The sequence below is a fragment of the Orcinus orca genome, chromosome 3 (genome assembly GCF_937001465.1).
Source record: "Orcinus orca chromosome 3, mOrcOrc1.1, whole genome shotgun sequence".
Taxonomy (NCBI): Eukaryota; Metazoa; Chordata; class Mammalia; order Artiodactyla; family Delphinidae; genus Orcinus; species Orcinus orca.
The window spans coordinates 160003894-160075982 of NC_064561.1; the positions used below are offsets into that span (position 1 = coordinate 160003894).

Here is a 72089-nt window from a genome sequence, read left to right on the forward strand (position 1 = left end):
AGGATCTTACCATACCAAGTGCCTTATCAAGGTTCTTCCCCAAAGAAAGACCTATTCTCTCTCTAAAGGGCAAATGGACAATTATTAAGGTAATAGCATTTTCCACTTTGCCATGGTGGAACATATACTTCCTAACAAGATAACCTAGTATTTCCTTTTCTTTTCCTGTAACCGTGAGAGATGAAGAACGGATTCTGCTTACATAATAAAGTAATTACAAATTTGGCAGCTGTGTGTTTTTGACAATAGAAGTGCATTGTTTCACAGAGTACTGATAGTATCATTGGAAACTCTGAGCACATACGCAGTGCTTTGGCTGGTGAGTTAAGTACAGTCTTGCATAGATATGGGAACCAAATAGGAAAATATAAGCTGTGCTAGGATTAAGTTGCATATTTTCAGATTTTTTCCTTTGGTTTCTGAACCTTGAACAGCAGGACAGGTGATATGATTTTTAAAGACCTGCGAAGATCAATCCTAATTTTCTACATTATTTACAAACCAGCTTTTGGATATCTAAAATCCCTTTCAACCAAAGTTTGCTCTGCTGAGAATAAGTAATACTAAGATAGGACCACAGGAAATATGCATTGAGCACCTGAAGGGGAGGGGAGTGAGTGAGAAAGGGAAGGACTGCAGTCACCTAAGCTAAAACTTAGCTGTGCTAGGAAAGCAGCAAAAGAGAAGGCAGGATTGATGCTATTAAAGTGACTTCCTGGTTATGTCTCCGGCCTTTACTATTCAAAGTATGTATTAAATTAAGAAGCTCAGTGGTTGGAGGCAAAGTGGATGTCACATGATTTTTGTATCTTGGAAGAGAACATGGGACAGGGCTCAGGTTCAGATCTATTTCAGTGTTATGAGTGAAAAAACAAAGAAAAAGAAGATATTGGGGTATAGAAGACTTATCAGGGTCAAAGAGAAAGTAGATGGAAGTTGGAAGATATTCTTTTGTCATTTATGTTCCAGTACTCTTTTAATTTGATTTAAAATGAATAATTTACCTCATGAACAAAAATGCTCTCATGGTCCAGATTCCAAGATGTGCTCCAGATTATAACAGCTGCAAATGAAAAATATCAAGATGGTACCTACAGATCAGGACAATGGACAGCATCAGCTAAGGACATCTTTGACAAGGCTGCGGAGCTCCTCTTAGAGGCGTTTTGTCTTTTGTTTTCTTTTCTTTTTATTGAATATTTACAATATTGGGTTAGTTTCAGGTATACAGCATAATGATTCAGTTTTTTGTTTTATTTTGTTTTCAGCAAATATCTTAAATATATTCAGAGTCAAGGCCTCTCCCGGTACCATTACATTGTTATAATCTTGCCACATGGCTTCCCAGAGTAAAGCAAAACAAGCTCTATTTGAAGAGATCCTTACAGACACTGTTTGGCTGACCATATTCAGCATATAGTTTACATACAGATCAATAAAGATTGAGTTCCAATTGAATCTGAGTCCTGGCTTCTAATGGTTTCCTCTAAATTATAAGCAGATCACTTTTGCATCTTCCTAACTGAATCAGGGATTTTAACTTATTTACTTTCACAGACTATGACCTAGGAGTACAAATGCTCACCTAACTAAAAGCCTAGTGGACCACTTAGCAGAAAGCTTTTTCCCCTCTTCATGCCTACTTATAGAAATCCAATAGGGCTTTGCTACCCCAGCTATCCCGAGCTGCTCTGAGTTTTAAAAGGTTGTCTTTGTCTGTTTGATAACATCTGCTCCACACTCTGGTCATATGGTAGCCCTTAGGAAACAGTTCTCTAAGGCAGAAGCATATTTCATAAGATTCATATGATTTACAAACAAGAATTTTAAGTTCTAATTAGTACTTTCAGGGTGATTCATGCAAAAGAAAGATTTCCATTTGCATGTCAATGAAAACCTGCTGCCTTAGAAACCCTTGCTAAACTATGTAATTAATCTTTGTACATGAGGAAGGATTTATTTTTCTTACTTCCAGTTCTCAGGAACAGATTCAGACAGCCTTAGTGTCTTAGATATTTAAAACATCCATGATTATTGCACCATGAGGTTTTAGGTTTGGTATGTGGTGTGAGGAGAGAAAAACATCTAGTCCTCAAAGAGTTCCTTTTCTTTTACTATAGTAGCCCTATTGTTTCTCTCCTCCTTCTCCCTTCCTCCTACTTTCCTCTCTCTTGTCTTTTCCTCCTCTTCCTTTCTCCTTCTGCCTTTCCTTCTCCAGCATTGTATTTCTCTTTTAGAAATATTTAGGACCAGTGCTTGCTGTGTGGTAACTTTGATTTTGTTAGCTCTTATATTAGGATTACTCATTTTCACACTGTGCAATTATTAATTAAAAAATGCTTTATTTTAAAGTTCTTTCAAATTTTAACTAAGCACTACCATGATAATTGGATTTCTAATTTTTAGATATTACATTATTTTTTTAAACGTTGGCTCCTTTGTCCAATAAGCTGATTCCGTGGAAAGAATTAATACACAACTGGAACCTGAGAGATATTTGTAACAGTAAGTAAGAGGTACTTAATTCCTTAGGTTTGATGCATATAATGCTTGTGAAAGAAGTGATTATATATATATATATATATATAATCTTATATATGAGTTCCGTCTCTCTCTCTCTCTATATATATCTTATATATGAGTTCCGTCATTTCAGTATACCTTCTTTTGGAAGACCAGAATTACTCTTTATTTTTTTCATAGTATTTTGTAAATTTGGGATTGTGTATCATTCAAACTAGCAAGAATGAAAGTTCTCCCTTCCCATGACCACATTGATTCTGGTCTGATCTAAGTTGAGTTGATCAGAGTTTTTCTTGCAATTTGTGCTGGAGCTCTCAGGAAACATACAACATGTAGGACAGGGACCAGCAGTGGTTACCTTGCTGCCCTAGGAAAAGATTCTAGCTAAAAGCAAAGCTAAACAGAGGCCGGTGGCATTGGATGAGAGCAAGAAAGGACACTGAGAGAGCTGATGCCATTGACTACATTCCTGGAACTTTACACGTGGAAGGTACTATATGTGTGTGTGTGTGTGTGTGTGTGTGTGTGTATAAATATATACATATAGTGATGGAATGTATGACTTTATTGGACAAAGAACAGCCAGAAAAGAATCAGGGAGGAAAAATGGAGCAAGGCACATCTGGGACTTTAAATGTTTGTAGTAGCTGAGGTTTCAGGGTGCTGGTTGTTTAGTGGCAGGGATGAGCCGAAAGTATATAAGGGACTGATTACGAGAAGGACCTTGATTGCCAAGGTAAGGAGCTTGGATTTGCCCCTGAAGGCAATAAGGAGCCATTGAAGTCATTTAAGCAGGCATCTGACATGGCTAGATTTGCCCAAAGCTGATCTGTGTTGAGGAAATATGTAAAGTTGGAATAATTTTTAAATATCAACATTGCTGTTTCCATTCAGAAGCATCAAATCAATAGTAGGAAAATTTGAAGGTCTAAATCTAACTCTTAAAAATCAATTAAAAAAGAACAACTGTGAGTTTATCTTGTCATTTATGATATTATAAAACAGTGTGGAGACATTGTTATGAATATATCGATTTGATCTTAGAGATTCCAGTTATATTATAAAAGGAAAGTTAGCAAATAAAAAGCACTGCAACTGCTGAAATCTGAATCAGTAGAAATAACTAAATTTAGAAAATAGAAGAATTAACTTTAGAGTGAGGTACTACAATGGGAATTACTTCGGTTCTATTGTTTCAGAATAGACAGCCATATTCAGAAATCAATTAAACCATAAATATTCTGTATATTTAAGATAATGCAAACTGTAATACCTGTATATCGAGTGCACTCAAATTTAAATAATATTTTTATATTAATATACAGTGCTTTTCAGTGTGAAAAGTTCTTTTCTATCTATGTTTGCTAATCCCAACATCTCTGTGATCCGGGCTCTGCAGCTTACTTTACAGATAAGGAAACTGAGGCTCGAAGATGGTAGTACTAATGTGCTCAAGGGCACACAGAGAATATGGCTAAACTGAGATTTATATGTGTCTGAATCTAAAGCCCAGGACTTTTTGGTTTGTTTTTGCTTCAAATACTGTATTCCTTGCTTTTCAAGACAGCATAACAGCTGACCAAGGGCAGCCAGCTAGCTGAGGCAGGAATTACGTGTTTACCCTGTATGGTGGATGCTTGGGGTGAGTCTGGCATGGTCTAGTGGAACCAGAGCCTTGCACTGCTCTTCTGCAAGTGAGCCTTGTCCTTAGGCTTTTGATTGCAGTATCTGGTAACACTGCAGATTACTGCAGACACTGCAGTATTACTGCAAATACCTCTGGTGTTTCAGTTCCCTGAAGGAGAGTAATCTTGCACTTGATCTTTCGCCCTTGAGTCTTTTTTCTCTTTTACTTCTCCTTGCCAGCCAAGATAAAGGTTGGAATCTCTTCCCAGTATTAATGTGACTAAGCACCCAGTTCACATGAGTGACTACATTCCTTCCGATGGGTTGATAGCCAAGTGTCAATATTTTTCACCCAACTTGAGGCATTTCATTGTCTGAACTCTTGCTGTAGACTTGGTTAGGTAAGAATGCCAGTCTAAATCAACATGGGGCCACATAGGCTTTTGGATGCTGGATTTTCACTTAATGCCTATTCCCTCAGGGATGAGTACTTAGAGCTCCTGGATGCCACCGTGCCTTATGTGTTTTGGTGCCAGCAGTACCTCTTCTCTCTGTTGCCTGGCTAACTCCTACCCAGTCTTCTACTCTCAGATCACGCATTTCTTTCTCCCCAAACCTTTCCAGACAGTATTAGTGTTAATGTAGGTTTTCCTTCTGTGAGTTCTCACTTGTATTACAGTGGATTTCACATTGTATTGCAAATGTCTATTTCTCAGACTCAGCAACATCTTAGATGGAGGGCCTGTGTTTTCATCTGTTTAGTTCCAGGGCCGTTTATAAAGAGTCTGGAGCCAATGAATGTCTGTGGGACTAAAGACTGACTGCCTGAGTGAAAACAATGAGCCTTTGAAATAATGAAAAAACAAATAAAATCCCTAAATATATGTCTTACATGTATAGACAATTTCTATGAATAACTTACCCTTTTGGCCTTTAGAATTATTGGAAGAGCCTCTTGATGGACATGCACTAGGAATCACAGGCAAAGAGAAATGAGCTAATATTTATTTAGGACCTTGTCCTAGGACTGATTAGAACTGGCTTATGTATATGTTATCCCATTTAATCTTTACAGTAATTCCATAGGCAAATATATTCTATCTCTTGCTTTTATGAACGAACTAAGTTTTAAAGAAGTTGAATTACCTTCCACTAAATTCTAACATTTAGTAAGTAAAGATGGGACAGAATCACAGGAGAGAAAGCTCAAAAGTTTGATAGACTTAAATTTTAATACTTGCTCTCCATGTAATGTCTAAACTTTGGGGTATTTATTCTCCCTAAGATTCTTCTGTGTATATGCACATTTGTGTATGTGTATATGGGCACATTTGTGTGTATGAACCATGGACCTGAGAGTGCCTGATTATGAGTTTGTTGCAAGGATAAATGAGCTGATACACATAAATGTGGTCAGATGGTGATTATTCTGCTTTCAAATCCCAATAATTACTGAGTACTATACAGTCTTCTCTCTTCTCACTATACTAAGCTTTCCTCAGAAAAAGCAAATCACTGCCATAATATGGATATCAGTGAACAGTTTGGGTCTTCATTAGCTAAAAAGTGGGCAAAGGAACATCCTCAAACCATTCCTGAGGGATTTTACTCCTAAGATGTTCCTTGAGGAATGATAGCATTCCAAGGCAGACCTAGAAATGAGCTCCTGTCTGTAATGCTCCCAGGAAGATCCAACCCTGGGACAATTCTTGGACTGACCAGGGTAGTGTCTCATCCACTGTAGCCTGACATGTAGGACATCTGACTACATTGGATCGTGTTCGAATTGACTTCATTGTGGTCTCTGCGTACTGGCAATTGCTTTAGCTATTTGGAGTTCTCCAGAGCAAAGGATCCAGCAAGGAGTACTCTTAGCGTTTCCAGGCACCCTGCTAGTGTAGAGCTGATGAGAGCCATCTGAGTGATCTCATCATTACCCTTTATTTTTGGAGGGTAAGGACCAAGTCCAGGGCTTGGATAGCTCTCTTCTATTTCTTTAGCTCCCCTCACCCACAAAGCACCAGCTGACTAACTCACTGAGGTAATCCACAAAAAAGAAAAGGGGAAAAAAATGCCTATCTAGTACATATGACATGGAAATACTGCCTACGTGTGGAAAAAGTTTAAAAAATGTGACAAAGTAATAAAGTCTCTTTTTAGAAATTGGGGAATATTCATCAGAGAAGGTTAAGGGGAAACAATCAAGGGAGATAAAAGCATCTCTCTGTCTGTAGTGGCTGTCAAGGCATTGTGCTCACGGATGCTACGTTAACTATCTAAAGCACGCTCCTGTGCTTCTTAAGGCGGTAGGAGAAGCTTTCAGGGCCAAGTGGAGCCGCACTTCACAGTTCCTCTTAATGAAGTCAGTGTGAGCCCTCTGAATAGAAATGCCTCAAAGGATGTAGAATGGAATGAGAATCAGGTTCACCCAAAATGATAAAAACCATACAGATGAAGTAAAAGAAATTTTACCTTAGAGCATTGACAAAGATTGTCTCGGCTCCTTGGGGAGCTCAGTCCTGTGTTGGCAGCATTCATGGTAGAATTTCCTTCGTGGAGCTTGGCTTTCAAAAAGCCGCCAAAACTTGAATCAAAGGGTCTTGTGAAAACAGTACTTGGCATTTTTTTAAACTTTATGAGTCATTAGCGAAGTCCCCTCAAATGAAATTAACTTTAGATCATGGAAAACAATGGCAAAAGCCTATAAAGCACAATTCATGTACTGCAGATAAGCTAAAATATAATAGTTAACTCATTGAGTGGGTGGAGAGGGTTTAAGAATTACTTTTAGAAGGGCTAAAAGAGTTCAGAGCTATTTCTTAAAAATATCTTATTTCATGGCAGGAAGATCTCTCCCTGCTCTTATTGAAGATTTGTCTCTGTTAGTCATGATTTCTTACCCTTACCCACAATCTATGATTCATTTTTTTTATAACACTCTCTGTTTTATGAAAAGCTTTTTTTCTTTTCTTTTTTTAAATCCAATCTTACCTGTGATTAGTCCTGCCCTACTTTCCCATGTCACCTTCAAAAAAGTGGTAAAGCCCAAGTTTCCTCCAAAAATAGACATTATTTGAGTCTCCTTGTTCTATAGCTGTGGTGTCATTAGGGACTTCTGTGGCAGTGCAGATACTAAGAAGAAATATGTCATTCGGTTCTGAGGTCAGCCTAGTTTAGGGAGGAAAGAGCAATCTGGTGGTGAAACACCCTACAAAATAATATCTCTGATTGAATTCACAGAAAACTCGCTGGAATTAAAAGACACCACCAATATTTTTTTCCTGCTAAGCAGGGCTGTATCTATCTGACCTAGATTATCAGACTGTGAAAAGTGGATATGAGTCCTCTGCAAAGTAAAGTCTTAAGGTCTTGGGACTGAAAAGAAGCTTAAGAGCTTCCTATTGCAACACTTCTAATTCTTGGATCTGTCTTCAATAATTTCTCCAGGTGGTTCTCTAGTCTTTTTATATAGATTTCTAACAAAAAACCTAGTAGTCATGGGAATGTGAGCTCTTTGAGGGCATGGGGACTGCTTTTTTTCTCCCCCACTGTTATCATCTCTTGAGTCTAAACAGTACTTAGTATCTATTATAACCTTACTAAAAATTTGATGAATGAATTAAAGAGTGAAGGACCACTCTGAGCTACTTTTAACTGCATAGTAATTTTGGCATAAAAACATATATGTGACCTACTTTCTTTCTACTCCTCCTCTAGCCATCTCTCCTTTACCCCTTCCTCCTCCTTTCCTTGTGTGGCAGGCATAGAAATCACCTATCCTAGAAACAAGAAGCTAACACTTAGCTGTGTGTACACCCAAGGTAACTTCTTATCTGTTCTTGTCATTAATATGTTTAAAGAAGACTAAGTTAATACAAATTAAGGGGTCACTAGCTAGGTGGCCCATTTTACTTAAGTTCTATGTGTCTCAGTTTTTTGATCTGTAAAATGGAGATAATAGTTGCGTCTCCCTGAGATGTTTGTGTGAATACCCAGTGCCATATTGTAGATAAAGTACTTCAGAATGGTACCTGACATATAGTTGGCACTCAATAAACATTAGAAAGTTGATGCCTATGAAATAGTGTTTACTACGTTTATTCATCTTTGACTATTCTGGTTATTTCTCACTGCATAACAAATCACTGCTTTCATTTTTCTGTGCATTGATTGAGCTCAGATGTGTGATTCTCACTATGGTTTCTCACATGTGTAAGTGAGGACCCAGAGACATCTGAATACTTGCCTGAATTGGATGTCTAAGAGGGCACACAACATGGCTGGTAGCTGAAGCTGGCTGTTGACTGGGAGCTCAGCTGAGACTATCTCTACATTTAGCCTCTCCAGGTGGTTTAAACTTCTCTAAGCATGATGGCTGGGTCATGAAAGGGATCATCCCCAGAGCAAGCATTACAGGTGACCCAAATAGATGTAGAAAGGCTTAATATGCCCTATAGCCTCAGAAGTTACATGCTGCAGCTTCTGCCATACCCTGTTGATCCAAGCAGTCACAAGGCTTGCCTGGATTCAATGGGGTGGATAGATTCCATCTCTTGAGTGCCAGAGTGACAAGGTTACATCACAGAACAGCTTGTGAGAGAGAGAGAAATTGTTGCCATCTTTGGAAAGTTTCATCAGCCACACTGACTATCAATTTTTTTCCTTTATATTTGAGATTAAATTCATTTCTTTATTATTTTTCTTCTGAAACATTTAAGGCCATATAGAAAAGTTTCAACCCTCAAACCCTCTTTTTATATGCTAAGCTTTCAAAAATCTGCAGATTATTTAGTGTCTTTAGTGAACATTTTCTGGATTAATATTATAGATGCTTCAATTTTTCTGTAGAAAAACATGGTTTAAAAATCTTTTGATACTGATATTGTTCTTAGTTGAATGCAGTGACTGAAATAGCTTTAAAAAAAGTGGTTAAAGGCAATATACCAGTCATGGTTTGTTTCATTCCATTGAGTTAAATAGTGCAGCTGGCCATTTGTTTTACTCCTTTACCTTCAGATCACCCAACAAAAAGACATTTGAGTTAAAATAATTCACACTATGTGTTACTTGGTTATTCATATCCATATCTCTAGTCTATCGCAGTCCCAACATAATAATGTATAATATTTTATAGTCCTCAGTGGCTCACATAGCATTTTCACATGCAATATCTCACTTGATCTTTATACTACAACTGTGTTACCTAAGTGTATGGTATTTCTGCCTTCCCATGAAGGTACTGAAACTCAGAGAGGTTTAAAGTTTTTTTCCAACAAGGGAGCGGGGATTCGAGTTAGAGGTATCCACTCTTTGCAAGTTTAAAAATATTCATGCAGTTATCAAATTTCTTTTTTTTAATACATTTTATTTATTTATTTTGGCTGTGTTGGGTCCTCGTTGCTGTGTGTGGGCTTTCTCTAGTTGTGGCGAGCGGGGGCTATTCTTCGTTGGGGTGCATGGGCTTCTCATTGCGGTGGCTTCTCTTGCTGTGGAGAACGGGCTCTAGGTGCGTGGGCTTCAGTAGTTGTGGCTCGCGGGCTCAGTAGTTGTTGCTCACGGGCTCTAGAGAGCAGGCTCAGTAGTTGTGGTTCACGGGCTTAGTTGCTCTGTGGCATGTGGGATCTTCCCGGTCCAGGGCTCAAACCCGTGTCCCCTGCATTGGCAGGTAGATTCTTAACCACTGCTCCACCAGGGAAGCCCCTCATTCAGTTTTTAAATTTCTGATTCTTTTCCTTATAGAAATCAAAATTAGTATAGGTCCAACACTCATTCCCAACATCTGTCATTTGACTAACACCAATATAGTATCTAGAAAAGCTGTAATTATTTTCCCAGCTTCCCCTGTAACTAAGTGCTACCTTGTAAAACATTTTCAACCAGTAAGACATAAATGGGAGTCTTCTAGGAGGATTCTGGAAATATTTTTATTCTTTTGTTGAAAAGAAAAGTAAAGCTGATTCTTTCCTTTCCACTGTCTTCGCATCGTGACTGTAGTAAAAATGATCAGGACTGCAATCATTATCTAGTAACTGTGAGGAAAAGACATGAAAACTATAGGCATGCTGGTTCTGACATTGTTGAGCCACTAATCCAATGACAGCAATCAACTTCTTCCAGATTATTTTCTAAACAAATATATGTGTTAAACAAGTCCAGTCTTCTTGGTTGAAGCTGATCACAGTTGAGTATTGTTACCACCAACAGAACACATTTTTCCCCCAAAATTTTCCTTCCTTCCTCCCTCCCTCCCTTCCTTCCTTCCTCTTTCTTCTTCTTTTTTTCTTCAGCCTGTGATGCGTATTGGAAGGTGAGTGATGCTAAAGAAGAGGTAGCCTATTTGAGAGGAGTTCAATGGATATTGTCAAGAGATTCTATTGGTAAACTTTCATTTTTAGGAAGAGAAATCAACAGAGACAAAGTAATGAGAATGATAAAGCACTGAACCTAGAAATACTCTAGTTGGCTAACAAGTTATAGAAATACTATTTATCCTCTTATCTCATTTACTCAACAGAAATACTTAATACATTAATTGTTTAATTAATTACTATACCACCAGGAATAAAAATTGGCCGTAAGTTAGCCATAAAATTGGAAAGTTATTTGGAAGTATTTCGTTGCTGTTTTGGGGAAGTACACAATGAACTGCTGATTCATTATGGTGTTAAATAAACCATGCTGTTGTGCCCAAAGTATCAATATCTGTAAAATGACCAAATATAAGTATACTTTCTGATAAAGATTGAAAATGTGTTCATCTCGGTTAGTCACATCTCTTACATTACCCTGTTCTCCTACACTTCAACTTGGGACATGTAAAATTTCTCGTTGGACACTTGTATATACTATTCCTTCTGCCTGGACTTTATTTCCTTTTTTCATTGGTTAGCTTCTCATCATCCTGCCAATCTCAGTTAAGGATTTACTTTCTCCGAAAAGATTTCCCTGACACGTAAGTTGAGCTGCTTTTTCCATATGCTTCCTCAGGTCTTTCCTCTATCATAACCTGTAGTTTCTTTGTTACTTGTCAATTCCTTGCTATACTCTAAGTTCCACGAGGATAAAGATAATACCTTTCATCTTTGTATCCTCAGAGCCTTTCCTGGTACACAGTGGGTACTTAAAACCTGTTGTGTAATTGACAGAATCAATTTAATTATCCTTTTATAATTCTTACATGTGCTTTAAACACAAAGTCTTTAATTAGTTGAAAGAAGCAAGTCTAGATTATTAAATTCACTTGTATGATTTTATTTCTGTCATCATGACTGAAAGAAATAATCCTTTCATTTGAAGTTTTCCCCCTTTTTATATTCAATGCAGACTCTTGTCTAATTTTCCAATTTCTTCTTTGACATTCTTTATATGTGAGAAAGCTATCAGTCTTCTCATTTGTCAATCTTTGTTTGCCAAGTGTGAATGTTCAAAGCCAGAATAATTTCCACATAACATATACTACATTTTCCTACCTAAAAGTTCAAAGAGAAACACTATGCTTGACATGATTTATTTTTGACAAATATGTGTAGCCTGCTTTAATATGTGAAAACATTTTTCATTAGGTTCCTGAGGGGGACAATTATATCTTACTGGATATGCATCTCCATTTTAACAAAGTGTTACTCATTCCAATTATGTTTTGTTTTGTCACCTAGTATCTCAAAAGAATACATATTCTTAAGTATAAATATTCCTGAGATGGATTTCACAGTACATAAGATAGGTGGTTTTAAAACATCTACTATGTTGAAACTGTTTAAACCTAATTTTAAATTCATTCCTGGGTTTTCTTTTGCAAGATTTTTGTCAGATTTGTGTAACATCAACTAATGGCCAAATCAATATTCTAAAGTTCAAATCTCCTTCATTCACCTTTCAAATTAGCAAATTGATCTATTTTTTCCTTTGCTAACCTCATATTTTTCAATTCATTTATACAATTATTTTCCTTTTCCTTTTGTGTTTTATTTCCTGGTATGGCATCTCTGACAGTACTGTTTTATTTATATTATTTTTATGTCATCTTGAATAATTGTGACTCTTCAATTATTCAGCTCTTGGAACACTTCAAAATTGAAACTCATTAGCCTGCTTGCTTCTTTTTTCTCCTCACATTTTTAGGGAGAGATAATGATACATAGCTCCTTCTTCCCCAGTACTCCTTTGCTAACAGAGAGTCTCAGACACCATTGGATTGCTTAAGCGATGCTTGGACACCATTTTTAAAAATTTATTTATTTATTTTTGGCTGCGCTGGGTCTTTGTTGCTGTGTGCAGGCTTTCTCTAGTTGCGGTGAGTGGGGGCTACTCTTTGTTGTGGTTCACGGGCTTCTCATCGCGGTGGCTTCTCTTGTAGCGGAGCACGGGCTCTAGGTGTGCGGGCTTCCGTAGTTGTGGCACACTGGCTCAGTAGTTGTTGCTCACGGGCTCTAGAGCGCAGGCTCGGTAGTTGTGGTGCATGGGCTTAGTTGCTCTGAGGCATGTGGGATCTTCCCAGACCAGGGATCGAATCCGTGTCCCCTGCATTGGCAGGCGGATTCTTAACCACTGTACCACCAGGGAAGTTGGACACCATATTTTGACTCTTCCCTTTCACTAACTCTCCATATGAAATAAATCTCAAAATACTCTCCATTTTACTTTCTCAGTATCTGTTGCATGAGTCCGTCTCTCCTCCCCTCTGCTACTGTCCCACAGGGCTTTCATCATTTCTCATCTACCTTTGTGAGAAAACCTCCTAACCATTTCTACCTTCCCATCCTACCACATATTCTACCAGGTAATGTTTCCAAAGATTACTTTGGAAATCTCATCATTTTAGTTCTTTGCATGCAATCACACAATTATTTCCATCTCTCGTGGGAAAAGGTAAAGTTCTTTAACGTGGTTAGACCTCAGTCCTCCTGAATTTTTTTCAGACAAAACTTCAAACAAGTCTTATTCTTTTGCCTTCCTGATCTCCTGACCTTTTGCATAAAATGGTTCCTTTGGCTGGAAAACCCTCTTCCCTAACCCCACTGCCCCACCCACTTTCTGTTTCTTCCCAAGGCTAACTCAGCCTTCAGGTCTTAGCTTCAAAAAGCTTTGGAAGCCTAGCCTCCACCCTCTTCTTCCAAGTAGGATGGTTAGTTCCCAGCCTGGGTTTTCACGTGAAGTCTTCTACTTCCCTTCTTCTAACTCAGCCTACTGAACTAGTATGGCCTCTTGGTGTGCCTTTCACATTGTTGGAAATTCTGTGAGGTTAGACCATCTGTATTTTTTCCTACCTTGTCCCTGATTCAAAGCACATAATTATTATTTATAAAATAAATTAATTCGCAAAAGTTACTTCCTGAATAATTCCTTTAGGTAGGTAAAATGCTGTAATTTTTTTCTATCAATGTTATGAGTGTTCTAAAATTATTAATCTGAAGTCTATATTTTTACCTTTCTCACAGCTCTCTTAGTGTTTCAGACTACAGTCTTATGATGACTATCTTTCAAATTGTCTTTCTTGAGAAAAATGAGTCACTGTTTGATTTTTATGTGCACTGACAGGGATCTCAAATTGTTACTTTATTATGCACAGCTCATAGTGCCTTAGATTTATTTAACTGGAAAAGTCCATATGTGTGGTTTCTAATTCTGCTAATATAATGCTGTTGGGCCAAGGGGAGGTATAGAAAAGTTTCAAAATTACTTGCCATTTCTATTAATTAATAATTGGTTCAGCTCTTCTTAGTAAAAATGCAATATCCCTTTAATTGTACTAAGATCCCTCTATTGTAGAGTGAAAATAAGGTAAAAAGCTATGTGGCATACTATTTTAAAGATAAAGCTTTGTACAAAAAGGTTTAGGGCATCAGTAACTGGCACTTTGTCAGGACATAAAATAATTATTACCTCTCTAATCTAACAGAGAATATTTTATATGATGGGAAAGTGGGGTTAAATAATTGCCTCCTCAAGGCAAGTTTCTCTTGAGCTACCAGTATGAGGGAGAAGAGAAATAAGTTTAACACAACATTAAAGACAATAATTTAGGGTAACACATGTTTTCAAAGTTGTATTTTATTGGTGAAATTTCACAGTCCACAGAACATGAAATACGATACTTACCTTTTGTAAACTCACTGTACTAGGCTAAAGATGGCAATTCTTTTATAGATGCATCTTTCTTTCCAACTTCAAATCCTTCAGGAAGGTTAATTTTTTTTTTTTTTTTTTTTTTTTTTTTTTGCGGTACGTGGGCCTCTCACTGTTGGGGCCTCTCCCGTTGCGGAGCACAGGCTCCGGACACGCAGGCTCAGCAGCCATGGCTCACGGGCCCAGCCGCTCCGCGGCATGTGGGATCCTCCCGGACCGGGTCACGAACCCGTGTTCCCTGCATCGGCAGGCGGACTCTCAACCACTGCGCCACCAGGGAAGCCAGGAAGGTTAATTTTAATTAATTGAACCTGAATTCACTTACCAATAGTATTAAGACATTGAGTTCAAATATCTAGCCATGAAGTGGTTTCTTAGGATTTTTTGGCAGGCAACTCACTCGCCTCCTCAAATTCTTTCCTTTGTCCAGTTAACTAACTACACTCTACCTACCAGCTCTAGTCTTTTTGTACTTAACACATTCACCAACCTCTACTTCCATTATTCATCATATCCATGTAATGTACCCCTGTTTGGATATCAGCAGATCCTCTCTTTTCTGCTCATGAAGAGTAAGCCTATCCAACCTTGTTTCTGCTGTGTGGTCCTGCTCACCCACCCTCATGGCCTTCACATGCCTGCTTTGTTGAACCTCTGTATATCCAGTACTTTGTACTATCTTGTATACGGTGGATGCACAATTCATTTATGAGTGCCTAAATGAATGACTGAATGCCTGACTCAAGCTGGGTTCATCAAATCCTCTCCCTTGAAAATTACAACTGAGAAACATGTTACTGAGAATTGGTGGCTAAGTCGCAGTAATCGTAGAGCTCAAGGGGGAAAATCTACAGGTTGCTGATGCTAAATTATCCACACTTGATCAGGTTCCTATTTCATTGAAGTGTGGTTGCCAACTCGCTTTAGACTATGAGAGGTACTCCAGTATACATCTTGTAATCTCTATTGTACAATTGCTTTCCTTGCAACCACTAATTCACGCACTCTCAACCATCACTTTTATCTGAAAGTGTTTGTTTGAGTGTGCATAGGTAGCAATAGATTACACATATACACACACATATGAGTATATATTGTATTCCTCTAAAAAAAACATGAAGGGCTTCCCAGGTGGCACAGTGGTTGAGAGTCCGCCTGCCGATGCAGGGAACACGGGTTTGTGCCCCGGTCCGGGAAGATCCCACATGCCGTGGAGCGGCTGGGCCCATGAGCCATGGCCGCTGAGCCTGCACGTCTGGAGCCTGTGCTCCACAACGGGAGAGGCCACAACAGTGAGAGGTCCACGTACTGCAAAAAAAAAAAAAAAAAAAAAAAAAAAAATATATATATATATATATATATATATAAAATAAATAAATAAATAAACATGAAGCAAACACAAATGAAATACATCATCTACAATAGAGTATCTGTTAATGCATGTTGTTTATCAACCTGGAATTACATATGGATTTATTACTTTTTGTATGTGTCTCTTGGCATCAGATATATGTGTCTCTGGACATAAAGTTTGAAAAGGCATATATTTTCAATCAGTATAGGTTATCTATGTGCAAATAGATGTATTCAGGACAATATGTGATTTTAGCGTAAGCTACCATTTATTATATGCTCTTTTATGGATTGAAAGCCACTGTGCTCCCTTTTATGTTTTTCATATTATGGAAGGATTTTATTACTCTATTTATTTTGTGTTTGTGTCTTGTTTTCATTAACTTAAAGATCAATTTATTTTTAAAAGGTGGTCTGAAGAACAACAAAAACAATAAGAAAAAAATGAACTATTTTAGCTACTTATTTTTTGCTTCTTCCTCTTTCTCCTCCCCCATTAGTCGTGTTTGTTCTGGTTCATTGATCAAACTAGGCATTTTATGCTCAAAACGTTTCTATTTAGAATTTCTTCCACTTGAGAGATGAAAGTCTTAAATAGTCTGATTTTGAGGCTTCCATTTCCTTTCTATTGTATGTTCTTCATATTAAAACAGTATAGCCATTTTGACCATGCCATTTTGATTAATCTTTCTTTAATATTATAGACCCTTTTAAAAACAGAATATTCTGTTTGCTGATTATCAAATGATATTTGGATCTCTAATTTCTGGTTATTTTTTCATAAACTGGAAATGATGAAGAGATTACTCTAAATTTGTACTTCCTTCTAAAACAGAAACTTAAGACATTTCTAATAATTATGAATATATAATTGTGAATAAGAGTGGATACACTTTCCTGCTAGGAAAGGATGTTTTCAAGGTATACAGATGAGAAACTCAGGATTCACCTAGCGTTTCTTGTAATAAGTCCCATTCTAGCCTTGCTAATTATCTTTTAATGGAAAGAAGCTCCAAGTGTCTGCATCCCCTATAACCTAGAATTCTAATTCCATTATTGCTTTTTACTTTATATGTGGGATGGAATGACAACATGAGAATAGTTCAAGATTTGGTGCTAGGATTTTCCCATCTCTAGTCTCAGGAATATTGTTTTTCCCCAAACCTCAGAATATTCTGAAGATGATTTTTCAGTAGGGCAAAGATAGGTGCCATTCCAAGAGAACTGGCTTATGCTTTATTGTGGCAAATGTTTCTTCCTTTGGAAAGGTCTACCTCTACCAACACAGTTCCCAAAATGTCCTTCCTCTCCAACATTGTCACAGCCAGTCATCCCCCCCCACCAATAAATCTATAAATTCCAGGTTTTTCTTTAATAAGAAAAATCAGTTGTATCCCACTGAATGTATATCATGGATAAGTACACTCCAGTATACTTCTGCTAGTATGTTTACCAAGGGGTATAGTTAAGAGCCATATTTACAGTGGTATTTGACTGGAGTTAGTCCTTATAATTGTATCATTTTAGATAAGTTTACGTTTCAGTTGGTTTATCATAGTAGTCTATCTTGCTTTATTGTCTTTTAAGGTATTCCAAGATGGGTCAGGAATTCGGGTGTTCAAGGTTAACCTGGTAGTCTGAAGAGGGTGAGGGTATGTGTCAAATGAAGTAGGACTGATTTAGGTGCCAAATCATGGTAGCCTGTGATGTAGTTATGATCTGTCATTGTGTACGATTTCCTGAACTCTCATACAGCAAAGACAAAGTTTGTTATATATTGGAGATGGCAGTACCGGAAATAGCTAAGAAATTTTAGTTTCTTCTTGAAGTTTATAAGACTATTTTCAAGTAAATGATTTTCTAAAGAAATGGGTCTTTGGTGAGACACCAGGGAATAATGGAAATAGATTCAGAAAAATGCCACAAGCTTATTTTATTGATTACATTCCCATGAGTTTAAATGTAATTTTTAATTAGAGTGTATTACTGAAAAAAGCTTTTTTCTATTTATTTAAAAGTATCGACAATATTTTCACCCTTTTAACTTATAGCTAGAGTGGTTTAGAAAAAAATCAATCTATGATCTGCCTTTGACATGATTAGCCAGTTATTTCCTGAATAAGTGATAGTAATACTTTAACGGGTTAAGACTGTCTCTGTTTTTTCTCAAATCAAGTGTATTAATATTTAATTTACAAAATTGTTCAATTGTACAAAAATACATTTGAAAAATCCACCACTATTTTCCATATTTAATGATGTTGATTTTAGGAAAAGATGATGACATAAACACTAAGTTACAGTGATGAGTATATGTGAAGTATATAATTGGTATATTTATCCAAATGATTCAGTGCAATTATTATCTTTGCTTGATAAACTGCAATAAAAATGGACTTGTTATTGGCATTTACATGATGTATCTGAATTTTTTTTTAATTGAAGTATAGTTGATTTACAATGTTGTATTAGTTTCAGGAGTATAATATAGTGATTCAATAGTTTTATAGATTATGCTCTATTTAAATTTATTGTAAAATATTGGTTATATTCCCTGTGAAATATATAAATCCTTGTATCTTATTTCTTTTATACCTAGTAGACTGTAACTCTTAGTCCCTTTCCTCTATGTTGCCCCTCACCCCATCCTTCTCCCCACTGATAAACACTAGTTTGTTCTCTGTATCTATGAGTCTGTTTGTTTTGTTATATTTATTTTGTTGATTTTTCTGTTTGTTTTCTTTTAGATTCCAAACAAATAAGTGAAAACAGAACATTTGTCTTTCTCTGTCTGACTTAATCACTAAATATAATACTCTCCAGGCCCATCCATGTTGTTGAAAATGGCAGAATTTCATTCATTTTATGGCTGAGTAATTTTCCATTGTGTATATATTCCACAGCCTCTTTATCCATTCATCTGTTGACGTTTAGGTTGCTTCCGTATCTTGGTTATTGTAAATGATGCTGCTAAGAACGTTGAGGTGTATGTATCTTTTTGAATTAGTGTTTTCATTTTCTTTGGATATATATCCAGCAGTGGGATTGCGGGATCATATGGTAGTTCTACTTTTAATTTTTTGAGAAACCTCCATACTGTTTTACCTAATGGCTGTACCAATTTACATTTCCACCAACAGTGAACAAGGGTTCCCTTTTCTCCACATCCTTGCCATGTTTATTATTTGTTGTCTTTTTGATGATAGCCATTCTGACATGTGTGAGGTGATATCTCACTGTGGTTCTGATTTGCATTTCCATGATGATTAGTGTTTTTGAGGATCTTTTCATGTGCCTGTTAGCCATCTGTATGTCTTTTTTGGAAAAATACCTATTTAGGTTCTCTGTTCATTTTTTTAATTGAGCTGTTTGTTTTTTTTGATATTGAGCTGTATGAGCTGTTCATATATTTTAGATGTTAGCCTCTTATAATTTACAAATACTTTCTCCCATTCAGTAAGTTGTCTTTTCATTTTGTTCATGGTTTCCTTTGCCGTGCAAAAGCTTTGAAGTTTGATTAGGTCCCATTTGTTTATTTTTGCTTTTGTTTTCTTTGCCTGAAGGACAGATCCAAAAACAGTATTAATAAAACTTATGTCAAAGAGTGGACTGCCTATGTTTTTTTCTAGGAGTTTTATGGTTTCTGGTCTTACAGTTAGGCCTTTAATCCATTTTGAGTTTATTTTTGTGAGAAAATGTGCCAATTTTATTCTTTTACATGGAGCTGTCCAGTGTTCACAACATCACCGTTGAAGAGACTGTCGTTTCCTCATTGTATATTTTTACCTCCTTTGTTGTAGATTAATTGACCATAAGTGTGTGGGTTTATTTCTGGGCTCTCTGTTTTGTTCCACTGACCAGTGTGTGTGGTTTTGTGCCAATACCATACGGTTTTAATTACTCTAGCTTTGTAGTATAGTCTAAAGTCAAGGAGCATGAAACCCCCAACTTTATTCTTTTTTTTGTCAAGATTGCTTTGGATATTTGATTTCTACTTTGGTTTCATACAAATTTTAAGATTAATTTGTTCTACTTCTGTGAAAAACATCATGGGTATTTTGATAGGGATTGCATTAAATCTTAGATTGCTATGATTGCTATAGACATTTTAACAATATTAATTCTTCCAATCTATGAACACTGGGTATGTTTCCATTTCTTTGTATTATCTTCAATTTTTTTCATCAATTTCTCATAGATTTCAGCATATAGGTCTTTCACCTCCTTGGTTAAGTTTATTCCTAGGTATTTTATTCTTTTTGATGCGATTGTAAGTAGGATTGTTTTCTTGCTTTCTCTTTCTGATATTTAATAATTAGTTTGTAGAAAAGCAACATATTTCTGAGTGTTAATATTGTACCTTGAAACTACTTTATTAGTTCTAATAGTTTTTTTTTGTGGAGATGTAAGGGTCTTCTATAAATAGTATAGTATACTATACTATACTGGTGAGAGTGGGCATCCTCGTCTTGTTCATAATTTTAAAAGAAAAGCTTTCAGTTTTTCACCATTGTGTATGATGTTAGCTGTGCCTTTATTATGTTTCCTATGTTTCCAGATATATTTCCTCTGTACCAACTGTGTTGAGAGTTTTTTTCATGAATGGGTGTTGAATTCTGTCAAATGCTTTTTCTGCATCTATTGAGATGATCATGTGATTTTTATCCTTCATTTTGTTAATGTGGTGTGTATCACCTTAACTGCTTAGTAGATACTGAAACACCCTTGCATCCCTGGAATAAATCCCACTTGATCATAATGTATGATCCCTTCTATATACTGTTGGATTTAGTTTGCTAATATTTTGTTTGGGATTTTTGCATCTATATTCATCAGAAACATTGGCCTGTAATTTTCTTTTTTTGGTGTCTTTGTCTTGTTTTGGTATTAGGGTAATTGTGGCCATGTTGATAAAATTTGGAATTATTCCCCCTTTTTCAATTTTTTGGAATAGTTTGAGAAGTTAGTTACTAGTTCTTCTTTATATGTGTGGTAAAATTCCCTTGTGAAGCCATCTGTTCCTGGACTTTTGTTTGTTAGGAGTTTTTAAGTTAATGATCCAATTTAAGTACTAGTAATTGGTATTTTAGACTATATAATATATATATGTATATATTAATAAAAAATGTGTGTGTATGTATGTGTGTACATATATATATATATATATATTTTTTTTTTCCTCATTCATTCTTGGAAGACTGTGTGTTTTGTTTCTAGGAGTTTATCCATTTCTTCTGGGTTATCCAATTTGTTGGCATATAACTGTTCATAGTATTCTCTTTGATTGTTTGTATTTCTGTGTTATTGATGACAACTTCTCTTTCATTTTCTATTTTGTCTACTTGAGTCCTCTTTTTTGTTCTTAGTAAGCCTGGCTAAAGGCTTATCAATTTTGCTTATCTTTTCAAAAAAACTGTTCTTGGTTTATTTACTTAATTATTATTTTTAAAATACATTTATTTATTTTTGGCTGCATTGGGTCTTCTTTGCTACGTGCAGGCTTTCTCTAGTTGTGGCGAGTGGGGGCTACTCTTCCTTGTGGTGCACGGGCATCTCATTGCAGTGGCTTCTCTTTTTGTGGAGCATGGGCTCTAGGTGTGTGGGCTTCAGTAGTTGCAGCATGTGGGCTCAGTAGTTGTTGCTCACGGGCTCTAGAGCGCAGGCTCAGTAGTTGTGGTGCACAGCTTAGTTGCTTTGCAGCATGTGGGATCTTCCCAGACCAGGGCTCGAACCCATGTCCCTGCATTGGCAGGCAGATTCTTTTTTTTTTTTTTTGCAGTACGTGGGCCCCTCAGTGTTGTGGTCCCTCCTGCCGCGGAACACAGGCCCCGGACGCGCAGGCTCAGCAGCCACGGCCCACAGGCCCAGCCGCTCCATGGCACGTGGGATCCTACCAGACCGGGGCACGAACCCATGCCCCCCGCATTGGCAGGCAGACTCCCAACCACTGCGCCACCAGGGAAGCCTGGTAGGCAGATTCTTAACCACTGCACCACCAGGGAAGTCCCTCTTGGTTTCTATTGTTGCTTTGGTCTCTATTTTACTTATTTTTCTCTGGTTTTTATTATTCCCTCCCTTCTGCTGACTTTAACTTTTGTTTGTTTTTCTTTTTCTAATTCCTTTAGATGGTGGGTTAGGTTGTTTATTTGAGATTTTTCTTATTTCTTGAGGTATGCCTGTCCTGCTGTAAGTTTCCATCTTAGAACTGCTTTTGCTGCATCCCATAGATTTTGGAAAGTTGGATTTATATTTTCATTTGCCTCAAGGTATTTTCTGATTTCCTCATTGACCTTATTCATTCCTCATTGGTTTTTTAGTAACATATTGTTTAGTCTCCACATGTTTGTGTTTTTCCTTTCATTCTTCTTGTAATTGTTTTCTAGTTTCATTCCCTTGTGCTCAGAAAAGTTGCTTGATATAATTTCTGTCCTCTTAAATTTGTTAAGATTTGTTTTGTGGTCTTGCATGAGATCTATCTTGGACACCATCACACATGTATTTGAAAAGAATGTGTATTCTGCTGGGGTTTTTTTTTGATGGTATGTGCTACAGATATCTATTTAGTCCAACTGATCTAACGTGTCATTTAGGGTTGCTCTTTCCTTATTGCCTTTTTGTCTTGATGATCTGTCCATTGAAGTAAGTGAGGTGTTAAATTGCAACTATTATTGTATTATTGTCAGTTTCTCTATTTATGTCTGTTAACATTTATTTTATATATTTAGATTCTAATTTATTAGGTGCATATATCTTTACAGATGTTATATCCTATTCTTTATTGATCCCTTTATCATTATATAATGTTGTTCTTCATCTTTTATTATAGTCTTTGTTTTAAAGTTTACTTTTTCTGATATAGGTATTACTATCCCAGGTGTTTTTTTTTTTGTTATTTCCATATGTATGGAATATCTTTTTTCATCCCCTCAGCATATAGATGAGTCTTATTTTTTTTATTTGATTAGCTTCCCTATGTCTTTTGATTGGAGCATTTAGTTCACTGACATTTAAAGTGATTATTGTTAGGAATGTACAGATTATTAATACATAGTGCCTCTTTGTTACTTGTTTTCTGGTTGTTGTGGTAGTTCTTCTCTGTTCTTTTCTTCTTCTTCTGTTCTGTTCCTTTACAGTTTGATATTTTTCAAGTGTTATTTTTGTGCTCTTCTCTCTCTAGTTTTTGTGTATCTGTCGTAGGTTTTTGATTTGTGGTTCCCATGGGGTTGATATATGTTGACCTATAACTTGTTCTAAACCGATAGTCTTTTACTTTCAAACGCAATCTAAAATACCTACATTTTTACTCCGCTTCCCCACATTTTGTGTTTTTGATGTCATATTTCTCATCTTCATGTCGATTCCTTAACTGTTTATTTTAGTTACAGTTGATTTTATGATTTTTTTTGTTTTTTAATCTTCACAGCAGCTTATTTAAGTGGTGAGCTGCAGTTTTTACTATATATTGGCCTTTATCAGTAGGATTTTTCCCTTCCTATATTTTCTTATTTCTTTTGTAGCCTTTTCTTTTCCACTTAAAGAAGACCCTTTAATACTTTTAAGGTTAGTTTATTATTGATGAACTCTGTCAGTTTTTGCTTTTCTGAGAAGCTCTTTTTCTCTCCTTCAATTCTGAATGATAGCCTTATTGAGTAGAGCATTCTAAGTTGTAGGTTTTTTCCTTTCAGCACTTTAAATATATCATGCCACTTTCTTCTGGCCTGCAAAGTTTCTGCTGAACAATCAGCTGATAGCCTTATGGGGGTTCCCTTGTTTGTGACTCTGTTTTTCTCTTGCTTGTTTTCTCTCTCTCTCTTTTTTTTTTTTTTGCGGTACGCGGGCCTCTCACTGTTGTGGCCTCTCCCGCCGCGGAGCACAGGCTCTGAACACACAGGCTCAGCGGCCATGGCTCACGGGCCCAGCTGCTCCGCGGCATGTGGGATCTTCCCAGACTGGGGCACGAACCTGTGTCCCCTGTATTGGCAGGCGGACTCTCAACTACTGCGCCACCAGGGAAGCCCTGTTTTCTCTCTTTACCTTTAACTTTTTCCATTTTAATTATGATATGTCTTGGTGTGGGTTTCTTCGGGTTCATCTTGTTTGGGACTTTGTGATTTCTGTACTTAGGTATCTGTTTCCTTTTCATGTTAGGGAAATTCTCAGCCATAATTTCATCAAATATATTTTCTACCCCTTTCTCTCTTTTCCTTCTGAGACTCATATAATGCAAATGTTAGTAGGCTTGATGTTGTCCCAGAGACCCCTTCAACTGTTCTATTTAATTTTTTTTTCTTTTTGTTGTTTAAATTGGATGAATTTGATTATTCTATCTTCCAGATTGCATATGTGTTCTTCTGTATCACATAATCTGCTGTTAATTCCTTCTAATGTATTTTTCATTTCACGCAGGCATGGGAGCTCCAGAGACAGTATTCTCTGCCCTGGAGCTAGCCTTGCTCTCTCCTGAGTGTGTACCCCAAAGTGAGTGCTGGCTGATGTATGAGCCTTGGTTCAGTCTGGGTCAGAGCCAGAGGGGTTAGTGCCACACTACTGAGCTGGGCCCACCCCCTCCCAAGTGTGCACAAGTGTGCCTCAGGGATGGCAATCTCTGTCCTGGGGCTAGCTTCACTCCCTTCTGAGTGCCTGCAGGGATGCATGCTGGCTGTGGAGGTCTCCTGCCTGGAGCTAGTCTTGCTTCCTCCTGAGTGGGGGAACCAAAGTATGTGCTGGCAATGGCTGCCTCCATCCCAGGCAGAGGCAGGGCCAGGTCTGAGCCAGCTCTGTTTCCTCCAAGTGTGCATACTTTTGTTGGTACTGGCAGCCTCTGCCTTAGTGACGAGCAACACTGCAGTAAGAGGGGCTGAAGCAGGAGCCCAATGTGGGCTGGGGGGCTGTGCTGGGGTAGTCCTGGCAAGCTGGCCAGAGCCCCAGTTTTCAATATGCTGTTCTGGCCTGTGACTGGGAGCCAGCAAGTCTGTGTGCAAGCTCTTCATGAGCAGACTCTTGGTTTCTTACTGGCCTCCAGTAAGTCCCGTTTGTTTTCAAACAGCTAAGGTGGCTCATCTTCCCGATGTCAGCCCCAAGGCCTGGGGTGCCTGATATATGGCTTGAACCCCTGCTCCCCAGGGAAGATCCTTGAGCCTGTGATATCCCCCTCCTCTTCTGAGTCCCACACTAGTGGTGTGGGTACCAATCGGATCGTTTTTCCTTCCTTCCTACCAGACTCTGTTTGGCTCTTTTTTTACAGTCTTGGTTGTAGAAGAGCTGTTCTGCTAGTCCTCAGGTGGATTCCAGCAAGAGTCGCCCTATATGTAGCTGTAGTTTTGATGCGTTCATGAGGGGAGGTGAGCCCAGTGTCCTCCTACTCTGCCATCTTGACCTCTCCCTGTTGAGAAGTGTCTAAGCTTTTCGGCAATGCAAACAATTTTTCTTTAACCTCCAAATTGTTTTGTTTCTTTTTTTTTTATAGTTTGGTGATGGAATTCTACATAAATCTGGGATTTCAAGATAGTAGATTGAATTTTAAATAGTTTGACATTTGACAATGTAATATAGAAATGATTGCAGCAACATGGATGGACCTAGAGATTGTCAGACTGAGTGAAGTAAGTCAGACAGAGAAAGACAAATATCACATGATATTGCTTAAATGTGGAATCTAAAAAAATGGTACAAATGAACTTTTTTACAAAATAGAAAGAGTCACAGATGTAGTAAACAAACTTATGATTACCGGGGGGAAAGTGGGGCAGGGGGAGGGGCGGGGAGGGATAAATAGGGAGATTGGGATTGACATATACACACTACTATATAAAAAATAGATAACTAATAAGGACCTTCTGTATAGCACAGGGAACTTTTCTCAATACTCTGTAATGGGAAAAGAATCTAAAAAAGAGTAGATATATGTATATGTATAACTGATTGACTTTGCCATCAAATCAACTATAATCAACTATACTCCAATAAAAATTTTTTTTATGTAGAAATTATATATATATATATAAAATCTGTTTTGATCCTGGACCTATTTACTCTCAGATCAATTCTTTTTTTTTTTTTTTTCCTCAGAAAGGAAAATCATGGGAGGATTGCCTCAGCAGGAGGTATTTCCCCTGTGTCAGCTGCCTTCTGGCCAGGGTTAGCCAATGAGAGTTACAGGTTGGCAACTGGAAGGCCCCAGAAGGAAGAATCTAGATTATTTCTCCCCTTTGCTCTCTGCTTCAGGCAGCTTCTCTAGCAATAGCTGTATCTCCTTTGGTCCAGCTCCTGCTAGAAAGGTCCACCTTGGCCCCAGACTCCTTGTAATCTAGGGCCCTGGGCCCAAATAATATCATCTACTCCTTTGTATTAGCTCTTGAGCCTGTGGGTAGAAGTGGGTTCATGCTTTTGCTAATCTTAGTGTTGCTTCCTTTCCCCTATTTGGTCATTTCAGCTCTTCCATCATATGTATGACCAATTCCCTGCGTTAAATTTTATCAGTTTCAAATTCTTAGTGGTTTCAGTTTCCTGGATGAACATTGGCCGATACGTTATTTATAATACATTTTAAAGAATAGTAATGTATAACCCCAAATCATTATTACAGTTTGGAAGATTCCTGATAGGTCAGCACTTGGGACATCTGCATTAGTTTAGCTTAGATAATATAAAGCCAAAAAAATCCATACAATTGGGGAATTCATCAAGATTCTTTTATAACAGATCATTTTTTTTCTCCAATACTGTAAAGCACTGAAACTATTTCTATACTGGGAATTAACTGCTGCTGGTGGTGGTGGTATGAGCGTTTTATGTGTTTATGTGCATGTATGTGCCTGTGTGTGTGTAAACACGTTCAGGGAACATTTGTTTAGTCTGCTTTAATGCTATTACAGCTAACATTTGTGTGTGTTTGTTTTCTTATCTCAGCTCTGGTAAATCCATGAAAAACAGATGAAAGCCAAATCTTTCATTATTTCTAAATCCCTGATTATGCCATGTTTCTGCTAAAATGTGTCCCGAAAGAGTGAGAGAAGCATCTGTAACTACATACAGGTTATATCGTAGTCCCCTTAGTAACATTTTGTCCATATGGAGCTTAATTCTGTAAACTACCTATAACTAGGTATAAAATTCAGACAGAAAATAGCAATTTATCACAAATGTCCAACTGGTTTCTTCTTCTTAGTGGTTATTCCCTAATCTGAAATCCAGCCCATTCACTGCCCACTTACACTTTTGAACTGTAAAATCAATAATAAATAGCAAGAACATTCCCCTAAGAGATTAGCCATGCATTCCAACTGGAAAGAACAAGTGAAGGGCACTGCCATAGAACTGTGTGCTTGGAATTCAGTGTAGGATATAAAATATGTAAAAATGGGAATGCTCCTTTAATCAAGTTAATAATGCAATGTAAGATTGTTTAAAATTCCACCTAAATCCAGAAATGCTCTTTAAAAGCAAATATTTAGAGAAATAAGTGGGTTTGTTTTTTTGTTTTTTTCGGTACGCGGGCCTCTCACTGTTGTGGCCTCTCCCGCTGCGGAGCACAGGCTCCGGACGTGCAGGCTCAGCGGCCATGGCTCACAGGCCCAGCCGCTCCACGGCATGTGGGATCTTCCCGGACCGGGGCACGAACCCGTGTCCCCTGCATCTGCAGGCGGACTCTCAACCACTGCGCCACCAGGGAAGCCCAGAAATAAGTTTTTAATTAGTATAATCTCAGAAATAATTTTTGTATATTTTACTGACTTACTGATTTTCCTGTAATATAATTGAAACTGATCAGTTTAAAGTACACATTTTGAGCCCTCTTCAAACTAAAGTCTTGAAATCTGCCTTAGAATGTTGATATGCTGCTCTCTGAGAAAGTGCATTATTAATTCCAAATGCATATCCAACAGAACTGTGCTATGTAGAAATATTTCAACCCAAGATACTCAATTTCCTATCTGGCTTAATTATTTTTGTATATATGTGTGTATGCATGTATGCATATATATGCACACACACATATACATGTTTGAGAGTATGTGTATTTGTATATTGTACATACCTATATATACAAGTATACATGTATATTATATAAACTTAAACATATGTAAAAATACATACATACATGCACACACATGTACAATTTAGCATAAATTGTTAAATGATAGGGTATCATCTTCCACTCATGTCCTTATATCCATAGTTTATTTTTTCTCCATAAGTGTATTAATAGGAAAATGACCTAAAAAATCCATTATTAAAGAAATGTTTCCTATGATTCTATTCTTTACAATAGTGTACATAGTAAAATATAATAAAGCCCTTTGGCTCTCAAGGGCTTGCAAATTGTTAATTAGTAAACATAAGTATATTTAAAAAATGCAGAACTGTAGGAAAATCATAGTAATCATAGTACCAATGCTATTTCACTGAATTCTTACCATCACTCTAGGAAGTAGTTATTACTAATTTTACTTTAGAGCTAGGAAAGTCATCCAGAAATTAATTTAACCAAGATCACCTGGCTAGTATGTAGCTTACTGGAAATTTGAACTTAAATATGGGCAATGCTAAAGCCCTTAATTTTTTCATTATATAATGCTGATTTCCCTAATAAAAATCGATACAGGGCTTCCCTGGTGGCGCAGTGGTTGAGCGTCCGCCTACCGATGCAGGGGACGCGAGTTCGTGCCCTGGTCCGGGAGGATCCCACGTGCCGCGGAGCGGCTGGGCTCGTGAGCCATGGCCGCTGAGCCTGCGCGACCGGAGCCTGTGCTCTGCAATGGGAGAGGCCACAACGGTGAGAGGCCCGCGTACAGGAAAAAAAAAAAAAAAATCGATACAATAAAATTAAATATTTTGGAAGACAGCCTGTAATTAAAGGATAATTGAAATTGTACAATAGAAAATAAATTATTCATATCTGGAATGGTTTGTGAAATTTTCATAAAAGAGGAAAAATTTGATCATGTCTTAAAAACTAGGGTAGACCGTGAGAAAAGAGCAGTCTTAACATGCAAAATTTGGGAAGTAGGAAGGCACAAGTTATGTATAAGGGAGGCAAGAAAAGAAAAAAATTAAGCTAGAATGTAAGATCCAAGAGGGTCAGAGTTTGAAGATGTTGGACATGTTGATTACAGCCAAATTCGGAGGGACTTATATTCCACTTCATGAAGTTTGAATATTTTGGTACATAGAAAACACTCAATAAATGTGTTTTTTGATTGAATTAATTAATTAATCCTATAAGCAATAGGGAGTGTTGATGATTTTTATTGTAGAAGCATGGTATGATGACAGTATTGATTCATAATCATTATTCTGATGGCATTATTCAGCATGGGCAAAACTGTAAGTTGAGGGACTTCTACGTATGAAATAATGGCAGAAGAATGTAAAAGAATGGATGGATAAATGACACACTGAGAGGTTACATCAGGAAGTCAATATTTTGAGTTTCTGAAATGGAATAATTTATTAAATACTATTTTAAAAACATGTATTGAACATCCACTAGGTGCCATGTAAACAAAAGGGGACAGAGTTACAGCCTGTAACAGTCTGTAATTATGTGAAACTATGAGAACTATGTGAAAAAGATACAGGAGTATAAAAAACAGAGTGTTTAACTATGAGATTAAGAGTAATAGATAAATCATAAGGGACATCTGGATTTAATAGAATTCACCTTTAATGAATATTGAACTTGTTCAAAGGATGCATATTGCAAAGTAGGAAACATCTGCTTTCTAGAGAATACACAGTTTTCTAGTAATAAGATCATTGCATTAAGATGAAAACACTGATAAAGCAATGCTATTATATATTTGGGCATATGTGTGAGTGTGATTATTTCTAGATATCGTGAAATGCAGTTTGTTAACCACTTCTCATTTTTTTTTTCTTTTTTCTTTTTTTTTTTTTTTTTTTGCAGTACGCGGGCCTCTCACCGCTGTGGCCTCTCCCGCCGCAGAGCACAGGCTCTGGACACGCAGGCCCAGCGGCCATGGCTCACGGGCCCAGCCGCTCCGCGGCATGTGGGATCTTCCCAGACTGGGGCACGAACCCGTGTCCCCTGCATCGGCAGGCGGACTCCCAACCACTGCGCCACCAGGGAAGCCCCACTTCTCAATTTTTTGAGCATAATTTGTTTTATTTTCAATTGCTGTAACAGAATCTATAAAAAATCCTAATCTATTTAGGAATATATTTTGTATATATTAATATTTATATACTTATTTCTAATATTTATATAATATATTCTATAAACATGCATAATTTGCATAAATTATATTAATAGCTTTGAAAATAATTGAATAATGTTAGTATAGCTTACATTTATATGAATTGGAATTTTTGAGTTATGATGCTTTGGAATGTGTACTTTCTTTAAAATTTATTTTTAATAACATTTTTATTTTATGTATTTATTAATTTTTTTTGGCCACACCACACAGCTTATGGATATTAGTTCCCCAGCCAGGGATAGAACCCAGGCCCCAGCAGTGAAAGCACCGTGTCCTAACCACTGGACCACCAGGGAATTTCCTTGGAATGTGTACTTTATACAAATGTTGTTGTTACACATAGATTATAGATGCTTTATATAGTATATAGTGTACACAATAAAATAAATTTTATCTATTGCATATTAGGTCTGTTCACACCTGGGAGACGGAGATGTCATTAGAAGAGTAAAAATGTGAATTTATTTTGAGATATTTCAACTTAGAATTCCATTCAATGAACATTTAGTGAATTCAAGTAACAAGTTAAAGTATGGTTGTAATTATTTGAATTAATCTATAACCTCTCGTCAGTTAAAAAGTCTATGATTCTTCATATTTGTTTCTATATTGCTAACTTTCTAGAAAAATAAACTCCAAGACTAAAAATGTCATCAACCTAACACTGTAAAAAAAACACATTTCAAATGTAGTAACATGGCACATTTCATTCAAACATAGTGCCAGATATAATTAAGAACATTTATCCTTTCAGGGAATGGAAGTAGCAAAACTTTCTCTTTTCTAGAAGTGCCCCTTTTTTCTTGTGTACAAACAGACTGAACACCCAATGAAGTGCTTTGTGCGATTCTCAAGTGTTAATGCTCCCTATCTCTAGCTCTAAATTTCTGAACTGAATTATGAATGTGACATGCTGGTTTTTAGATGATTCCGGTTAGTTAATAAAGAATTTTACATATCAACTTTTCCGCTTGCTATTGAGAGAACTTAGAATTCCCAGCAAGATTCTCCATTCTCACTCCATAATCCAAGGGTCTTAACCAAGTTGAGAGAAATGTGTGAAGAACAACAAAATCTGGCCTAGAAGTTTTTTTATGCTTTGCTTGTAGAAGTGGCTAAAGTTTCCTCCCTATTTCATTGTTTACATTAATAATTAAAGAAAACAAAACGCTGGAATATTTGAAGGATTGACAAGGGAGCCACTGGTTGTGAAGATGACAGTGGCAATCCTGCCACGTTGGTTGCTATGAACCACATTTGTTCTTTTAAGGTGATGTCATATTCCTTTACATTTTATTCAGAGTGCTTGAACACTGGCCATTTTTGCTTTATACAATCTGAGGAAAGCAATTTGCTATCAATGAATATAACATGAAGATAATTAAAGGATGCCTATGATTAATAAATAAGGCCATGAAACTAATCATTTTTATTTATCAAGATATTTCTGAAAGTACAATATAAAGCTATTGTAGGAAGTGTTCATATAAAAAGTAAGCCTCTTTACTTCAATTTTTGGAAAAAGCCTTTTCTTGAAGTGCCCCACTAGAAATTGCATGGGTAGAATAAGAAGTAACACAAAAAACACTAATTTTGAGTGCAAAATTAGTAAGGCCAACTGGAGCAAAATAATATCCCCCCAAATATGTGATTTCTCTTTTGGGAAAGATTCTTATTTTTGCACCTTAATAATGTTTTATCTTCAGGGTATGTGGAAAGTTTTACTTCCATTATTAAAGTAACATAGTTTCAAACATGGATCCCAGACTCCAAGGTTGCCTAAAAGTTAGTAGTAACAAATGAGAGGTACTAGTAAAGACATGAACTTTTTTTTCTCGTATAGGCTAATGAATTTGATCCATGGACTATTCACAATCAGGATTTTGAAAGATAAAATTTGAATTGTTTCATTCTTTAATCAAACATCTATTTATCACATAATAAGGGTTTCTTATTACCTATATTGGAAATGGCAGGCACAGTGCTACTTGGTAGGAATTCAAAACATTTGGAGATGATCCTCAGACATTGTTTGAAGGGTACAATAAAAGTTCAAAATCCTGTTTGATTAAACATTCTCATAAATTAGGTAAAATGGATTATGCTAGTAGACTTCAAAGAGTGAAGACAGAGAAAACCACGTATTTTACTACAAAGAACTAAAAAAAGTTTTAGCTGAGCTAAATCCTATGAACGTATTACAGCAAACCTATCACAAGCTTTACGTTCTCGGTGAAGATGATTGTTAGATTTTTTTCCAAGCTTTTGTTAGATTTTTTTCCAAGTTTTTGTTAGATTTTTTTCCAAGCTTTATTGTTTTATGCTAAATTTGGTATCTTAGTGACAGCATTGATGGACTGCCCGCCTGTGTGTACTTCTAAAATGGGCTGCAGCTGCTTCCCAGACTAACATCTTGGCTTAGTTTCCACATTTTTCTACTTGAACATGAAACATTACTGGACTCCCAAATACTGGCTATTAATTGCCTCCCCTAAAATGTGGGGCAATTCTAAAATTCTGAATGGATTGTTTTTAAATTCTTTCACCCACTTCCTGGTTAGTTATCGCTCCTTTTGTGTAATTAAACCTTTTTTGTTTTCCAAATACTTTTTAGAAAAGCCAAGTCTCTTCCAACTTAAGTACTCCCGTACTATGGTACTTAGTATATAGCATTTCCATTTCCAAATGTTGGCGGTATAGTAGAAGGAAATATGTGTTTTTAGAGTGATTAAGGCTACACGTATTTGTGTGATTTTTAAAATTTTTATATGAACTTTTCATAAACCGTATCTTCCTGTTTGCATGAAACTTGCCATCTAGAAGTGTAAGATAGGTTGGAAGAAGGGGCTGAAGCATACGTTGCTACTCTGAGATCTGAGAAAGCTCAGACAACTTTGACTTATAATTATAAAGGCCTTCATCAGTGTTTTAAAGGGGACCCCAGAACTGATTATTACAAAGGCCATGTGTGTATCATTTCAAACCAGTTATTAGATCAATGTTTTAAAAAAAATCACTGGTTTAAGAGTAACCCATTTTCCTACAATAAAATAAATATACAATATTTAATATTTATTCCTATATTAAGATATTCAGAAACTGATTTCTAGGTTATAGGAGCTGAAATGGACAAAGAAAATGTGAATTTCCCAGATCATTACAAAAGCATGCTTGAGGGTAAATGAAAACCAGTGACGTTAACTCTGTCTGGCGGTAACTTTGAACACCTTAGAAAAAGGTGTCAGAAATTGTTGAAAATAGGATAGATTTTTAAAGGCACAATTAATTCTGCAATGAAACATTTTTCTCTTATTTGAAAGTCTCACATAAAATGCAAAGAAAATTATTTGGCATGTTCATTCTGGAAATTCAGCATTGAGATTAACATTCAAAAATCAATCAGTGTAATTTCCCAGGATTAAGTTAACAGGATTAAGGAGAAAAATATATGGTCATTAAAATATATATATGGTCAATATATGGTCATTAAAAGGTATTTGATAAAGTCCAACACCTTTTCATGATAAAAACTCTTAGCAATTAGGAATAGAAGGGAACTTCCTCAATTTGATAAACGATATCAACAAAACCTCTAGCAAGCATCCTATTTAGTGGTTAAATGTTGAAAGCTGCCCTTTGAGACAAATGAGATAAGAATGCCACTAACACCACCTCTATTCATCATTTTTCTGGGGATCTTGGTCAGTGAAATGGGGTTAAATAAATAAAGAGGAAAAGTATTGGAAGAGAAGAAAAAAATTGTCATTATTTGCATATGATATAATTTAGAAAAACTAGTAAAATTAATCGATAAATTCAGCAATGTTTCTGTATACAATATTAACATAAACATTAGATTTATTTCTAAATATAAGAAAAATTTGGAACATAAAAACTATATACTTATAACTTTTAGAATAGCCTTAAAATACATTATATACCAGGAATAAATTTGACACAACATATGTAAACTCTCTACAAACAAAACTGCTAGACATGAGAGAAATTAGAGAAGACTTAATAAATGGAGAGAGGTACCATATCCATGGTTTGTAAGATTCAATATTGTAATAATATCAAATATACCCTAATAGATCTATACATTTAATGGAATTCCAATCAAAATATTTTGGTGGAAACTGACAAGCTGAAGCTAAATTATATATGGAAAAGCAAAAGACTAGAATAGAAATGACAATCTTGAAAAATAATAAAGTGGGGAATCTGACATTTTCAAATATCTAGACTTATAAAACTCTAGTAATTCAGGAATTATTCAGAATTTAATGAAGTAAGAATAGATAAATAAAGCAACACACAGAACCTCATTATAGTTACTTGAATTATGATAAAGTTCCCCTTCCGTGCAATAGGAAAAAAGATGTTGTTTGCAGTAAATGGTTCTAGGTCAACTGGACATCATTTGGGAAATAAAAGTTAAAATTGAAGCTTACTTCAAATGATTAAAAAAGAAATCATGTCTCCGTGAACTGTAGATCTAAATGCAAAGGTAAAACTATGTGTCTTCTGAAAAATAACAAAGGAGAGTGTCTGTGGTTTGAGAGTTGATAAATGCTTCTTGAGTTGGCTACAAAAACCCTTTGCTATAAAAGTAAGACTTCTAAAGTGGACTTTATTAAAATTGATTCCTTCTGTTCATTAAAAGTCACCAGTAAGAAAGAGAAAAGACAAACCACAGAGTGCAAGAACATGTTGGTAATACTGAAAAAGGACTCATATCAGGAGTATGCAGAGAGTTTCTTAAAATCATTAAGGAAAATACAGACAACTCAGTCTAAAAGTAATGGGCAAAATTATTGAAGAGGCATTTCGCAAAAGAAGATATTCAAATGTCCAATATGCATATACTAAATTGCTCAATATCATTTGTCATCAGAAATTCAAATTAAAACCCCAATGAGGTAATACGAAAAATGAAACCGAATGAATTAACTTAAAATGAACTTAAAAAATTTAAAAGCTGAAAATGAAAAATTCTTGATGAGGATATTGAGCAACTAGAACTCTTCCATTCAGATGGTAGTTATGTAAAACGAGCCAGCCACTTTGGAAAACTGAATAGAAATATCTACTAAAGCAGAACGTTTGGGTGCACAAATTCTATGACCAGGCAATTCTACTATGGGTGTGTACCTAACAGAAATGAAAACCTGCGTGCACTCAACAGCATGTATGGGAATGTTCATAAGAGCAGCTGAACACCTGGTATGACCAAGTCAATTGTGGCATACTCACACTAAGTGATGCCAAACAGTAATGTCAGTGGAGGCATTGCTGCTACACACAGCATAGTGGATGAATTTCACACACATAACGTGGAGCAAAAGAAGAGTCGTAAAGACTAGGCACAGTAGAGATCTATTTCCATACAGATCAAAACCAGGTAACACAGAGAGATGGCCATAGAAGGTAGCCTCCTTGTTACCTTTTGGAAGTAAGATAGTAACTTGAGCGGACAGAAAGGAGGTTTCTGTGATGCTGGAATTGTTCCATTTATTTATCAGAGTGGTGGTTATATAGGTATGCTCACTTCCTGATCATTTATCAAGCTAAACATGTATACTTTGCTCATGTTGTAGTGTGTAGAAAAGACTTCAATAAGTTAATTTTATTAAAAATATATTTGGCATTTCTATAAAGAAGATGTCACTGAATTATTTCCTTAAAATAAATTAAAAAAAAATACGTATTTCAAATCAGAGAGCTGGTATTCCTGGTTAAACATCAGGTTTGTGGGGAGGGTTATGTGAATTACTTGGTGGAGAAATAGAATCTTTAGTCTGTACAACTTAAAGCAATTTCTCTAGTGCCAGAAACAATTCTACTCCTTGTTCACAGACGCTGAAATAAAACCATAAATGGGTTAAGCAACTTACTAATCATCACAACCAGAGGAACATGAAACAGGAGACAGAATTATTAAAATCCTGCCAAGATTCTCTATTCTGTCAGAAGCTCTGTTGGCAGGTTCTTTCCTCATTTTAATTGGCATTACATTATTTTTTGAAAGTTCTGATTTTAAAGGAGACAATGGATACTAGATAATTCTCCCAAGTATGAGAGCCATGTTCCATAGATCAACCTGTAGGCATTTTGTAGTTAGTAAACTGATGATGCTTTTAGAACTGCTTATGGTTTTGAACTTCAGAAAATGGCTACGCAATATCACATTACAAGGAGCACTGCAAAAGGACCCTTCTCCCTTCAACACGGCTTGTGCTCAGTGTTCTGTGGCTGTTTTGTGCTGTGCTCTTTATGTGTTTTTAATTATTATTGTTTACGACGATGATGTTTTAATTGTTGATATAGCACCCTGAGCATATGGGTGGAAGCTTTGTAATAATTGAAAAATATTATTATAGTAGTTCCTGGAAAGTAAAGAAATCATCAGGGCTCCTTTGAGTTCTTATGGGAACCGATTGCACCAAGAATCAACATATTTCCTGTGGGGAAGTAGGAGGTAAGATTAAAAAGCACATCTTTCGCTGCCTCCAGTCCAGTCCCTGCTGCTCCCACTGCCTTTGTGACTAACAAGGTTTACTTATTTGCTTGGTTTTGTTTAATTTGATAACTCCCAGTGTCAGCCCTGTTTTCCCCACAATCTCAGTGGCATTTTCTAAGCCTGAGAAATACACAAAACATACACAACATATGCATGTTATCAGTGATAACATTCCTTTTTGATGGACATTTTAACTTTATGCAATGTCTGTGACTATTATTACTATGAAAAAAATTTATTTGTTAACTTTAATGGACAAAAGAGATTTGCAAAAATTTGAGCATTTATGTGTGCTGTGATTTGTTCACTATCTTTTTTTGTTACATCATAATAGTTTTCATTGCTATGAAAGTGATAGTAATAGAAATTTTCTTGGTGCTTTTGTTCATGCTTTTTTTGTGTGTGGATAAGAAAATAGTGGTTGTCCTAGGGGAAAGCATGATGAGTGATTATATTCTTTCAAATGCCTTCCTATGTTTTCTGCTAAAGTGCAGGCAGTATTTAATGGTTTCAAAAACTTCATTTGACCATATAGGTCAAATAATTCCTGTGTTCCTTCTGTTATGAAACAAAGGACCATGCATTAGGTATTATCATCATCTGTAGATCAAAATTCTTATTCTTAAGATTAGATTATAAAATGTCTGCAATAAAGACAAGTTCTACCTAATATTTATTGATTGATTTTATTTTTTAGAGGAAGTAGAATGTGAAGTATTCCGATTGATCAATTTTCATAGACTTCAGGCAGATGAGAGTAGGAAAGAGAATTTCATGCTTTTTAGAGATTTTATACAATAAATAATCACCTCAATTTTAACTCGGGAATCCTATGAATCAGCTAACAAATGTTGTTACTAGTCTTTGCGTGTCTGACAACTAAGAATGACTTACTTCTATTGATGACTACTTTAAAAACAAAAAAGATACCTCAAAATGGAATTTGCATATCTGAAAACATGAAAATATCAAAAGTTTTTTATAGAAGACATTTGCAATTAATACTATAGTTCTACAATTTTATCTTGAATTTGTTTGAACGATTAAACATGAGGGGCTGTAGCACCAAGATGTATTTCACAGAGACTATTTAATGTATAATTTTTTAAATTTTATATTGATTAAAGAATTTGAAAATATGCTTTTTAAAAGAATAACTTCAAAGGGGAATAGAATATACAAAAATTAATCCCCTAAATATAATTCTGCAGGTGAAATGTACAAAATGCATACATTTCCCTGACTTTCTTCTGAGGTGAGCACAGCCATTAACTATTCACTGGAAAGATTGACTTTACTATATCCTGACAGGAGCTAAAACACAACCCAAGGTAAGAAGATTGTGGGAGTTTCTAGAAGAGATACTAGGAAACAAATATTTTTCCTTATTTTCCTGATCGAGATAAACATTTTGCAAACTATGAATTCACTTTTTATTTCTGAATAGAAGGAAGGGAAGAATTCTAGAGAGCTCACTGAATATCCTATTTTGTCCATTATTCGATATATTAGTTTAATGACACACATTTCAGCTGCATCTGATATTCTTTTGATGGTATACCAGGAATTCTTGAACTGTAGAAATGACTATTCCACTCTTTCCAAGTAGACTTGACGACTCCCTTTTTCTTCTGCTGTATCCCTTTTACAGTATCTATCACATGTTATGCACATTAGTTTACACATTTATCTCTCTCTCCATCAGATTGTGAATAAACTATGTCTTCATAGCCCCAGGACTTTCTCAGTGCCTCTCCACAAGTGTGTGTTCAGTAAGTGATTTGTAAATGGTTACGAGGCTGAATAAATGCTTTAGCAAACAATACCTCATTGACCTAGAGGTGTGTATATAACATCTTAGTGCCAATTTGGGAAGCTATTTTAGAGGACTGTCCAAGAACTAAGTATAATCAATTACTTTGGGGTAGTTGGAATGCAACTCAGTAAACAACCCTGTCCAAGTAATAAGTTACTGAGAGCATTTACCCAACACCAATTTCAAATTAATGAACCACAATGCATTTTGGCTGTGGGTATATCAAATTAGGAGTAACTGTGCTTAGAGCCACAGAGGTTTAAAAAATGCAGATTCTACATGAGGTTTGCAAAAGTGAACAATGACTATAAGATATACTAAGACCTCTATGAAAATATTTATCAGCACAAATATAAGGAAATGCCAAGTTTGTTATGGATTGGTATTGGTCATAGATACTGACTATACGGTGATGCAAAAAATCCAGGAAACTTGCATGAGAAGAGCATCTTGATAAAACCAAGATAGAGACATCTCCTACAGCTGAGAGTGCAGCGCTAAGGCACTAGACTTAATATAAGAACTTTATTATACATACACATATTTTCCACTAGAGCTCCAACTAATTATATCTTTGTTTTGGAACTTTGATTATGACATGGGGAGGTTTTTCTAAGACATTGAAGATGCAATTTTAATATTTCTCTTTCCTATAGTAAGCCAATTATTTCTTTCAAAATCTTACATGACAGCTAAAGGAACAATTCATTAGTGTAGTGGTAAGAGAGGAGTCAGAAATAATCATGCTGCTTTTTGGAACTAGAGTTGGAGCACATCACAGTGGGCACAGGATTAATGCTGCTGTGCACCAACCTTTAATGGGTGTTTTGGGTACATGGTGATAGGATTGGGGCTGACTGGGCCATTTGGACATTCGCCTGTGCCTTACAGTATTGCTCTTTTGGCAGAAGCTGTCAGAGCTTCTTTCCAAGTTTGCATCTGGTCAGAGACAGAAACAAGAACTCTGTTTCTTGTTCTTTTATGCTTTGTCTCTCCACATCCCATTATCACACTCTGGATGAATGCTCTCTCTAGGTTCTGTGACCTGAACCCTTTACTGCCCAGTACAGAAAATGAATGTGAGAACTGAACTCAGCCCCTAACTCTCTACTGCATCCTTTAAATTCTCTCACAGTTTTCTTATAACAAATTAGGGAACATACACATACAGGATGATGGAAACAGTGGTAAAAGGGAGAAATTACACAGATCAGACAGATGAAACCCAGACCACTTCCAGTTCCCTGCACTCATGTATTTCTTTTCATTCTCATTTTGGATACTTTCCCTACGTTTCATTTCACTTTTGTACTTCGGCCAGCACACAAATTCAGCTGCAGATATTTTTTTCATTTGACCTTACTAAGAATGAATCCCAAATTCCTATTCAAATGAAAGCAAAATTTCCAAATATAGGGGTTGGAGTCAGTTATGAACACACAAAGGTAGAATCAGATGAACGAAGTAAGAATAAAAAGTAGAGAGACAGGAAAAGAGGATGGAAAAAACTTGCAGAATTAATGAAACAGAATTTGAAAGCATATGATAAGTTCTGTTAGCATGTTCACTGTAAGTTAGGTGACATTTCTCTTCATCTTTGTTATGGCTGCACAGGCTCAGTTTACCCCAGTTATCGTGGCAAGCTGATTAAGAGTTCTGAAACCCCATCTGTCATTAAACCGTCTCAATGTATTATTAAAACAGCAAAACGACTTTTCCTCCAGGCAAACAGAATAAAACAAACTGCAACAACTTATGCTGTGTCTATACAACACAGAGTGAAATGGAAAATTCTCATTCTCCACTTATTTTGATCAATGTGAATAATGAAATATGAGAGCTGAAACCACATTTTTACTTTGTGGCCTGCAGGAGCCTGTGTTGTTGTCATATCTTGGTCAGATCAGAATACTGTGTCAAATATTTTTGGTTGTTTTGGCTTTGGCCCAGCTATATATTTCAGAGAGACTTCAGCTGGTTAAACTTCATTTTCTTTAGTTTTTTTTTTTTAATTACATTGCCCCATGAAATAATATAACAAAGGAAAATTAGGTATGCTTCGATGGAAGGAATGTAAAGAAATCAGTATTATTAAGAGTATTTAGATTGATAGCCAAAAAGATGGGGAAGAATTAGAAGGAGTTTAGGAATCTATTTTCTGCAACTCCATTAATCGTTCATTCATAAAACATGAATGGTACTAGGTACCTTCCAGTATTTCTGACACATATAGAAACTATAGTGCCTTCTATCAGGAAGCTTGAAATCCAAAGAGAGAGAGAGAGAGACAGAAAAAGAAGTGATTGCTTACAATATAATGGGGAGGAATAATGTATGGGTTATAGACTACTGCAGGATGAAATGGGAATAGACGTGGGGTTCACAGAAGGTTTCCCACTGAAGTTGATAATGATCATGAATACTCACTACGTACTAAGCACTAGATTAAGCTCTTTGTGTGCATTAACTTATTTAGTCTCTAGTAAAACTTTGAGAGAGGTACTGTCATTATACTCCTTTCACATATGAATAAACATGTTCAGAGAGACCTTTTCCCCAAAGCCCCTAAGTAGACAAACAGATTTGAATCTAGGTCTGTCTGATTTTACAGCTGAGGGGTCTTAACCTCTAGGCTCTAGTTTAAACTAAGTTCTAAGGGACAACCTATGCAAATAACTTTCCACTAGGAATTGCAGTTCTAAGTGTATACTTCAGGGGGTGCTCATTTGTGTACATAAAGGGTTAAGACAAAAAGTTTACTGTAGCAATGTTTTGTCTTTTTTTTAAATATGCAATTAGCTAATTGTCCACTAATGAGAGTATATCTTTAAAAAATCTTAGGCATTTATAAAGGATGATATTGAATACTGAGAGAAAAATCAGCCTATCTGGATTAAAAACCTAGCTCTGCTGTTTCCCTGCAGTGTGAACTTGGGGAAATAGCTGAACTTTTCTGTGACTCTGTTTTCTCATCTGTAAAATGGAGATGATAAGACCATCTAACTCATTTGTGGGAATTAAAGGAAACAATACAAATAAACCACCAAAAGTGTCTTGCACATACTAAGTGTTCAATAAATATCGGCTAGTATTATGTAATGGACCTTCTGTATAGTTAAAAGGAACACTTCTATGTACCTAAAATGGAAAGTTCCCAAAGACATATTTCTGAGCGTAAGTTGCAGACAGTTGACATAACATGATAATATTTATAAACTACATATTTTCATAGATACATATCATTTATATAAGCACATTTTTAAAGAGACACCTGACAAAGTTTTCCTCTCTCTCTATCTCACACACACACACACACACACACACACACACACACACACAAACAGTCCTTCAAAGCATCAATACAGCTATCATAACTGTCTAAGTCTTTACTGATTGTGTTTACGCGTGTTGGTCAGGGGAAAAGAATGACTTGAGTGAGGGAGGAGGGAGGACTACCTGTTAAAGTTACACTTTTCATGTGCTTTGACACAAGCATATACATATATAAATATGTGTATGCCTTTCTAAAATTGGAGAAAAATCAAGTTTTGTTGTTCCATTGAGAACAAAAATACATTCTGGAAAGATTTCACATGTGCTCCTGCCAAATATGGCTTTCATCCTATTTTCAAACAAATATTGATGTCTTTTGCTAGCAGGACTCTTTAAAAGAGTAATGAAGTATAAATGTTTTCCTATCACTAAAATTATGTGCCCCTTTGGGGAGATATTTAGATTTTCTTAATTTCTTTGGGGTTTCTTAGCATTCATGATTTTGATGGGTATTTTTGAGTAATGGCACTGCTGTTTTTAATCCCTTCATCTCTGAGGGTACAATTGCTACCATCATTTGCTCTTTGCCCAGATGTATGTTCTCTATTTCCTTCTTTGCTATTAGAGCTGGGCCACATTCTGACTGTTCCCGCAGGAGGACATGGCCAACCTCACACTAGTGATTTTTGTGCATTCTTTCTCAAGCTATGTCAGTCATTTTGCTCATACCACTAGAGGAGTTTCAGCAAAGCTTGTGAAAAGCATAGCTTCTCTAGAAGTGTGGGAAATGATCAAGTTCTTGGAACATCAGGAGGAAGTAAGATTTCTGGGAAAAACAAAGCTCTGTTATCAACTAACTTTTAGAGGTTCAAGAAAATGGATATCTGTGTCTTGATGCTAGATCTGTCATTTTTTTGGTAAGGAGTGAAGGATTCTCTTTTCAATTATCTTCAACCTCTTTTTCAGATATTTTAAATTGTTTATTTTGGCAGAGAATGTGAACATGCATGCATATAAATATATGAATTCGTGTCATATCTATATCTATCTATCATCTGTCTAATCTAATCAATCAAGAGTGCCAAGCATAGCATTTTTTAAACGCCAGAAAATACATTCTTTTTAATTTTAAAAGTTGACAGTTTATTTTTAAAAGAAAGTAACTTATTTTCAAGAAAGTAATTCCAAACAGAAAGTATGCAGTATGTCTACAGCATTTAGGACATTGATTTATTATTTGAGAGTTATTAACTATCTGAGGTCCTAGGTAACAAAAGAAGAAAATATTCCACTTAAATATCGTAGTGTAACTAATAAAATAAGTGTGCACTGATTTTGCAGTTTACAAGGCTCTTTCTCATTCCTCTTGTATTTTTATCTTTATGCAAGAAATTATAAAATCAGTCAATTACTTTTTATTTTATTAGAGAAAACTGATTATCTTTTTCAAAGATAATCAGATTTTCAAAATTACATGTCATTTTTTCCCCAGGACTCTAATATTTATGATTAATGGAGAAAAGTTTTAAAATTAAATCACTGCTTTTCTTATAGTGATAAGCTACTTTGAGCAGAAGCCTTTTAGGTTTACATAAATCTGCAAGGAACACTGGCTTTAGAACAAGAAGGTGTACCTTAGTATTTTTCTATTGCTAGCTGTAGACTTTATAAGTTAGTATAACAACAATATTTTCCATTTAAAAATAATCTTTTTAATCATAGATTTTTCAATCATCTTTTTGTAATCTATTTTAAAATAACATTTATTTTTTCTGCTTTTTTTATGTCTAACATACAAACCTAACTTTTTCCTTAGAAAATTTAGAAATTATAGAATGATATAATCCCAGAGAAAATTAGTCAGTTGGAATTCTGTCACTGAGAATAAAATAAGTTAACATTTTGGTTTATATATTTCCAGATTTGTATATAGATACAGCTTTAAAATAAAGGTGCTATGCAGTAATGTTTGATAACCTGCTGCTTTAAATAATAATATAAGTATTTTCTAGATTATTAGATGTATTTTTAAATGACTTTGAAATTGTATGGTGTTTAGTGGTATGCGTGTATCAAAGTTTTTTTTGTTTTGGTTTGGTTTGGTTTTAACTAACTTCCTATTCTTTGTCATTTATATTACCTACTAAGTTTGCTTATAAATTAGGCTTTCAAACTATCTTTGCTCAACACAAATATAACTTGGTATTTTTTTTTTGTATCTGAATTAACTGTTCATGTTTGTTACACATTTTCTTTTGGGATATTTCTTAGGCATATTTTCATGGGCTATTGATTTATAAGAACTAATTTTATATTGAGGTTATTAGCACTGTATCTACTCTAATGTTACCAATATTTTTCTTAGTTTGTATTTTATCATTAAATTTAGTTTTTTTAATTCATAAGTTTAAAAATATATTCTTATTTTTCTTTCTGGTATATATATATATATATATATATATATATATATGCACATATAAATATATATATATAATTAGTATTTAGAAATGCCTTTCCCAGACTAATCTGAAACTTAATTGTGCCTTCCTCCACTACTGCTACAGTTGGACTCATTCTCTTTGACATTTTGATTGTTATAAAATTTGAAGAATGTATTGGTAAAGAAGAAAGGAGAAGGTGAATTTCAACAAGTTGCATTAAGACCTAGGTAGAATTGATGAGGCTTGAGGGAATGCAGAAAGTTTAATAGCTGGGATCATGGGGAACTAGAAGAAATGTGATTGATGTCTAGGGTGGATAAATAAATATTAGAGAATATGAGGAACTTGTCATCTGGAAAAGAGGAAATTACCTTTGTCAGAGAAAAAGCACTTTTAAATTGGAATGATCACATCACGTGACATCTTTTCAGCGAAATAGAGATACAAGAATCTTCTGAAAGCAAAGATTTGGAGTGGAGGAAGAGTGAAGTTGCACTAGACTTTCAGGTTAAGTTTAAAGGCAAGTACTTCCGTAGTGCTGCAGAAATTCTTAGCAGTGAAAGAAATATGACAGGAAGCAGGAAACAAACAAACAAACACAAAGAAAGTACAACAGTAATCCTTAATATTATTTAATGTTGTAGTTGTTTTTATAGATTGGATAAGGACTTGATGAGAGCTATGAATCCTCCCCTCAGATAAATGCATGTTTATACTATTTTGCAAACAATTTTAGAAAGTGAGATGACTCTCTTACACTGAGTTAAGGACCTTTACTTTAGGGGACATATAAGACTTCCTCCCTAAATCTGTAGCCAGCCTGAGGGAGCCTTATATCTAGATGGAAAAATGGAATCTTCAGAAACACGATAATGTCATATTGCAGCATATGGGTTTTAATTATAAAGAATAAAGTGAGAATAAATGGAAAGGCATAGAGACATGTTCACTTTCTTTGGTTATTACTTTGTTTCTTTTTTCTACTCCTCAGGCTGCTCTTTGGGTGGGTATCTTCTCTCTTCCTTTATATCTGTACTTCTAACGGATGTGGGTATATTCCTTGATTGGCAGTTGCCTTCACCCTTGAAGGCTAAGCATGAACCTATGAACCTATGAAAATGAGAGATAAAATGATTTATCAGAGTGGCTTCTACTAAAGTACTTAAGCTGAAAGTCCAAAAATAGGTTGTTCAGTTTTCTACATGATCCCATCCATATTGTGATGACAACAGGGTAAGCAGGTATACTGCAACCAATAAAGGAGTGTATTTGACTCATGATACTTCAAACCTAGCAAAGACTGCATTGAGAATTGGTAAAGAACATGACTCATAATGGGAACTCCATTTGTGATAAATCCCTTGTCTTCATAAAGGATTCAAAGGAAATTAACTCACCATACTATTTACTGAAAATGTTTGTTGTCTAAGGCTGTGTCTATCCAACTGAAAATGAGCAGAGTACATTATTTTCTGCTGTTCTAATGCCAATATTAATGTCAGTGTGGATTTCTTCATGGTCGATTTGATAATTTCTTCGGAGATGGGCCATTCTTATAAAACAATAACAGGCAACTGGAATCAATTGCACTGTATTGACAAGGTTTATTGTTTTCTCTGAAATCATTTGAAAAGACATACATGTGAATTTCACTCAGAAGAAAACTTTGGTTACAAAAGTCCTTATGCTCTGTGTCTCCCCCCCAGAAACATTTGGACCTTTAGAAACATATTTTATGTATAATGTGAATAGGGTATTAAATATATAGGAGACACTCAGGTAAAAATGGAAAGATTTGAAATCATAAAAGTAACAAAATAAACCCCAAAAATGTGAAATGATAATCTCAAATAAGTTATAACAGAGATAATTTGGAGTATTTAGGCACTCTCTTGTCTCTAGACATTTAATGCTGAATTGTGGTGAACACTGCACTTCAACAGAAATTAAAACAGCCTGATGTGATTCCATCAAAGATGGAGATGCAGGTAAAATTAGTTATCTCCAGGCTTTATGCACGGATGAATATGGCAATAGGAAAAAAAAGCTAGTACAGATAAACTGAAGGAAAGGCTGAAGCTTGCTGTGCATCTGTAGAAGTGATATATGTATTGATGTGGTACAATATGATGATTGATTAATCTTTACCAAAACAATTTAGTATTTTAATTATGTTCAATTTATAATTGAGAATACATATTCTTTAAAAAAAATCAGTTGTAATCTCCCCTCCTTCCCCACAGACTGATTCATCCAGGGTTCTCTACATAACAATGTAGACGTAATAATTTAATCATAAAGTAATTTACAAAATCACTTTTAAATTCTTGAGGACTTCAAAGAGCTAATAAAAATAAAATTATAGGGCTTCCCTGGTGGCGCGGTGGTTGAGAGTCCGCCTGCTGATGCAGGGGACACGGGTTCGTGCCCCGGTCCGGGAAGATCCCACATGCCGCGGAGCGGCTGTGCCCGTGAGCCATGGCCGCTGAGCCTGCGCGTCCGGAGCCTGGGCTCCGCAGCGGGAGAGGCCACAACGGTGAGAGGCCCGCGTACCGCAAAATAAATAAATAAATAAATAAATAAATAAAATAAAATTATAGAACAAGAGAATATAGGGGTTACAGTAATGACACAAACATAGCAAAATAAAGACATACAGTCCATGAAGATCTCTACATTATTTTTTTTACTTTTAAGTTTTGATGAAACTAAACACTAACTCATTAGCTTAATCAGCAATCCTGTTGCTATAGGGTCTGAAGGATGCTAAGTCAGGCCTGATATTGGGAGATGGGGGACTCCTCTAATGGGCAACTTTGGCTTGAAGATTCACCAACAGCCTTGCCAAGCTTTCTTAAAACTGCCACATTCTCTACTACTCGTGCACCTGACATTCCTTTCTTTTCTTTCCCCTCACAAGGGTCAGCCCCGCATACTGTCAGTTCTCCCACCCTCCTCCAGCTCCTTCCCCAGTTTCCTTCACAGATGTTTTCCCTAAAAAAAATTTGCACGTCTAATTCTGTCTAGGGGTCATCTGCTTCTCACAGTACCCAAATAACACAAGTGGTATCAGGAGTTATCCAAGAAAACAAGATAGGTATTTAGGACTGGCTTACTTATCGCCCTGTGGGTGAAGTGGAAGGATATTGTCCTGTTTGGTAGGTGGGGCAATGGTACTCCCGTGTACAAAGCAATGTTAATTGCTAAGGATTTCACTGCTGGTGGCAGGAAAATGTCTCCGTGGAGAACAAGGCTGTGAAAGGGGATGAGGATTCAGGCATTTGAAAGTTTTTTGTTAACAATGCCTTTAAAGACAGTGAACTTGGCTAGTTCTTTCTAAGTTGTATTTATGCCCTGCAGAGGGATAATAGTAAGAGACTGAGGGCTGTTAACAAGCTTTGGTATCTTACAAAGAGGCCCTTATTTCCTGTAGTGAAAACACAGAGCTGTTCAACAGGCTGAAGATCTAATAGAGTTGCAGGGCTTCAGAGACATTTGAATGATCACCCAGTGTTCTGCTTTGTTATGCCAAAGCCAGGGTGCTGGCTGGGAAAACCTGGGGCCCTGAGACATAGGATGGGGATATCTTGATACTAGTTCTGCATTTGTCCATGAACCTTCTGGGCTTCAGAGGTGGACTACCTTCCTGAGAAAGAGCTATCACTCTTACTGAAGGCCTTGTGGCAAGCCTGGTGCTGCTCTCCCCCACCAGCAGCTGCTTGAGCAAGTAGCAGCTGGTAGTAGGCACTGTGCTCTGTCTGCTGGCTCCTCTGGTTCTGGTTAAGCAGCTGATGAGCTCAGCTGAGCTGGACATGAACTGCGTGTGTCAGCTGCACAGCTGTGGAGGTGATGATGCCATCATGGTGCTGCTTGGTGGCCTTGTCTACTGGTCACCATCCTGGTGCTGGCTGGCCTGGCCATTTGCCCTGCTTGGCCACTGGCTGCCATGTTGTCAGTAGGCATTGCTCTGGTTGCCTCAGGCTCACTCTTGCTGCTGGGTTTGCTGCTGTATCAAGTGGGTGTGATTGGACACTGCCCACCCTTCTGTGTGGCTGCCTGCCCACCCCCTGCTGCCCAAGGTGACCACCACAGTGGCAATGGAAGCATCTTCAGCATGTCACGATGGTTGTCTGCTGGCCAGTGTCATGTAGCCACATCCAGCCTCATATGACCTAGCCAGAGCCCTTCTTTCCATCACTTGCCTCAACATCCTGAGTGGTGTATGTGTGTGTGTGTGTGAAGAAGATGGTGAGCGTATTTGAGTAGGTGCATATCCCAGGACTGTATAGCCCTCTGGTGGGATTGCATGATATGTGATTCAGAGCCTATGGGTAACTACACATTCATACCACAGGAAGGTGAATGTATGTCTCCTTGGAACCCCAGTTTTTGTCCATGGAACTGTGAGAGTCTGCCTGTCTGCTGTACGTGGAGTCTCTAGGCCAAGAAGTGTCTGGGATCCCTGAAATGTCTTGACTCCTATTACCGACACCCATCAAATCCAACCCTGCCTTGTAACACCCATCAGGAATTTCCACAGGAGTGACTATTTGTCCACACCAGAGACTGCACCAAGGACCCTTCACTGAGAAGAGTAATTGGTGGCTAAGTGGAAAGAACATGGGCTCTGGAATGTGACAAGTCAGGATGAGAATCTTTCCTCTAACACTTACCAGCTGGAGAACTCGGACAAGTGACTAACCTTTCTGAGCCTCAGTTTCTTGAGGGTCGTGGTCATAGTCCTGGTTGTGGTAATTAATTGTGAGGATTGAATGGCATCACGCATGGAAGGATTGGACACGTGGTAGATGTGCAATAAGAATAGTGGCTGTTGAAACAAAAACACAAGATAAACAAATGAAAAACTCTCCTCCCAAGGAGACAGGTGATCCCCTTCTCCATTTCTTGCTGCAGGCTGATACCTGGTAAGTCCCAGGATTACCTCAAAAAGAAGGCCTCAAAAAGAAGGAGAGAGACTATATACAATGAATGAGTTGAAAGAAACAGCTAATAAGTACTTGAGCCAGGAGAATACCCCTGTGATGGGAATTTGAAGATGCTTCATTAAAGAGGCCAGAATGTAAGACTATGTAAGCAAGTATTCTTGATGTGGGACAGTTAATTGACTTTCCTGGGACAAGGCATATCCTAGCACGGACCCTAGGAGATGAAGTAAACTCACTGCTGCAGTGGCTCTTGGAGACCTAAGAAAAATGATGGCCAACATTAAATGAAGTAGAAGCATCTGAGTTATGGTATCTAACATTAAAGGCAGGAATAAAGAGGCTGAGAGAAGCAGGCATACGGGAGTGGATATATTATCTGAGGCCAGAAGATCCAGCAGATGAATGTGTTCCACAGAGGGAACCAGAGGTCACATTACTCTCCAAGGCCATCATCAAAATGCTGGTGATAGGGACACTAGTATCAGAAATTCTGAGGAGCCTCCTTTGCAAGCCAGAGCTGATGGTAGGAAAAGCAGATAGTCTTTTTTTTTTTTTTTAACATCTTTATTGGAGTATAATTGCTTTACAATGTTGTGTTAGTTGCTGCTGTATAACAAAGTGAATCAGCTATACGTATACCTATATCCCCATATCCCCTCCCTCTTGTGTCTCCCTCCCACCCTCCCTATCCCACCCCTCTAGGTGGTTTCAAAGCACCGAGCTGATCTCCCTGTGTTAATGTGGCTGAAAAGCAGATACAGTCTTTAGAAACCAGGTAGCAAAGTTAGGCACCAGATGCCAGGAGGCCACAATTACTCTAAAGATCAGCAAGGTCAAAGGGGCAGCCAAATGAGCTTGATTCACAGGGAGTGGTTAAAGATGGTTAATGGAACATGGCGTCCCTGGGAACAAGAGTGCTGTTCAATAACTACAACCAAAAAAAAAAAGGAAACAAAAGAGAAGCAGAAGGCTGAGGATTAAGGACAATCTCCTCAGTAAAAAGTAAAAATCTCTTGCTCAGTTCCCAAGCATGAGCCAATTTTCAGATATTGAACCCATAACATCCAAACAGTGGGCGCACCTCACAATGAAAGAAGTGAGGTAAAGCCAGATGACCTTGGGAGCCCCTGGTTATATCACATAGTGTACCATCTAGAACATAGTGTACCAGCCAGCCCCACAGAACTCTGGAACAGCCTCTAGAAATCCAGACAAAGTGTCAGTCCAGAGGCAACACTCTGAATTTATAGGGAGCCATTCTCAGGATGTAGTGTATTCATTAAATCAGAGACCTCTCTGTGACGCTGTGTCCCCAAGGGAAAGAATACAGGGAACTGGGAACCATAGAATAGAAGCAGGATTATCCTCATGGACCATCACTCTCAATGACCAGCTGAGGGATTTTGTTCCTCTATACAGAATGCTCTGGGTTTTGCAGAGTTGGAGGTCCTGGTGAGTAAAAGGGACATACTTTTGCCAAGGGACACATAGAGGTTCCATTGAAGTGCATGTTACAGCTGCTGTCTGGGTATTTTGGATTCCTTGTGCCCAGAGACCACCAGGGTAGAAGAGAAGTCATCATACTGGTAGAGGCAATTGACCTTGATAACAAGAGGCCACGGGGCTACTCTTCATACAGTAGGAGTGGGTAGGAATATATGCAGCACCCAGTTGGTTCAGCTGGGCACCTCCTAGTACTCACTTGCCCCATTGTAACTGTGAATGGATATGTGCAGCAACCGCCATCTGAGGGTCTGATTAACTAAGGATACAGACCTCTCAGGAAAGAAGGTTTGGGTCACACGAGTACTGAGATGTGCTACCAACAGCGTGCTGAGGTGATCACTGAGTATGAAGGCAATTCTGAATGGATAACAGAGGAGGGATAGTTTGAATATCATTTATGGTCTCGAGATTGACTGCATCAACACTACCTCTTCTGAGTTTCTTGTCAGGTAGGGAGTCCCATGGGAACCATGGATAAGATGCTCCCCAACCAGTGAGGAAAGTAGATATATGTGATGCAATAGGTTGCCTGTGGCAGGCATCAAATTGTGTTTCTCAGAGCTCCAACTGAGGGGAGCATAGTTCAGCAATGGCTCCAAGCACTGTGCTCTGAAATCCATCACCACTATCACACCAAGGCCGCCTTCTCAATCACTGTTCCCAGCCAATGCTGACAGCAATGCTGAGAGCAGCAGGCTAGATCATTACTGGAGATGCAGAACTCCTCTAATGGGCCACTTTGGCTCAGTCCTTCCCATTGGCCTTTGACCTTGCCAGATTTCTTAGATCTACCTTCTTCCAGTCAACATTTATTCCCTCTGTCCTCTCAAGAGTCGGATAAACATCTTGGTCTGAGGGAAGACCCTCCTGGTTCCTTTCTAATTTTCTCACAGACATTAACAAATCTCGTGCCCATCTGATCTTGTCTTGGCATCTGCTTCTCAGAGAACCTTCAGTGCACATTGGTGTTGAAATATAGGTCAATTTGTGGAGTTTAAGTAAACTGTATCCTAAATCTAGACTGCTTTGTAATACTAATAAGGCCATGAGTATTTCTTCCTTCTTGTAAATACCGGTTGGCTTTTCTTCGTTCAGTAATGATAACCAGTGCACCTAATCCACCCAGCAACCTTTCAATTCTTTCTTCCTTAATATAAGACAGGAAGGATCAGCAACAAGAGCATGTGAATATGTACAACTTCCCCACAATTATTAAACAAGCAACTAAAAAACACATGCCTGTCTGACAACAGAATACTTCTAAGGCAGGATCTATATTAGAAAGTGAAATAGAGATATGTATGAGTCAAAAAATAATGAAAGTCAAAACCTCCACTTGCTTCAATATTCTGATATGTCCACTTTGTTTAATCTTTTCATTGGCTTCAAATTCTAATAATTAAGAAAGCTCACAAGGTGGTTTGCAGGAGAATATTAGTGAAAGGATTATTGTGTCCTTCATCCATAAGTCAGTTAAACAGGAAGCACACATCTTACAATGCTAACTAATTTCTTGAGCAAACAGTTGCCTGTGATTGGATGGATTTATAAATTCATGTTTACATTGCTAATATCATTATCAGCAAAAATATTTTACAGCATCTATTATAGCAGCTTTCAGGTAGTTGATGCCTCCAGAAATATTTGTTGGTCTGAAATGAAAAATATCTTTGAGAAATGGGTTTAATTAAGTACATGCCATAAAGGTAAAACCGACTCACCAGCTGGGGGTGACAAAGAAATAAGTAGAGCAAGGTGTCATCAAATGAATCCTTCTGGTCCCATTAGTGGGAGAACCACACTGCAGCATAAGTGCCTTTGCCTATGGTAATTACTGCTGACATCCAAATGGCCTAAATGAGCACCATGTTAACACGATGTAGTTGATGATTTGGGCAAATGCCAACCCAACATGTATATTTCAGCATGCAACTCAGTCAGGAGCTCAACTGCATTCAATATGATTATGGTTTCCAGCTAGATAGGAGGCAAGTTTCTGGCCTTTGCGGGGTTTGATACCCTGAGAAAGTTTTCCAGTTTTATCCCATTTACCACTCCTCCCAAAGTGTACCTCATAGTGAAGGATATAGGAAGTTAGTTATAGGGAACTTCTGTTAAATATGGGAATAGATAAAGAATAAAAGGGAAATGATGGCCTATGCCAAAATTAAGGGGATGAGAATCTTTTTATGAATGTGTTCTGAAGACTCCAAACAGTTTTATGATATTTCAGACAGGAAAAGTCACTTTTATACTGAAGTAATGTAGGGTCGTGCAAACCTTCATATCAGCTGATAAAGAAAAATATTACTTTCATAGGTTCACACAAGAAGTTCAAGTATTTCATCTCAGCTTCAGTTTTTAAGCCATTTTCCTGCAAACTGGCAAATTTCTGCCTACAGCAAACTGATGAAAATTCATGGGTGTTTTCACTCCTCCACTTTAGGGAGGAATAGTAAAACTTTTGCCTTAGATCAAACTTTTGAATATTTGAGGGGAGGAAAAAAAAAAACACATCACTTCTCAAATGTGAATACCCAAAGTGAAATGTGGCTGTTTCTTACATTTTTAGATGCCTGGAAGTTTTCCACAAACTTCTATAACAGTCACTCTGCAGGCTTCTGCTATAAATGTTTCAGGAACTATCTAGGGAAATATTCTATTGAGGGGGAAGGCAGGATTATCTAGCAGATAGAGCGTGGAATTTGGACTTGGACAACCATCTGAGACCTGCACCTGCCTCTTTCATTGCCTTATGGTGCAGCGTTGTATAAATGATTCAGACTCTCTTTGCTTCTATTTTTCCCTGTGGTAATAGAGGGAAATGGGCTAAGCATTATCCCCTTCTCAACAATCAGAGAACACTGTAAAGGTAAATATGACATTGTCTGTAAAGTGCTATGACCTGTAATCCAGAAAAACAGTGCAAGAGGTGTGAGGCCACAGAGTTTGTGTAAACATTATAGAACCCTAGCATGGAGAGCTGCGTAGCCTGGCTCTTCACTTCTGTATTTGATCAGGGGTCCTTATGACACATAATCAACTATAGGTATTGCCAGTTGCTAATACCAACCACACACATCTTGCCTTCAGCCTCTGGAACATGTTCATCTCCCTCTCACAAACTCAATGGATCTTAACAGTCAATCAACTTGCATCTATTGATTGTCTAATATGCAAAATGCACTCTGCTGAGTATTAGACCTCTGGTGAAAGTCTCTTAGGACAATAATGATTTATAAAGCATAGTAGCTGTTCTCAAAACACTTGTAATCACAATCTAGTTATAAAGGAAGATTGCCTAAAGTATTAAAAATCATATAAGATACCCGTAGATGACGATTAGAAATAATGATTCTAAAGCGTTTAAAGAGTGATTCTTTAGAATAATGATTCTAAAGAGAAGGAGGAAAGGTATGAGGATTCAGAGCGCCTCCATTGCATATGATTTTAGTTTGTAATTAGGGAAAATGTACGCATAAATACAGAAGGGAAAACGTGTACATGCTCGGAAGTATAAAAAACTAAAATGAAAATGGTATCCTTGGAAGTTATCACGCTAAAAAAAGTGATTTGTTATCATTTATGGCTGCCATCATTTATTTCACTGTTCTCATTGAATTTAAGCAATCTTTGTTCTTTTCTACTGATGAGTTCTCTTATATGCTCAGTTTGAGGAATTTTGATGTCTTGTTTGAAACCCAGTTCAGTTAGTCAATATGGATGTGTCTTATGAAAAAAATTCAAGGTGAAAGGAGGATCATGTGCTACAAAGGGAAGAGAATTAGCTGAGGATCACAGTGATCTCACTCTGAACAATGAGCAGTCTCAACCTCTCAAGGCATCTGTTGATTCATTTGTAAAATAAGAGGGTTGGGCTAGATTTCACTGGCCAGTTCTAAAATTTTCTGGAGAAAAAAATGCTGCTTAGCAGTTCTATATCTTTGTGCTACTGGAAAGCTCTTCTTGCTTTTGCATTCTGTCAGGGTCCATGATTATTTCTTGTCATTAAGATCAAAAATCTCAATTTTATAGACCATGGATGCCTAAGGTAGAGGAGAAGCAGATGGCAATATGGTGTGCTCAGAAACAGGCTCTAGGGCTTCCCTGGTGGCGCAGTGGTTGAGAGTCCGCCTGCCGATGCAGGGGACACGGGTTCGTGCCCCGGTCCGGGAAGATCCCACATGCCGCGGAGCGGCTGGGCCCGTGAGCCATGGCCGCTGAGCCTGCGCGTCCGGAGCCTGTGCTCTGCAACGGGAGAGGCTGCAACAGTGAGAGGCCCACGTACCGCAAAAAAAACAAAAAAAAATCCAGGCTCTAACTGTAATTCTTAATTTAGTTATTCTTAGGCTAGACTTTCCCAAGCTCTATTAAATTTTAGTATTCAAGAGAGGTTTGGTCTTGCCTGTAAGGACTAACATAGGTGAATAGGCTGGTTCTTGGTAGTAGAACTTGTGTGTCAGTGAGCAAGCTGTCTGTAGAACAGAGTGGAGGCAGAACAACCTTGCTGGGGGATATATTGGCATATACCTTTATTTCAAGGTATATTGGTAAATATTTATGTAAATATGATAGTATGTATCACCAAAAAGATTAACAATGTCAAAACATCTAGTCAATTCAAAGAAAAGAGTAATCCAATTTTAAATTAAGTATGAAATATGTTGTTTGGTTTATGTGGAAAATTGAAAATTTGGATTTTATTTTAAACAGACATGTTTTAATGTGTCACATGAACAGCCTAGAAAAAAATAAAATTTATTTGTGCGCATGGTATAAATAATGTGAAAGATAGTAGTATATTGGGAAAAAAAGTCAGATTTTTTGAGCATAAAATTGAAATTTTCTAGAATTTAAAAAAAATACGGTTTTAAGGACTTCCCTCGTCCAGTGGGTAAGACTCTGTGCTCCCAATGCAGGGAGCTGGGGTTCAATCCCTGGTCAGGGAACTAGATCCTACAAGCATGCTGCAACTAAGAGTCCACATGTCACAACTAAGAAGTCCACATGCCGCAACAAAGATCCCGTGTGCCACAACTAAGACCCAGCGCAGGCAAGATAAATAAATAAATATTTTAAAATAAATTTTAAAATATGGTTTTAAACAGTTAATATTATAAACTGACAATAAATAATTGAGACAAGATACAGCTACTTTAACTTATTATGAAATGTGTTCACTTATTCATATAAGGGGGTTTTACTGAAGGTTTATGAGGTGTTATGCACAGTTGAGATCAGCACAGTCCAACAGAAATATAATTTAAGCCACATGTGCAATTTAAAATTTTGTAACTTCCACATTACAAAGAGTAGAAAAGACACAGGTAAATTTTATTTTTTTGTAAATTTCATTTAACACAATATATGTACAGTATTATTTCAACATAAAAATTATTGATATACTGTAATTTTTTACTAAGACTTCAAAATTCAGCGTGTTTTAGTTATAAATCAATTTGAACTAGCCATATATTTCAGGTGTACAATAGCCACATGTGGCTAGTAACCTTAGTATTGGCCACCTGGGTCTGTATGATGGGATTGAATACTAAAGAACACAGGCACGGCCACTACCTTCAGAAAGTTGACAGTCTAGTATGGAAGACAGACTCTGAACAATAGATCAAAAGTGTAAAATTTTACACTTTTCACAGTTTTTATAAGCATCACAAAGTTAATATTGTTGAATACATGCCCAGCATTTAATGTATTTCCACTTTACATTATGGATAATGTGTTCTTTATGTGGGTGAGATTATTCTTGGTATTTTTAAAGAAATGCATTCTTAATTAGCACACTTTTATAGTCTACTAATATTCTTTTATCCTTGTGCTTCCCATTTTCCCCAAATCAGTATTACACTGTAAGTTTGAAGTTGAATCCTGAGTCAGGAGCATAATAATCTTTTAATAAGTTATATATGATTAAAAATGTTAAAGCAATTAGGTACAAAATAAAGTTATCAGAGAAAACATTATTTGGGGTGAGAAAAATATTCAATGTTTTCCCATGAACTTTCTATAGCTTTATAATTTCCGTGATTTCTGCTGACATGTGTTTGTGAAGGCTTTCTACTAAGTGCTATAGACCTTCTCTAGGTTTATTTTAGATGTAATTTATTTCTTATGAAATCTTGCAATTGTTCCTACTTTATACATTAGCTGGTGTGTTGAAAGTACTTAGGTATTAAAATAATAAGAGCATAAAACAAAAATATAAAGAGAATAGTTTGTACATGAAATAAACTCCATCTTGTTTAAGGATTTGCCTTAATTGATTCCATGTAGCTCAAGCTTAATTGTGGATGGTGCTGAAGTTGGTGGTCTATTTACTGAGATATGAAGAATGCCAAAAAACACAGATGAACCAAAAGTTTAATGTTCACTCATCTAACTAAAAATAAATATATTTTCTCTCTTTGCTTCCCAAATAAAATTGCTACAGAATTTCAGACAGAGAAGATTTTATGGACTGGAAGGGTCAAACCTACGAGAAAAACTTCCTTAGCTGGAAATTGAAGACTGGATAGAGCTGGATTTTTCAGGAAGAAGTAGTCAAGTCTTTCTCACTTGGAAAAGCAGCATAAATAAAGCAAGAGAGTTGAAATTGGCAAGAGTTGTTGGAAAAATAAAGCAGATGGCTTAAGTTTGAGACATAGTGGAAGTTAAAAAAAGGGATGAGCAATCTGAGGCTAGTTAATGGAGACTCAGAATCTTTAACCTGATCCAATAGGTGATATGGTACCAATATAGTTTTGTCAGGGAAGTGGCATAATGAAAATGGCAATTTTGGAAGATTCGTCTAGCAGAGGTGACATGATTGATTTAAAGAGGCTGAAGAAAAATATCCAAGAGGTTGAGTTGAGAGACCAGATCCAATAATAGATTTGGAAGATTTAAAACAAGCCTTCTTAAAATGGGAGACTCATGCTTTTTTGACAGCATAGGAGATGGAACTGGTAAGAAGAGAGAGTAAGAGAAGGCTGAGGAAATTTATAATAAATGCAGGATTCAGTTTATTCAGAAAGTAGGCTATTACACGATTCAGGGCTCTTGTTGGAGTGGGATGGACATAAAAAGAAGGAAAGACAATTCCTCCATGGACAGTATGGTATTTTGAATTGTAGAGGTGCTTTCTCTCAAGTTTCTCTTGTGCAGTGTAATATATAGTAGGGTTACATTTTATATTATTATTCTCAGGTCTCATTCCTCAGAGCTAAAGTAAATGGAAAGTTGGTTGAAAAATTACCAAGTGAACTATGGCAATACTTCCATTTCCTTTCTAGAAGCATATATACTTTGGTTTGAATTATTTAGGAAATTATAGAGCAAAACAGAATTTATGTTTGCCTTATTTTGACATATGGTTTACATCTTGAAAACTTTGCCCTAGGATGGCATTGGGTAAAATTATAAGGATAAAACTGGGTACAAAGAAAGCAAAATCACAAAATTCAGAACAGTAATAGACTTTATAAGTCATGTAGTTACATGTGTAGTAAAACAATAAATATTTATCAACTATCAGGTGCCAAACCTATTGAGGGCATTGGGTATATCTATGTGAAAAAAAAAAGTAAAAGATAAACTGTCTGGTAGAGGAAATGGTCACTAAAAAAATAAGCAAACACACACACACACACACACACACAATACATTTTGAAAAGTGCTTGTTATGAATTGAATTGTGTACTCTCCAAAAATTCATATGTTCAAGTCCTAACCCCCAGTACCTCAGGATGTGATCTTATTTGGGAATAGTTTCGTTGCAGATGTAATTAGCTAATTTAAGATGAGGGTACACTGGAGTAGGCTGGGCCCCTAATCCAATATGGCTGGTGTCCTTATAAAAAGGGGAAATTCAGATACAGATATGAACACAGGAGGAACACCATGTGAACATGAAGACAGATATCAGGGTAATGTCAAAGATTGCTTGCAAACTACGAGAAGCTAGAAGAGAAGCATGGAACAGAGTCTTCCTCACAGCTCTCAGAAGGAACCAACTCTGCTGACACCTTGATCTCAAGATTCTAGCCTTCAGAACTGTGAAACAGTACATGTCTAGTCACCTGGTTTGTGGTATTTTTGTTACAGCAACCCTAGCAAAATAATAGAGTGTTACCAAGAATTATTGGTGACGCTGAGAGTGAATAAGGGGATGGAGGCTTATTTTAGATTGGATGGGACAATGGAGACCTCTTTTAAGAAGTTATATTTACCCTAATACCTGACGGATGAGAATGAACCAGCTATGTGGGGCAATAGAGAAAGTGATCTGGGCAGAAGAAAGAGCATGTGCAAAGGCACCCCGAGATAGGAAACAACTTGGAACAAGTAAGGAACTGAAAAAAGACCAGTATGTCAGGAGCATTGCCAACGAAGGCAAGAGTGGCACAAGATGAGACTCGATAGACCTAAATAAAAAAGAATTTGAATTTTATTTTAAGAGTAATAAGGAGAATTTCATGAACTTTAAGCAAGTGATGACATCATCCAATTTACATTTTAAAATAAATTTTAAGTACAGTACTATGTAGAGAATGGTATGGAGAGGGAAGTGGAACATGATAGTAATAGTATCAAACCAGGTATTCAGGCTTGGAATAGGCTTATGGTATCAGAATATAGATAATTTGAGAAAATATTTAATATTGGGATTTAGGGAGAGTGTGTCATAAAGAATTGCTCTAAATTTTTTGTCTCGAGCTACGGAGTGTTTCTTATTGCGATGTTATTTACTGAGATGGAAAAGGCTGGGGGAAAAACAGAATGAGGGGTAATAGAACAAGATTTCAGTTCTGGATATGGTAAAGCTGATATGCCTGTGAGATAGCCAAGTAGAGATGCTAAGTGAGATGTTTGTTGGACCAAAGAAAGGTCTAAGAAGGAGGTGGAAAAATAAAAATTAAGTGAGGTGTGCAGAGACCACAGATTACTGAACACTGATATTATAGCTGAAGTCTCCCAATTCCCAGTCCTGTGTCCTGGCAAATGCCTACTCAATGGTATTAGAAGATCATTTGATTAATAATAAGGGGGCACTTTTGTGGGTTGTTTTGAGAATAAATGTACAAGTATCTGTGTAGCAAATAAAAGACATGGATGAAGAGTGGTGACACAGTGTCAAGGGCACAGTATTAAGATCTGGAAAGCTTGGAATCTGCTTTTAGCCTTGCCACTTGTTGGTTAATTGTGCCTCAGAAAAGTGAGTTCAAGGCATTAGGACTACTGTCTTGTTAACGGAATTATTATCAGTCATAGCAAAGCTAGTTTCCACATTATCCTCTGGTTCTGTTCTTCTGATGAATATCTTTATAGCTGTTACAGTTTTGTTCCTCTTTTGGGAAAAAATAATGTGTTATTTTTTATGTTAAAAGGGACAAGGATTTTGCTGTATCTAGGAGGAGAAGTGTTTCACTATATAGAGAGTGCATATTCGTTGGTTGATTTTCTAAAAAAGAAAAAGTATAAGAAAACTTCAAGAAAAAGCTACAACAGACACATTTGACAAGAAGTTCACAAATGTAACTTTATAGTCATTTAAATGGTTGCTTCTTTCTTATCTTCTCGGCCTATTGTCCCCGTTCCTCATCTTACAGTTTTTGTTATACTTGAATGATGAGCTCAAAGCATGAAAAGCTGTTGTTTTCAACCTTTATTAATGTTTCCCAACTCATTTCCCTGTTTGCTTTCTGACAACCTGCCAAAATCACCCTCTGGTGAATTGTGAAAAGATTGGGGTAGCAGTCATGGGACCCAAAATGTGTTGCAGATAATTAGTAGATCAGGTCTTTGTCACAGAAGATACTTGGCCACCCACACATCTCTATTTTTAAGCCTTGTGTGTCGCACAATGTGTATTCATTGTCTGTTTTAGTGAAGAGCACATCTCTTCATTGTATATAATAGAGCTGAGTTGATTGAGAAATTCCATTATTCTTTCGTCATTTTGTACTGTCCCTGGTTAACACATGAGATATACATATTTGGTGAATAATTGAAGCCACCTTTGGCTTTTAAATTGCTTTAGAAATGGGAATTACCTATTTTGCTACTTACCGAATAATCCAACCACCACAGTCTTTGTTTTCCAATAAGGCAGGAAACAAAAATCTCCTTAGATGATCACATTTGTTTTCTTGCTAATTAGTTCTGACTAATTTGATTGGCAAGAATAGCAGGTCAGGAGATTAGTTCTTGAATAGCACAAAATAGAAAAGGTTTTTTAGTGTAAGATAAGAGGTGATAAGTTGAAGTAAAAAGAAGAACTTAGATTTGGGAATGATGAAAATGCCAGGGTTATAAGCAGGCTTTCCACCAGAATTGATCACAGAACAGCAGGTAATGAATTATAATCTAGTGATATGTTCCCTTTAGAATACTATCTAATGGTACAGCCTCTGCACACAGGGGGGGTTGTGTTTGTGTGTGTGTGTGTGTGTGTGTGTGTGTATTTTATAATCAACAGACGTACTCAACACTTGCCCCATTTAATTCTTCCCTTACTTGTTTATGTGTTTCAGTATCAAAGGAAGTTCATCAGTTGACACAATGTCAGTGGTCTCAAAATATAAGAGTTACAATATAATGAACTCTAGTTGCTATAATATTATAGCCAGAAATAACTTATTCTTAAAAGATTAATAACACCAACACCGGTCTTAAAATCTGACAAAGCAGTAAAGATTATGCTTCCTCCTATAACTGAGATGGTTAACTTAGAGAAGTCACACAAACTCTAAAAGTTGTAGATTATCTGTAAAATGTGCACAAAACAACTCTTCTTCCTGTCTGACAAGATTCTTATCAGGTATAATTGAATTGATATACAGAAAAACCCTTTGAAATTTCTCAGATGTTTTACAAGTGTAAGTCATTATTGTAATAATCTAAATTTTGACCCTAGTTTCTTTTTTCCTAAATCCACATTTATTCATTTTTTAAAAATGAATAAATACCTACTATATTTCAAGTCTGTACCATTCTAGGTACAGGGAAGACAACAATAAACTAAACAGACAATAATTCCTGTCCTCATAGACCTTAAACTTCAGTGAATTGAAGTAACAATAATAGGTAAAAGTTAAAATATGTCAGTTGTTGGTAAGTGCTGTGAAGTAAACTAAGACAAAAGGATTCTTTAAAAATGATTCCTTTGTAGAATAACTTGAAGGAGGTGATGGCTTCAGCAGTGAGTGAGGGCCAAATTGTGTGTTGAAATACTAGTTTAAAGACAACGGCCATTCTTGAATGAATAGTCTTTCACTTCTCAATTAAAGCCATGTGTATCACTTACTAATACTTCATAGAAAACCCAGCTAAGTGGTTTGGCACTTAAAACTATTTTTTTCACTCTATGCTTTTATATTTAGAATGAAAAATTTGAAAATAATACATCTTTATCTCTCTACTTCTTTGACTTGAACACAAAATTATTTATTTATTTTTTTGCGGTTCGCGGGCCTCACATTGTTGTGGCCTCTCCCGTTGCGGAGCACAGGCTCCGCGGCCGTGACTCACGGGCGCAGCCGCTCCGCGGCATGTGGGATCTTCCCGGACCGGGTCACGAACCCGTGTCCCCTGCATCGGCAGGCGGACTCTCAACCACTGCGCCACCAGGGAAGCCCCAAAATTATTAATATAAGAAAATGAATGAAGTGTTTATATTGTATAAGGTCATGTGAGTGCAATGTAATAAAAATTAATTTCATATTAACATATGCAAGGTATTTTTAGAAAGGTACATCTACTATCCAAAATGACACAATGCCCTTGAGAGTAAAAAAGTTGAATTAGCCTCTCTCTCACATACATACACAGGAAACAAATGCACCCTTCCTTAGCACAGGTGCCGTAGAAAACAGACCTAGAGGCAAAGACCTTATGTGCTAACATTTCATTAGGGAAGGAAATCCATAATTCCCTAATTAGGAGGAAAATTTCTAACTTAATTAGGGAGGGAAGGAGGGAAGGAGTGCATTACTAAACAACTGACCACAGTGTCTTAGGCACAGCTGATTGCTTTGTGGCTTCAAGAGACAACTTCAGAGAGTGCATGTGAATTTCTGAGCCTTCTCAGAGTCTGCGGCCCAGTCATTCCAGAAGGAGCATAAACTTGTCTGGGACCTAATTCTTTTTATAACCTATTCAATTTTAAGGAAGAAAAAGTTTAAACACATTGGAAATCTATGAAATACAAATTAAAGCAAAAAAAAAAAAGAATTGTCTTTTAAAAAATCTGTCAAATCAGTTAAGATTAAACAGATCAATATACTGTACTATATTTTTGTTATATGGGAAGGGTGCATTTTTCTGTAAGTCTAATGATTGTGTTAGCTGATTCAACTTTTATAGAAATATATTCTATTGTTTAAGACTATTCACTGTCACAGAATGACAGGCATTCTCTCTCTCACGCACACATAAACACATACGTATTCACAGAAAAACAGCCACCGTGGATTAGATTGTCTCATATTTCTCAGAACAGAGTAGCCGCATGATGTGGGAAAAATATAGTGTAACTTAGCTAGCTGTTCTTGGTTCCCAAGTTCCTAATGGGAGTATACAACCCCCCATAGTGCAAGATATGAAGAGTTGGGAAAGCCTACTTATTTAATGCACAGTCCTTTTATACCAGATGTAGGCAAACTACAGCTGCTGGGTAAATCTGAACTACAGTCTGTGTTATAAATAAAGTTTTTTTGGAGCACAGCCACCCTCATTAATTTACATACCGTCTATGGCTACTTTCCAACGTTGAGTAATTGCAGCAGAGACCATATATCCTGTAAAGTCTAAAATATTTATTATCTGACCCTTTATAGAAAAAGTTTGGCAACTGTTTTGTATTATTGGCTTGCATTAAAATTCATGAAGACTTTATAGTCACAAATAATATACACCCTTACAGAGAGTATTCATTGACATTCGAAGCATTCTTGGGTTTCGAGTTAACTCTGGCTCGAAACCCAAGAATGCTTATTAATAGCAAAGCCCCATCCCTGCTGAGGACGGGTCAAGTGTTTCTAGTCACCCAGAAAACCCATTTCCATAGTCCACCCTCTGACTCTAACTTCATAACTGTCTCCACAGGGTCATCTTAACTAAAGACCAACCAAATATCTAATGATATATTGGAGGTGCCTCTCTCTATCTTGCTATCTCTTCATCTATCTATCTATCTACATACATACATATACATATATAGGCAAAATATGGAAAATACCCTTTGTTACAGCAAATTCATCTCTACAGATTTATGGTAAAGACATATTTATCTACAATTTTGCTATAAGGTGTTCATTCACATAACATATCAGAGAAATAATTCTAAATGTTCAAATACTGGTAAAATAAATTCTATCACCATTATGTTATAATTATTAAAAATTATATCTATATATGTGTGTATATATCTATATTGTGCAAAATGGCAACATAGTTTACTATGAATATGTAAAGACGGTCCCCGACTTACAATGATTTGACTTAACGATTTTTCAACATTACGATTGTGTGAAAGAACGTGCATTCAGTAGAAGCCGTACTTCTAATTTTGAATTTTGCTCTTTTCCCAGAATAGCAATAGATGGTACAATACTCTCTCATGATGCTGGGCAACAGCAGTGAGGGAGTCAGCCACACGTTCAGGAGGGTAAACAAAAGGTACACGGTACACTCACAACCATCCTGTACCCATACAACTATTCTGTTCTTCACTTTCAGTACAGTATTCGATAAGTTACATGAGATATTCAACACTTTATTATAAAATAGGCTTTGTGTTAGATGGCTTTGCCCAACTGTGGGTTAATGTAAGTGTTCTGAGCATGTTTAAGGTAGGCTAGGCTAAGCTATGATGTTCAGCAGCTTAGATGTATTAAATGCATACAATATTTTCAGCTTAGGGTGGGTTTATCTGGACGTAACCCCACTGTAAGTCAAGGAATATCTGTAGAGGATAATCACATTAAAAATTGTATTTGTATATGATGGATTAATATTTTAAAATGTAATTGCTGTCTTTTTTCAGTTTTGATAACTATATTTTAATCCCTACACCCCTTCCACAATTAAGACCAGGTTACAAGGTGGACACCTATTGCTCTAAGGAGAGAAAAGTGGAAGCATCTTACCAAAGTGATCAATCTTCCTTTAACTTTTAAAATAGAGTTTTAAAATTCAACTGCCAAATCAATAGTCCACAAACCAAAGCACATGTGGTATATATAAGAACTAGACAATTAAGGCAGAAAGTTTTTCTATGAGTTTTCCTATGAATTGTTGGATTGGAAGATCATAAACAAGAGCCATGAGGACTTAGACCCAAGAAAATCACAGAACTGGGTGAATTATATCCTACCTATGCATGGTAGGATATAATTAAAATTATAATCCTCTGCACTGGATGAAATCAACTGCTGCAAGTACTTTTCACATATTAAGTTGTTGAATCCTTGTGCAGTAGGTGTTGTATTAGTATTGCTATTGTATAGAGGAGGAAACTGAGGCACAGGAAGGTTAGGTGAGTTGAGCAAGGTTATACACAGCTGGTAAGTAGAGGAGCTGGTGTTTTAATTCAGGTATTCTGGTTCCAGAGAACATGCTATTCACCTCTGTGCAGTATGGCTTCTCCAAGATATAATCATATTTCTCCAGCTGAAAAAGCAATACTGAGTTAGCCACTTGAGGGCTAGAGGGAGGGAAAGAATCAGAATCAAAAAGGAGACCTAGAGAGACAATATAGGTGCATATAAGCCATTGAACCCTGGTTCTGTCTCCTTCTGGGGAGACAGAACAATGGACTGAATATTTGTGTCTCCCCCACCCCCAATTCCTATGTTCAAACCCTAATCCCCAATATGATGGCATTGGAGATGGGGTCTTTGGGAGGTAATTAGATCATGAGGATAGAACCGTCATGATGGGATTAGTGCTCTTACAACAGACACAAGAGAGCTTGCTACCTCTTTCTCTGTTTTCTGCCATGTGAGGACACAGCAAGAATATGGCCATCTGCAACTCAGGAGGAAGGCTCTCACCAGAACCCAACCATGCTGGTATCTTCATCTTGGACTTCCTGGATTACAGAGCTGTGAGAAATAAATTTCTGTTGTTTAAGCCATCCAGTCCGTGGTAATTTTTTTATAGCAGCCCAAACTGTCTAAAGACAAACCCTAAGGGTATGGATGGTAGTGGGGCAAAGAAATCTTTATTTCTACTGGAGAAATTCTACATGGAAATCCAAGGAACAAATTTACTTATACCCATAAGACTATGTATCTTCATTTCCCTCCATAGTCCTGGTTTTCACTTATTATTGTACTACTGTAATTATCAATAGCACACCCTTTCACTCTCAAAAGCATCCCAGCTTAGACAATAAATTATATGGTCTATTTATACATCAGTTACCACATGGAACTCAGGTAGGAGGCTGACCCACAAGGCACCCTCCTCCAACACAAGCAGAGTAGAACACAGAAATGGTGGCAGCAAATGTTCAGACAGAAAGAGGGCCTGAGAGAGCCATCACTGTGTCAGCCATCTATTGCTGTATAACACACCATCCCACAACATACTGGATTAAAACAACACAGTTTGTTTAGCTCTTGACTCTGTAGCCCAACAGTTTGGTCTGACATCAACTAGATTTACTCTTTCCTCTGCAATCATCTTCTAGTTATATAATTGGTTGGCAGATAATTGCAGGGTACTGTCTGTACTTAGATGTCCTCGCTCACATCTCCGGCAGTGTCTGTGGCAGCTGAGTTCTGTCCATGTGGCTCCACTTCCTCCATCAGGCTAGCTTCGACTTGTTCACACAGTAGTCTCAGCAAGTCCAGCAAGAGAGAGGACATACCCCAACCCCTAAGTATACTACTAGCCTCTGCTGGAGCCATATTAGCTAATATACCGATGGCCAAAGGAAGTGACATCACTGAACCCAGAATCAGCCTAGAAGGGTGCACAAAGTTCCATGGCAGGGGTACGTTACTAGAGGGAGGGGTAGGATTTGTAACCTTTTGGAATGGAGGCGTTAAGTAGTTACCAGGTACCTCACTATAGGAGGTGGGAAGGTGCAGAAAGTCATTGATGTCCCATCTGTCATGGAAATCATTTGTATCCTTGAGCAAAGGAACTGTTCAAAGTAGTACCTGAATGGGAGTTGAAGCACAGGCCAAGGTGACAGCCTAGCAGCTGGATACCATACCAGGGAGCTGTGCAGGAGAAATACCATGTGCTGCCTGTGACATAACATCAGCAGCAGATGCATCAGGGGCACACACACACACACTCAAATACTGTGTCTGTTGAGACCTGTCATCTAAGGGCCAAATCTGTGTGCAAACCAGGGCAGCCCTACCATGCCATCTGTCTTAGTCCTCTTGGGCTGCTCTAACAAAATATCATAGACCAAGTGGCTAATAAACAACAGAAAAGTATTTCTCACAGTATAGAAGGTTGGAAGCCTGAGATCAGGTTGCAGACTTCGAGTTTTCGCCTCATGTAGGGGTAGGAGCTCGGAAACCCCGTGGGGTCTCTATTACAAGGGCTCTGCCCTCATGATCTAATCACCTTCCAAAGGGCCCACCTCCTAGTACCATCACATTGGGGATTAGGTTTCAACATATGAATTTTGGGGGTATACAAACATTCATACCATAGCATCATCATATCATGGACAGGAAGAAAAGAAAAAGAAGTTGAAACTTTAAATGAATGAGAGTGAGCTAATGCAGAAATGATTAAGTTAAATGAGAAGTGCTTTGATCATCTTAAAATGGAAAACTCAAGTTTATTTTCTTCCACTACAAATGTGAAAAGGGAGATTTGTGAATGAATCCAGTTATGAAGAAGTAAAATCATGTCTGTATTTCTAAGTAGTGACATTAAATTTTAAACTATGTATATGTTTATATACACATAAATAAGTGAAAAGTGAGCATATTCACCCAAAATGTTAAGAACAGTAATCTTAGGTAGTGAGCTTATGGATGACTTATATTTCTTTAACTTTTGTATATTCTCTAAATGTCCTCAAATGAACATGTATCAGCTTTGCAATAAGAGACAGATTTTGTTTTAGAACAGATGCATTTGTGCTTTTGCCCATTCTGTGCTTGCTGAAGCTAGTTAATCTGAAAACAGTTCCACCTTGAAGTGTTAATGAGCTAATAAGTCATTTCAGGGTGAGTTACTTTTCAAAACTGCTGATATCACACCTCTAACTGCACTTGTACTCTACCTACTGACGGGGAGGACCTGGCTTTTGAGGCTGTGACCTTATGTAAGAAAATATGACAAAATATGCTTGCTGTCTACACGAATTCTTCTAAACATCTAATTAATTGAAATAGTTCCCATTTTAATAAGTTGGTGACTGTGCTTTGAAGCCACTCATTTCTCTATATGAGGCCTCAATAGAACATGGCTTAGTCTTTCATAAAGTAGCAAGAGAGTTCAAATTTACTTCCATTCATTCTCAGAAACTTTGCCAGATGTTACTCTAGAGTTTTAAATCTATTCAACTATTTGGAATTTGAAAAAAATATAAGCTAGGCTGTGAACTATGAATGAGAAGCTTGCAATTAGCTGTGATTATAACAGTTATATGAATGCCCTAAAGTCCTATCATGTAAAGATTACACCTAACCATAATGTTAGAAAATCCACATAGAGCGCTGGCTGTGCAAAATACCAGTTGATGGGAATTTTAGCTTTTGGAATGATTGACTTACACACTGGTATCTGCACACATATGCACGAGTGTGCACATACACACATACAATTACCACCAGCCACAGAGGAATGGAGAGAGAGAGAAATAACCTGATGTTGAGGTTTTCCACTGCACCTGTGTTTATGTATTTTCCTCGGGTTGTCCAAAAAAAATTTCATTCACTCTGCTTCCTGTTTCTTCCTTAATTATTCTTACAAAATTATTTTTCACTCTTATAAAACTCCTCTAGTAGTTACTGGCTATTAAGTGAAAGAGGCAATTTTATGATTATCACATACAATATAAGATACAATAGATTAGATAAAATATAGTGAATAATGAATAATGAAAATCATGAAAAAGTGCTGGGTTTGAAACATCAATTAGTTAAGACATGCTACATCCTTCAGAGGTAGCAAACCCGGTATATTAGTTAAAATGCTTTATGTTGCAAATAATGATAACTCAACCTGGCTGTGATGTTAATTTCATGTGTCAACTTGACTGGGCCAAGGAGTACCCAGATATTTGATTGAACATTATTATGAAGGTGTTTCTGGATGTGGGTAAACATTGTCCACTCTATTTTAAGGCCTGAATAGAACAAAATGTAGAGTGAGGGAGAATTTACTCTCTTTGTCTGATGGTCTTTGAGCTAGGACATGGGCCTTCTCCTGCCTTCAGACTTGGACTCAGATTGAAATTTTTTTTTTTTGGATTTACTTTATTTATTGATTGATTTTTTTTTATTGGAGTATAGCTGCTTTACCATGTTGTGTTAGTTTCTGCTGTACAGCGAAGTGGAGTTCCCTGTGCTATACTGCAGGTTCTTATTAGTTATGTATTTTATACATATTAGTGTATACATGTCAATCCCAATCTCTCAGTTCATCCCCCCCCCACCCCCCACTTCCCCCCTTGGTGTCCATACATTTGTTCTCTACATCTGTGTCTCTGTTTCTGCCTTGAAAACTGGTTTATCTGTACCATTTTTCTAGATACCACATATATGTGTTAATATACATTTATTTTTCTCTTTCTGACTTACCTCACTCTGTATGAAAGAATCTAGGTCCACCCACGTCCCTACAAATGACCCAATTTCATTCCTTTTTATGGCTGAGTAATATATGCCATTGGCTCTCTTGGTTCTCAGACCTCTAGATTCAGACTGGAACTTACACCCTCAGCATTACTGCTTCTCAGGTCTCTGGATTTTACTGGATCTGTAACATCTGCTTTCCTGGGTCTCCTGCTTGCAGATCTCGGGACTTCCCAGCCCTCATAATCATGTGAGCCAGTTCCTTATAATGTGTGTGGCAAATGCCCTACACATGAGAGCCTTTGTAGAAGTTCAGGTTCCTAGAGGAGAAATTCCAGCACTCTACTGGAGCAAAAACAGAAAAAAACAAGTTTGGACACATTGGAGTGGTCAGAAGGAACTTTGCCAGAATCACCCCCCCACCACCACCAAGGCGGCACAGCATAGAGAATTAGAGAAAAAGAAAGCTGGGGATCCCTCCTATCAGTGAACAGGGAGAGTGGTAAGTGAGCACCTGGCCTTCCCAGCCATGCAGGACACCGCTAAAGAAAATCATTTCTCTCTCAGATATTAAAGGAAGAGCTCCATGACTTGGGGGAGGGGAGGAGATCAGGAAGGAGGCAGTTAAGACTATCAGAGCATTAAAGGAACACAGGTCCTGCTGCAGCAAGCCCACCTATGATCTTCTGGCAAAACCTCACCAGAGAATCCCTCCAACTGGCATGCCAGCACCTCCAGTGCCCCAAAGGCCAAGCCCACACCTCTCTCCCCTCTGTGGCTGGCTCCTTGTGCATTCTCCCGAGGGCAGCAGCAAAAGCAAACTTAGACAGACAGTGAATACACACAAAACACTGAACAGGGTGTGTGGGGAAGGGGGAAGCCACAACTGTGAGCTGTAGTACCACCACTGGGGGAAAAAAAGAGAGGTTTCCAATAGCGGGCCTGGTGCATTTTAAGTTTGAGAGACAGCATACTAGCTTAAAAATTCTACCACAAGAGGGAGCAAGAAGCGTGGAGCAGGTGTACCCATATAAGGTCAGAGAAAGCCTCAGAATACAAGCAGGACCAACAAGGAGTATGTCACCTGAAGGCTGCTGGTAAAGATCGAAGGATGTGACTAGTACTTTGTGAAAACAGCAATGTAAAACTCCAAGGAACACGAAGAATCAAGGAAAATGACATCACCAAAAGATCATAATAATCTAATAACCAAATGCGAAGATACATAGGACAGGACAGAACATCCAATAACTGTAGGAAAATTTCAAAAGGTATCGCACACATAATTGGAATACCAGAAGAAAAAGAAAATGGAGCAGAAGGAATATTTGGAGTAGTAATGACTGACAATTTTCCAAAACTAGTGACATACACCAGAGCATAGGTACAGAAAGAGCAAGATAGCAACCACAATGAATACCCCCACCCTACCCCCCCAAAAAATCTACACCTAGGAATATCATATTCAGTGTGAAGTAAAAAATGACAAATTAAAAATCTTCAAAGAAGCCAGATGAAAAATAAATTTACCTGTAGAGTAACAAGGTTAAGAACTACATCAGACTTCTCACAAGAAAAAATTCAAAGGAGAAGAGAGTGGAGTGGAATATTTGAAATGTTGTAAGAAAATATGAACCTAGAATTCTATATCCAATGAATTCATCCTTTAAAAGTGGTGAAATAAAGATTTTCTCACACGCAAACTTAAGGAATTCATTGTCTGCAGAACCACCCTGCGAAAAGCATAAAAGAAATTCTTCAGGGAGGAGAAAAATGATATAGGTCAGATATTTGAATCTTGCTGAAAGAGCTCCCCATGTCCAAAGTTGGAAAAATTTCAACAATAAATAAGTTTGGGTTATAGTCCAAAGGATGAAATACATATTTATGAGTCCATGTTGACATAAATAAACAACTGAATAAATGGGAAAGAAGAGACAACTCTTCTAGACAGAATTCCAAATAATGAATGACGATACTTCATTCTCTAGGAAGCCGAGCAGAGCTCCCCATTTCCCAAGAATGGGCTGCAGATAGTGATTTTCCTCTAAAGAGCATAGTAAGAATGGGAAAAATATAATGGTAGATTTACAGTGGGGAAATCTGACAAGCATTAACTCATCCAAGTGGTGAAGGTCAGCATCAACAGTGATAAGTCATGTTGATAGATCATATATATCCTTGCTAGGGTGTGATGAGACCCTAGCAGGAAGACCCTGTGGTCTTTCTTCCCCCAAACTCATATTCCCAGATGGATCAGGACAAAAATAACAGACAAATCTTGACTGAGGGATGGTCTAAAAAATATCTAACTACTCCTCCTCAAAATTGCCAAGGTCATCAAAAAACAAAGGAAGTCTGGGAAATTGTCACAGTCAAGAGAAGCCTAAGGGGACATGATAACTAATATGATAAGGACGGGACCTTGGAACAGAAAAGGAATATTAGGTAAAAACTGAAGGAATCTGACTAAAACATGGACTTTAACTAGTAAAAATGTATGGTATTTATTGTGACAATAATACCATACTAGTGTGTTAATAAGGTGTTATGAATTTGTCTAACACTTGTTAAGGAACACAGGGTGTTGGGTGGTGAGCAGTTCAACAACAGACCACAAAAGAAATTGAAATAGAGAAGCTTATTACTCACATGTCCTGGAGGAAGCACACAGCATGCCTTGAGGAGCCTCGTGGGAGGTCAAGGCAGAGTGCAGACAAAGACACAAAACCTGGGGCACATGCCTTTACTAGGGACCATGGGTGAAGTGCTTTGGGGCTCCCAGGCTAAGGGTGGATTGGTCTGTTCAAATTGAAAGGGCCAGTTACGGTAATCCACATGGGGATCTTATCTAAGTAGATCTTTTGCGAAGGCATTGGGAGGCAGAGGAGACTGTTGACCGCAAGGGCTATTGGGTAAGTCATACCAGGAACACAGTGACTGCAGGCTGCTATCTAGGACA

At 37.1% G+C, this 72089-nt stretch overlaps 1 protein-coding gene across 1 annotated transcript; it reads left to right on the plus strand.

Moving 5' to 3' along the window:
- The first annotated feature begins 24035 nt into the window (after positions 1-24035).
- Positions 24036-48073, plus strand: LOC117199964 (transmembrane protein 125). Its single transcript, XM_033421153.1, is given in 3 exon segments — positions 24036-24105; positions 47578-47781; positions 47784-48073. Coding segments are annotated over 3 exon segments (564 nt in total).
- Positions 48074-72089: the final 24016 nt, after the last annotated feature.